Source organism: Mytilus galloprovincialis, chromosome 5 (genome assembly GCF_965363235.1).
Source record: "Mytilus galloprovincialis chromosome 5, xbMytGall1.hap1.1, whole genome shotgun sequence".
NCBI lineage: Eukaryota > Metazoa > Mollusca > Bivalvia > Mytilida > Mytilidae > Mytilus > Mytilus galloprovincialis.
The window spans coordinates 79,183,473-79,250,473 of record NC_134842.1 but is presented as its reverse complement, the minus strand read 5'-3'; the positions used below and the strand labels follow the sequence as shown (position 1 = coordinate 79,250,473).

The 67,001-nt window shown below is 31.5% G+C and overlaps 1 protein-coding gene across 2 annotated transcripts; it reads left to right on the top strand.

Moving 5' to 3' along the window:
• The first annotated feature begins 30,565 nt into the window (after positions 1-30,565).
• On the top strand, positions 30,566-49,716 carry LOC143076453 (uncharacterized). Of its 2 annotated transcripts, none has more exons than XM_076252232.1 (5): positions 30,566-30,703; positions 31,331-31,441; positions 47,882-47,960; positions 48,752-49,005; positions 49,494-49,716. In XM_076252232.1, the coding sequence occupies exons 1-5, from the start codon at positions 30,641-30,643 to the stop codon at positions 49,533-49,535; spliced, it is 549 nt and encodes a 182-aa protein (XP_076108347.1). In that variant the 5' UTR covers positions 30,566-30,640; the 3' UTR covers positions 49,536-49,716. The 2 variants fall into 2 exon arrangements, with proteins under 2 accessions (XP_076108347.1, XP_076108346.1); XM_076252231.1 differs by lacking the exons at positions 30,566-30,703; positions 31,331-31,441 and adding exons at positions 46,414-46,600; positions 47,498-47,608.
• Positions 49,717-67,001: the final 17,285 nt, after the last annotated feature.

Sequence of the window (67,001 nt, the reverse complement as noted above, 5' to 3'; positions counted from 1 at the left end):
CAATATGTCGCTTAGATATTTGGTATATGATATCGAACAGTTTATGCGCTTTTGAAATTTACCCTGCGTAACCGAATACTTTTCTTTGTAGGAGTTATCTCCCCAAACACTGTTTTCCTTGTGTCCACAACTCCTCCGCAACCGTAAAAGATTACGACAAATTTATTTTATAAAATTGCTCGTTATATCCTTCGCATTATTTGTCCAATTTCGACCGAAGCAATATGAACGCTCCATATGAGAGTTATTTCCCTTTTTGTATTTGAAATTTTGAAATGTATTTTAAACTGGAACACCATAAGTGATAGAGACCTAGGATCTTTTGATTTGAGGTCCTTGGTTCAAAAAAATGAAAATTAGGTCAAGGTCAAAGGTCAAGGTCATATTCTAATTTTTGAATTTGTCTTATTTTCACTCATTTTCATTGACCTTATAAGATATCGACAAATTATTTTGTATAAATTGTTAGTTGCGACATGTGGTAACTAAATAATTTTAGTTGAAAGGGTGCGTAAACAATGAATGGGAGTTTTAGCCCCTATCATATCTTAAATTATGTTTAAAGTGATATAACTTATTAACCGTACATATTAGAGACTAGGGTCTTTTGATTTGAAATCCTCAGTTTGTGACCTTGAAATTGAGGTCAAGGTCATAGGTTAATTTGACGTTCTAGATTTTGACCTTTGCTTTAAATTCATATCTATACATCATAAAGCCATATGAACTGACATTTTAGACTGATTTTTTATATTTTAATATCAAAATAGATATTAACTGGTGGAAAGACCTTCAATTGTTCTCTGAACAATTGGTTTTTAATTTTCTTAATTTCTTTTAAGGAACCCTTATAATTCGTTTCTTATAAGTAATATCGTTGATTCATTTGACAGGAATGAAGTGATTACAAGGGGTAACTCGAAACTAGAATCATACTTAAAACTCTCATGTTTTTATTGTTAGAATCGAAAAAGTTTCAATAAATAAAACGAATCAGAATTGTGCTTGAAACCAAGTGTGTGTACATTGAACTTATGAAATTAATGCATGCATATTCTTTTGAATTCAATATTTTACCATGTTGATATTGTTAGGTTAAACATTGCAATTATGCTCTTAACAAAATTTATTTTTACCGTTTGTTTGGCTACTCTTGAACTTGCCTAACGTTCAGATGACGATATCTTTTTTTTTTTCGTTACACAATCTTCACCAAATACAATATTGTAGTGTGAGATTGATCTAAATAAAAAATAATATATTTAAATGCTTCAGAAGACGTTTTAACTAGATATAACTTTGTTTTTTTTTTCGTTTGAAAATAAAAATGAAAAAAACTAATTTTGCGAAGAGTCGTCAAGTCTTAAAGTGTTATTTTGCAATGTGTATTTAGATGATTGTGTCGTTATTAAAATGTCTTCGTGATAGCTTTGGAAGTTATCAATTGTGTCCTTGTAGTAATACAATAAAGTTTGGAAATTAGTTTGTCAGACATTTGAATTAATTAAGTAAGAGAAGGTTATGCCATCAATCAGCAATTGAGGCTTCCTCCCCGTAAGCAAATATATCACAGGCAAATCTATCGATTGTTCATGTTCATGCTAAAATTGTGTTTCTACATAGCAAAATATGCCAAAATAACACGGGGAGGGGGGATACATAAACAAGTTCAAGTCCATTTTTACATAGTATTCATTATGTATTATCTAATAACAAAAAATATAACTGTACAAACGTCTAAATTGTGAAGCTTTGTTATATATTTTACAGGATAAAAACACTTCAAATGAATGTTCAATTTATTTTATACACACACACTATATACATGATATACTCTTTCCAAAAATGAAGTATAAAGTATGAACTGTTTTTTTTTTATGATTTTGTATTTATGTTTCGTAATACTCGCACCAAGAAAGAATCTTTTTAAATTAAAGATGATATAAAACAATCCCGGTCACATAGAATACAAACATATCGCATTTCAGTTCGATGATGTATCATTTTTATAAGATGATCCAGCTAAATCGGATACTTCACGTTAGCATATATCTAACAATACTAAAATAAAAGTAGGGTAGGGGATTTGTATGTAGCACAAAACACATTCACACCTTTGACAAAAGTAAATCAAAGTCACATTGGCGTTATTCATGTTATTTGATGCTCCTTGTTTTGTTAGTTAGGGTGAGACTCATTTAGAAAAAGACGTAGGGAATGTTTCCAACTCATCACAATTTGTAAATAATATAAAAAAAAAAAAAAAAAAATTCATTTCAAAAGGATAATCTCATTAGTTTAAACTAATCTTTGTGAGAGTCATCAAAGTTATAACAACATATTGATAAAGTGCATACAATAGTATAACGATATTTTATACACAATGTGCAATTTTATATAGATAGCAATGCAAACAACATAATTATTATTATTTATTTGCACAATTTATGAAAAATTTGATACATTTGTTTTACAAAATATAAGTGTATTACTCATCCTCATTTCATTTGGTAAATTGTTTCATATTTGAGAACTAGACTATGTAAATGTTTTCTTTAAATATTTGTTTTTGGCTATGAAAGCGGTATACTAGTGTTGCCTTTCTTTATCAAATAATAGCAGAATATAAGCATTAACATGAATAATACGTATATACATAGGTAATAAATTCTTGTTTTTTTGTAATACGTTGATTCTATTTGATATTGAAGATGACATTGTATTAGTTTTGACAACGGATAACAGGTTAACTCGTTAACTGGTCGAACGACCGAATACCGAATACCAAAATCGCTAACCGGTTAACCGGACTTTTTTTCAATATTGGTAGATTTGATATAAATTTGTTTTGAAATCATTAAACAGTTATGTTTTATTTACAAATGAATTTGTCGTCGTGGTAATTTATTAGACGGATCAATTGTCCAGTACATTGATTGCTATTGTTAATCATAAAACATAAAATTAATTAGAACTTGTCTCTCAGCTCGGGGCAACATTTTAAAGAAAAACATTATTAGTTTACATGTTTTTTTAACAGTAACTTTAAATCAGTTTAATTTTACGATTTACTTCATTAGTTCGTTTTTGATCTAATATTGGGTAGACCTACATATCAATGTGCAACCTCCGTCGTGCAAAGCTTAGTCTTACTTTAAACGAAATGCTAACTCAAAAATTGTGACATGCAAACCAATGTCAATGTACTCAATGTATACGTGATAGTACGAGTAACATACTTAAAGAAACAAGCAAACAAAGCAAAGCAAAATGTCGTACGGTGAGCTATAGATGTTAATGTCTGTGTCATTTTGGTCTCTTGTGGAGAATTGTCTCATTGGCAATCATACTTCATCTTCTTTTTTTATAATTAATCATTTCAAATTGAAACACTCCACATTATTTTCGAAGACAACAAGAGAAAAGGAAAGAATAATCGGTTTCAGACATATTCAAAACTACGATATCAAGAAGGTTTTTTTCAATTTTTCAATCTGAAGTTGGTACAGACGGTATAATAGTTGATACGGTGTATTTGATTATTTAAAGTCAAACTTCGCCAGGAATCCTCAAAGACAAGCCTTATAATTCCAAAGGACAATATTCAATTCTAAAAGGGTAAATTTATGACTTGGATGGAGGTAGTCAAATTGACACTCATACCACATCTTCTTATATCTATGTGTAGGTACTAATGATAAGGCTTTCAAACCCCAATTTAAAGTATACCGGTTTACCGGTTAATCGGTGGAACGATTATCCGAGTAACCGGTTAGGCAAAAGTGTACGATTTGACAACACTACATTTTATCTATTTGCTTATTCTGATTTAGGTTCTTGTCGGACGGACACTCAAACAATTTTGCACGTCATTTTAAGCTTTATCATATTAATGACAACCAAGCTACTTTAACGCTTTGAATGACGCAGAAAAATGATTATATCAATAAATTACAGACTAAAACAAGCAATAAAATCTAGTAGAATTGATAACTATGTATTTAAATATCATTATATAAGGAAATAGCATATACTGAAACGCAATTCTCATCCTTCTATGAAAATGTTACCATTAAAATATGGTTTCATTTTGATTAAACTCATTGGAAATATAATAAGAATTCTGTACTGTACAATTAATAAAAAAAAGCCATTGACTTTTAATGACGCATAGGACGAACTCATCAAAAGATATCGTGCAAATGTAATGATATTTTGACAAGCAGTGTGTCTTATATTACTAAGTATACATTTTAAGAAATAGAACAAAAGTTAATGACTTTATCAATTTCAGCATCTTAAGTTAATATAGTTCAAATAACTATATATACATTGTCTTGAAATATAAGATTTATTTGTACTAAGCTTAGAAACAGATAGAATGCGAGGCTGTACCGAATACAAATACAACAAAATGTTTGGTAGAATGAAGAGGATGGTAAAGGGTTATTTTCGTGCAACGTGTTTTGCCATTCTTATTGCACGTACAGCAGTGAAAAAGGCTCGTTATTCACCTCGTTTAGTGAAATCAGTAAAAAGATCAGCGTGCAATATTTTTTTTGTTCATCGTGATTGGCAATTTTATTTCGCGTTTTTCCGTGCAGATACCACCAATCTTTACGCCCCTCAATGAATACAAAAACTAATATTTCGTTGTGATGTTATGGGTATAATACTACGGAAACACATTGTAAACTTCACAAACAATACGTCATACGGAAAATGACTGTTTGTCACACATAAATATATTATATTGATTCATTGATGGTTGCATAACGTCCAGTGTCAACTTTTTCATGCATGTTCAGGACGATAACTAAATTATAAGCCTTATATCTATGATGATTTGATGATCAACCTGATTGATGATAAGTCCTGATGATATCAACAACTCAAAAGTTAGCACTTATGAGTTTGGTCAAAAATACAATGTAACCGTCTACAAAATTTGAATTTTTCGAAATTATAATGATTTGTTATCCAGAAATAGATAAGCTTAGCTGGAATTTTGCGAACCTTTGGAATTTTAGGTTCTTAAAAATCTTCAGTTTCGTTCTTTTTTTAATGTCATTTTTTCCAGACGTCAATGGCCAGTCTTTATTAGGCGAAACGTGCTTATCACGTACACCATTGCAAGTCTGGTGTCTATAAGTCTGGTGTCTATGATAAGTGTATGTACGGTCAATTCAAATTGACTGCGTAAAAAGCACGCTTGCATTATAAGATGGAATGACTATTTATTATTTCATGCGTACGCTGCGCATAATTAAAGGACCCATAATACGTGTAACCTCCATGATACCTTTATTTTTAAAGTGGTCTTTTTTATTTTGTCTTTTTGTCGTTTATCGTATTTTGTTATAACATTGTCAGTTTGTTTTCGACTTATTAGTTTGAATACAACTTTGCTATCTTTCACCTTTTTAGATTCCAGCCTGACTATTATTTCCCAGCTGTAAATATTTTTGGGCATTGACGATAAGCATTTCCTACATGTTCTTGTCTTGGTGTTGATTCACTTCAGTCGATATTTCAATGTAATGACACTTATTCCTTTATCATTAGATTGATTAGTTTGAATTCACTTAAAGAAACTGTGCGTTTTCTTTTCTGAAGTATTATGTTAAAAAAATCACTTTCCAAGACAAAAAGCGTATTGTAGTGTCCTCTTGTTCTGAAATGGACCGTTTAAAAATCAGACAAATTAACACACAAGTTCTATTATGATCAGGTGAATCCTTACACACAATATCCGATATGTTGTTTTATTATCAATACAGTTGCAACTTGAGTACCCAAATGTGATTCTTTTATATATAGAACTCTTCGTGAGCGTTGTAATAAAGAAATGTTTCGAATAATGAAATGAATTAAGAGGCTATTTGTCAAAACTCATTATCAAGAAGATTGCTCATAAATCATTATTAAAATTGTTCTTACGATTATTTTGTCTTATCTCATTTGTCTGAAATTATAACAAAATTGGCAAAATTAAAGGACATAAATAATTGGAGTTTTTAACTACGAATGATGAAATAGAAAAATGTAGGTTTTTTTTCAAAATACCTAAGATTTCTCGACATGAAAATAAGATTCAACGCAATGCTTTGGTTTAGAATTGTGTTTAATAAATAACAGAATGTTTTCCCCTTACTTGCTGAAGCTGAACATGACGTGTATTTTAACATTATCACAGTTATAGCTTCAAATAGACTATAACCAAAGCTGACGATCTTTGTACGAAGACTGCAAAAGGTAAAAACAATCATCCAAACAGCAACCAACCAATTTTGTCCAATTCAATTGAGCATAAGTTATTATTTTGATTTAGTAATAACAAAGTATCAGAAACAGCTTCTATAACATCGGAATTATGTATTGGACAAAATTCACAAAAATACCAACCCTGAGGAAAATTCAAAACGGAAAGGACCTTATCAAAGGCAAAATCAAAAGCTGAAACACACCAAACGAACGGACAATGAGTGTCGTATTCCTGAATTAGTACAAACATTTTCTAATATAGAAAATGTGGATTAAAACTAATTAAGACCAAAGTAAGTGTAAATTAACTCACCATGTCATTGTTGTTTTTTGTATTCAATATTGGGTGAATAATGTAATTTACCGAAACTACATGCAGTTACCTCATCATTTCATTTCAAAAGTAAAATAACAAAAATACCGCTCTTCAAGAAAATATCAAAACGAAAAGGTCATTTTGATGGCAGTATCAAAAGCTCAAAAAAGAACAAACAATGAAAAACAACCGAAACATTCCTGACTTGGTACAGACATTTCCCTTAAAAAGAACATATATAGCTAACTAAACCTTTTACTTGTATGACGGTCACAGATAACCCCATTATAATGACATTAATAATGTGTGAGAAAAGCAAACAGACTTGTCAAAACTACTATTTCAACGGTATATTCCCCATAATTGCTTTTGACAAATAAACGTATTGACGTTTTAGCAAATACCATTACCGCTTGACGTATCATTAACAAGCTGTATGTATAAGATATCATAAGTCATAATGCTTGTCAAATATACCAACACACGAACGACTTCGTTTCAATATCTTGTATTGTGAGTACTAATTAAATGTCAATAACATACATTGGCTTTCAAGACAAATCAAAGACTGTATAATGCTTGAGGAAGGTCAAAAGCAAAATAACTATATTAAAATCGGATATAGGTCAACATCATTTTCTAATAAAATAATATGAAAATAAACAAACTAAAACAGAACACCATGTAATGTTTGAGGATGGTCAAAGGCAAAATAACTATATTAAAATCGGGTATTGGTCAAATTCATATTACAATAAAATAGTATGAAAATAAAGCAACTGGAACAGAAAAGATTGCATTTTCAAATATTAAAATCTCTCATAGATATTGGAAGTTTCTATGGAGAATTTACTTATAATAGATAAATGAATAATATTGCTTTTAATTATGATTGTTGAAATATGAAATAAACTCTGCTGATTGTTTCGCTGACATAGTAGAGTTGATGTGAATTTTGAACCGAAAAAAAAAACAGAGGAATAAAAAAACATGAATCATTGTGTAATTATCTGTATGAATCATAGCAGAATAATCAATACAGAGCCAGTTTTCAATATCACAAGAGTAATGGTCAAAATAAAGTTTATTAAAATCTAAATTTTATATCCTAATGTATGTTATTACTTCTCTGGTCATTATAACAGAGATTCATATTTTTAATATATATATATTTGCCTTAGATTATTTAATGGATTACTATCTAATTGATTAAAGGTTGCATGTGTTTGTGTCGTATTTCTGTCACGCAATGTTTTAGCGATATTTGAAACATTGTCAGATAGCGATTAAACCAGTTTCATCCTACCATTTTTTTTATAAAAAATGTCATGTACTAAGTAAAGACTATGCAGGTGTTATCAAATAGTTCGTTTCTATGTGTGGTGGCGTTTCTTTGTGTTGAACTAGGTATTCCTGTTGATCAATTGTTATCCTCTTATAGTTGGAGGGTTTCCCTCTGTTTTGGTTTGTAAGTTGGATTTTGATTTCTCTCAATCGATTGATAACTTTTGACAACCGGTATTCAACTGTTGCCTTTATTTTCAATTAAATTCTGTTACTGCTATAATAAATTTTCCATAAAATGATTTGAAATAATGGACAACATTAACAGCATGCCATACATTTCAATAAATATTCTGATGATGATAACTTACTGTCCGGGAAGGAACTCTCAATATCCGGAACTACAACATAACATTCAATAAACAATCAAAGTGTCTGATACAAGAATTTCCGTAATACGAGGTGATAATGTGCTGACACATATCTAATATATTTAATATTTACATGCGAGATCTAGATACTATGAAAATATTTACATGCGTTATCTAGATACTATTAAAATATTCAAATGCGATATCTAGATACTATGAAAACATTTACATGCGATATCTAGATAATATGAAAACATTTACATGCGATATCTAGATGATATGAAAACATTTACATACGATATCCATATACTATGAAAATATTTAAATGCGATATCTAGATACTATGAAAATATTTACATGCGATATCTAGATACTATAAAAAACATTTACATACGATATCTAGATAATATGAACATATTTAAATGCGATATCCAGATACTATGAAAATATTTACATGCGATATCTAGATACTATGAAAACATTTACATACGATATCTAGATACTATGAAAACATTTACATGTGATATCTAGATACCATGAACATATTTACATCGACAAGAAATTGAAAAAAAAAGCTAAAGATTCCAAAAGGAAAACAAAATTAAGTCAAACAGATATTGACAAAATCCTAGATGAAGACAAAATAACGTGGATACGAATATCAAACAACAAAACACAACATTGAAAAAGTACAGACTGAGAAACACGAAACCCAAACCAAAAAAGAAAGTTATTTAATGTGCTCCAGATTTAGACAATCACTGCTCCACACGTTAAACACATGAATATTACAAGTCACCTTTTTGCCATTTCTTATCCATGTTATCTTGTCAGTTACTTTAATCAATATCGGTATGCCTCCTTTTCCAAACACCATTTCGAACAGAGGGATTTCAAATATTCTTTTTACTTCTATTGTATTCATAGATACAAAACAATACTGACAGTTTTAATCAGGTTATAAAATGATCAAAATCATGGACCTCGCTGTTTACCAAAACATTTGAGTAAAAAGAAAGAGAGAAATAACATATATTGATTGAAAAAAAAACCCATGGAAAATCCAAACGTAATAAAAATTTGTATAATTACAATTTAAAATGTATTAAGGTATCTTAACTTGTAATTTGCACATTTAAACTACAGCATCAACAACTATATCTATCTCATGGAATGTTTAGGGTTATTGAAGAATTAATTATTCTTCGATAATAATTGAATTTCTATTACAAACTTTCAATTTTAAGCTATTCTCATCTACCTTTTGGTATTTTTATTTATGTTAAAACATTTATGTTAACGAAATCATTAGCGCTTCATTATTGTGTGTGTGAAAAAAAAACGTGTTTCTGAATGGTCTTCCATCCCTAGCATCTCAGATCTATTCTTTATATTCGCAGTCTGTATGTTTGACAAACAGTGATTACAATGAACATTTATTTGCTCAATATGGTTTATGAAGAGGACACGACAATTAATTATGTTTTCCATTGTTGTATATATCCATTGTGGAAGACAATACGATTTAACTATTGTTTTAAATGTAAATATATCTGAAAATACGATTTTACTATTCTCTTAATGTAGATATATATGACAATAAGATTTTACTATTCTCTTAATGTAAATATATATGACATGTTTAAGTTAATCAGCAATGATGGGAACAGAACACATAATTGGACAAATAAATCTAATGTAATAATTGTAATAGTTATTACTCAAGAATGATATTTATTTTTCCTCAGGGCCATTACAGTATTGAAATATTATATAATTAGTTATCAAAAGTACCAGGATTATAATTTAGTACGCCAGACGCGCGTTTCGTCTACAGAAGACTCATCAGTATTATATAATTTAGATCTGCTGAAGTCGTTGCAGTAAAGTCTGATTATTTATCTGCTGTGATACCCATAATCGTCAATCTAATTGTATATTGAATTTCATAATATTTCTAGTAAATTTGTGGTTTACATTGACTTGTCAATTATTAATATAATACATAAGTAATAGAACAGTTCCAAGATTTTGCCACAAACCAGTTGCGACCAATTTCCTCTGTATTCATTTTACTCACAGATGTAATATACTTTCTCCATTCGTTTATAAATATATTTATATAAAAAGGTAAAACAAGAACTGCGTTTCGGACGCATCATGTTAAGTTTTTATAAGTGTTGTTTTCATTTATTTATTTATATGGCACTGGAGCAATGTCGCTGCAGGTGGACCATCTATACCCGAAGATATAAACATCTCAGTAATTATTTCGTCGTACTCCAATGATTTCTATTACACTTTTTCCTTTTTTTCGGTCATATGACTCTTTATTTTATTACGTTCTTACACACAAATAGACTTCTGACATCAGACTCGGACTTCTCTTGGACTGAATTTTAATGTGCGTATTGTTATGCGTTTACTTTTCTACATTGGCTAGAGGTATAGGGGGACGATTGAGATCTCACAAACATGTTTAACCCCGCCGCATTTTTGCGCCTGTCCCAAGTCAGGAGCCTTTGGCCTTTGTTAGTCTTGTATTATTTTAATTTTAGTTTCTTGTGTACAATTTGGAAATTAGTATGGCGTTCATTATCACTGAACTAGTATATATTTGTTTAGGGGCCAGCTGAAGGACGCCTCCGGTTGCGGGAATTTCTCGCTACATTGAAGACCTGTTGGTGACCTTCTGCTGTTGTTTTTGTCAATGGTAGGGTTGTTGTCTGTTTGGCACATTCCCCATTTCCATTCTCAATTTTATTTAACTATTCGACTGTTTTTCGTTCATGAGTAATGTAAATCCAGAATAACCCTCCTGACCAAAGACAGTGTCTTGCACGACAGCTTTACGGTCCTCAATTTCAAATAATTTCCTAAGATTTGTATTTGTATAATTGTCAACAAGAATTAAAAGAATATCTGTAAAGTCCTTCCAGTATCAAATTGCTAAACTATAAGATTAGCAATTACCTGGAGGATAAAAAGTCTACTAGGAGGCAAATTTAGAGTAAAATGCATGAAGACAGTAGTTTTTGTATGTAGGTAATATTGATATATGTGACAATAGAAATGGAAACATTAAACGTATCAAAATTGGAAATGAAAATAAAGTACTGTGAAAAGTAAAGTAACAAAAAAAAAAAGGAACTCCGAGGAAAATCTTTTAACTGATGAAACAAGTCAATCGTTTCAACATTATTTTATATACTTTATACCTGAATAGCTGCGACCTATATTAAGACTGTGATCATTATACTGCAGCTTTGACTTAACTTGAAACATACACATTACTCAGCATGGAAAATACATAAAACATTTCCATTCATTGGCTTTTGATATAATGTCATTAACTTCCGGGAGGGAATCCCCAATATCCGGATTAATTGGTATCTTGTCATAACTAAATTACATCAAATGTCTGTTAAACGAATTTCCATATTAAGTAGGTTATCGGTCAGACACAGGGTTACACTATGAAGTGCAAAATAATATATGAATATATACAAAGGAGTTCTTAATAACATTTGAATATAAATTGTGTATTTGGTTATTACTATATCAACATACTAGACTAAGAAGTGCACCATACATAACTAATATGAATGGATCAAATTTGAAGATAAATAGTGTAATTGGTTTCCACGTTACATCATGGTTTTGCTATTTGATTATTGACTTTCCGTTTTTAATTTTCCTCGGAGTTCAGTATTTTTGTGATTTTACTTTTTGCATACAAGATATAATGCATTCAATAAATTGACTGCATTCACTCATGGAATAGTATTATTTCCTGTTTGCAACTATAGATGTATACAATTATCTTCTTTTACATTTGTCAATTTCGGGCCATTTATAGCTGACTATACGGGATAGGGCGTTGTTGGTAACTTATATTTGTTTATTTTTGTGTCAGTTGGTCTCTTGTGAAAGTTATCTGATTGGCAATCATACCACATTTTCTTATTTTTCTAATTTTACTTAATTCATACACTTGCCTACTAGTACTAACGGAGACTTTCAATTTTCCCTTTGTTCTCAAGGATTCATACAATTCTTTTTTTGTACTCATGGATTCACACCATAACATACTAGTATGCGCAGATTTAATGGCCTACTACTGTTCAGAAGTTCCCGCTCTCGTCTATCGATTCAAGTAATTTCTTGGTTGTGTTCACAGATTCATTCAAGTTCATGAAGTTTAATGTTAATGTGACGGTATTAAAATGATGAACAATAACAAAATCATATTTTATAAGGTATTCCTTCAAGAAGAGTTCTCCAAAATGAAAAAAAAGTCAATATAGAATTATAAAATAGGGAGATTTGTTATGTTTGCCAAAGAGAGAATCCATTTCAATCCAAATGATGCTGATGTCTCCAAATACAGGTCACTGTACTGCATTCCTTAATGAGAAATACCATCCCGTTAAGTCAGCTATAAAAGACACAAACATAAAAACAAACCCGTATATCTATCTCAAAATTGATAATTATTTTATTTTTTGTTTCGTTTCCAATATTACTACCCTTATATTGTGTTTGCAATTGTTCATATTTGTCTAGTGACAAAAGCTAATTTCTAGCTTTATTTCCAATATGTCTAAGTATTGTATAACACTGTCAAACCTCAAGTCTCTAAATCATACATGATTGGTTCTGATGTAATTTATGAGACAAATAAAGCAACACAAATGGCATCAGTACTGACATTTCATTAAGTATTTTCCCTCTGATGTCTAACAATGCCTTGATGTGTTGTCAATATACAATTAGTTTGTAATCTACTTATAAAGTATTATATTGGTATGATTACTTCCGAACCACTAAAGTTTTTGTACCCTCAGGTATAGATTGCTCATATATCGTATTCGTCAGATCTGTTAAGAAATTCGGTATTTAAGGTAGTACCTAACACTACAGGGAGATACCTCTGTAAAATCAGCTTAATGTTTTAATTACGTTGTGTTGTGAAGGGAATATTAAGCTTCTCAATGATTAAAATTAAAATTAAACGAGCCAAATTAATTTTAGTGAAAGTGTTAGGTACCACATTAAAGTTTAACAACTTCGTCTTTGACATGTTTGATTGGCTTTCAACTTTTTGAATTGACGCATCTCCAGAGTTCAAAGAAGATTAAAGGTTTGTATATATTATCTCCCTAGAGAGTAAAGTTTGTATAATATATATGAACAGAAAACAATCCAAGAACCAGGTACGGAAATTTACTCGCAAACATAACAAATCTCCCTATTCTATAAACATATATTGACTTTTCTCATTTTGGGGAATTATTTTTTTTGGATATCTGTATCATATAATTTTGTTATTGTTCATCGTGTTGTTTCTAAATTATTATTTATAACTGTTGATGTAAATGTCCTTTGATTTTGTGAGTCTTTGTTCACTCCTTGGTTTTGATTGTTATTGGCTCTTGGTACGTTGAGGACATTTATGATTCTGGTATCATTGTTTAGATTTTAAACTACAGTCAACACGACGGGTATCAGCTGTAAAATAGTTTCTCCCTTACTAATGATATATGTGATAATAACATCGGTGTACTACAGTCACCTCAATTCTCGACGCACCTGAGTGTACCTTATTCTAGTTGCTCATTCGGGTCTTGCTTACTGTAAACCAACTTATTTTCGCGGATACTTTATATCGCGTTTGATCCTTACTAGTCAATTTCGCAGCTATTTAATTTCACAATTTGCTCATTTAAATACCGTAGTTTGATTTTGAAAGATCCTAGTTTAACACATTAGTAACGATTTATATTCACGTAATTTATTACTTGCGATAGTCGCGAAAATAAATCGCTCGCAAAAAAAAGTTGGTTGACAGTATACAAATCTGACACATTTGTATGAACACATTTAATCAGACCAACTGATTTCGCTATTGAAAATAAAGAATAATAATAGATACAGCAAAGTCTTCTATTTTAACTAGTATTGACACGAAGCACTTGATAGTGATTATAGCATGTAACCAAAAGTAAACATTGTTCATCGTAAACATCGCACATAACATATAACTAATATTAATGTAAACTATTTCAAAATATTCTTCACCTTCATATATCTATACTATTAGATTCAAATGTTTTAGCCGGTGCGTCTGAGGTACTACATAATAACAAGTAATTAGTGTATGAATTTCACTTTATAACTTCATATAGTAATTGCTTTAAGGGAGTTCGCTTCTCAGTTTCAAAGTAATTAACTTTTCAAAACACTAGTTTATATTGATAGGGAATTAATAAAAGAATCTAAAGAGCAAAAAAAAATATATAGGTCACCATGCTTGTTTTCGAGATATGAACCATTGAAATTTTGGCGGGAAAATATTCTCTCTTGACTTTTCATAGCTTTATCATTGACAAGTTGAAGTTCTCAAAAACTGTTAAAAAGTAATTAAAATTTTATAAGACTTTTACAGATGGCTTATCCTTATACAAGTAAAAGATTTTCAAAAAGAAAAATGGGGGTCACAGGGCAAATTTTGTCAAGGCATTCAAATGGATAAAATCAGAGGATTCCGAAAATCTGTCAAAAAATCCAAAACATGACAAGCCAGCTTCCTTTAAAGAGGGGCGAAAAAAAACTAGAGGGACAATCAAACACAAACTCACAACGCAATCACTAAAGAGAAAGAGACAAATAAAAGTACACAAAACAAAAGGTAGAAAACTAAAGATTAAGCAACACGAAAAACTGGGGGTGATCTCAGGTGCTCCAGAAGTGTAAGGATATCCTACTCCACATGTGGTACCCATCGTTTTACTCTTATTATTACAAACCCGGTAAATTGTCTAATTCGGTAGGTAAGCGTAGCTTATTTAATCAAATCCTAAATAAATTTCCGTACCTGGTTCTTGGGTTGTTTTCTGTTTATATATATCTTACAAACTGTACTTTCTAGGGAGATAATATAATGAGACAGTAATTAGACCTATTACCTTGAACATCTCTCTTAAAACAAACATGTTTGGCTTGAGTTCAATCTATCATATTTTGCGAAATGTTTTCTCAATTAGTTATTATCTTTGAACTAGATATGAACCCCAAAAGCCTTTCATGGTCATCTTATATTACCCTTATATATTTAATTAAACGCTAGCCTTTACTTGCCATGGGAATGAAATTAACTACTAAAATGTATCTTTGGTTGTCAATATAGGACAATGAAAAGACAATATTAATATTCTGGACAGTTTAGATATAAGATAAGTATAAGAAGTAATCTTATGTCGACGAACTTGATAATAATTGAACTTGTGTATTGATAATAATCTTTTGAATCACAATGGGAAAGAGAACTATAGGGACGTCAAGAATCACAGCAAATATGTACCGATTATCAGGTTGTCTGCATGTTGATATCGTAAAATATCAGCTGCGAGACATAATATGAAGCTTTTTGTCGAGTAAGCGCAGCGAAAGAGATCAAAAAGCCTTAATATTATGTCGAGCAGCTGATATTTTACAATATTAATATGCCGATAACCTGATAATCGATTTATCGGGCTGTATTTGCGTCTTTTGGAAGTATTGTCTAAGTTTCACCAGCAACCGGAGGTTGACTTAATAAGTTCGGGTCAAACTTATCAACGTCGGTTCAAACATTATGACGTCGCTGATATGTCCGGGTCAAAGTTATTAAGGCCAGGTCAACGTATTTGACGTCACAAAGCCGTGATATGGAGTTTTATTAAGAGCTGAGCAGATTGATATAGACAGTTGGACGACCGATAATGATCAGTACTCTGAACACAGATATGTGACAAACATGATATATGAGTAGGTCATGAAATATTTGACAAGTCTTTGATTATAGAAAAATGATTTTAAAAATCTACATCCCGTTAGAAAATGCTGAGCAGTTAAAATGCGTTTTAAATTATCTCTATGAGTGCATATAAACGGTATATGTCATTGCATGTAGTTGCACGTTTCACAGTTCATTTATGTGCTAATGCCAAATTAAGGGGCAATAGTATACCGTGTTTTAATTCTCGTGAATAGATAGAGAAGAGAAGACTCACTATCAACACAAACTGAAGGGAAATGCATATACCCCAACATGTGCTTCTCATCGTTAAGTATTTTATATTATCAGTAACTGATAGTCGTACGTTCCAGCTTGCTTTAAAGAAGCTGAACAATCCTAGTGTCTCAATAGAAAATACAAAAACTTTTCAATCTTACCAGTACAACTTGTGATCCTAGTATCAATTAAAAGCAACAGCAGTATACTGTGTTTAAAAGTGATAAATTAATTGAGGATAAACAAATCCAGGTTACAAACTAAGACCGAGAGAACCACATCAAATATTAGATGGAAACAAACGAAGACATAGATCCTTGCTAGGGTTTTTAACACATCTAACATGTGTTGTTATGAGCAAATATAGGAAGACCAGCACATATATACATGTATATATATAAAGTAAAATCATCGCAAATTTCAAAACGGAAAGTCCCTTATCAAATGGCAAAATCAAAAGCTCAGGTGATCCGATTGATAGTGTAAAGAACTGTAAATAAACTTGCCAAAAAAGAATCTTTGCATTGTATAAAGAAATGTCAAGCATTTGTCAGGATAAATATAAGTAAAAAGATGATAAATGTCATTTCATGACACAACAAAATTATTAATATATAATTTCTGCTGACCTACATCAAGATAAGGAAAGTAGTTTTGGCTAATTCAATTATTTCTCAGAAATCATGATATTCATTTGAAAATCAGTCCATTCAATCCGGTTTACTCCTCTTATGTTTAAAGCATTTAAGTGTCCATGTCTTGGAGTATAACATTTAAGTTAATAATTAAAGTGATATCTTAGTGCAATTTGATTTGTTAATGTCAAGTTATTTACGAGGTCTGTTTAATTAGTTATCAAAGGTACCTGGATTATAATTTAGTACGCCAGACGCGCGTTTCGTCTACATAATACTTACCAGTGACGCTCATATCAAAATATTTATAAAGCCAAATAAGTTCAAAGTTGAAGAGCATTGAGGATCCAAAATTTCAAAAAGTTGTGCCAAATACGGCAATGTAATCTATGTCTGGGATAAGAAAATCCTTAGTTTTTCGAAAAAATTAAAATTTTGTAAACACGAAATTTAAAAAACATTGCCACAGTATAGATATTCATGTCAAAACTTAAACGCTGAAGTTTTGACTACTGGGCAGGTGATACCCTCGGGGACGAAACGTCCACCAGCAGTTAATACTTAGTACTGTTACATATTAGAGTTGAGCATACCATTAATAGAGGTTCTACCTAATTTTGCTTAAAAATTTTTGAAGAGGAAGCTTAAATCGATACATTAAGACGTTTTACAGATCTCTTAAAGTACACACGTAAGAGATGAACCTTACGTGTCGGCTTTTAGCGTCTCGTGACCCAAACCAAATATGTTTTGTCTGTTCCTTTTAGGAAAAAATGGCAAATGAATTATTTTATAACATGTTTTTCGGCTTTTAACAAATTGCCTATAACTGCGATTGCTCTCAGATTTGTTTTCTGTTGTGAGAGATATATAAGTACCCAGTCACGTCCACGCCCGTTCTGTTTCGTATCGATCTAATGAGTGACGCCCTTGCCAACCAATTTTTATAGTTTGTTAATATGTTTTTATGTTTATCTTTTGGTCAAGATTAAGGAAGAGTTGTCGCGTTCAAAAATATTTAACACTGCCACATTCTTTAATGGATTTTTCAAAGTCAGGAGCATGTAGTTTATTACAGTCAGGATTCTACTTCATGAAAATTATCTCCCCATTACGCCAATTCATTTTTACAATCGTTGAAATGGAAGCCATTGAAGGGATGACGGGCTGCTTATTTATCTTTTGAAAACCGCTTAAGTTATCCACATAGCACCATTACGACCCGTACCTGCCAGTTATAATTTAAAAGACAAATGTATCTACTAGCTAATGAGCATCAGTTAATGTTTTTGTCTGCATTGAGTCAACTTAAAACTATTGTCTAATCAGTCGTCAGGTGGAATTTTTGAAAAATCATAAATATTTAAAAAAAAATCTTATTAAATATTTCGTGGAAAGGCAGACTAAACATTTTCAGTTGTTGAAGACTATAAACCCTTATTACCACACAAAAAAAAACAAAAAAATTATATTTATTCGAAGGTATGCATTTTCACCATCCAACTTTAAAGACTGTCGTCAAGTACTTTTAGTAAAAATGAGCTATTCGAACACACCTACTCTGACTTTGTGATTCATTAGAATTTAGTATTTCACTTGACCCATATACTTCTAGTACTGTGAATTTCTTATGTTATAAAGTCAACCTGTAGCCTTGATATATAAAAATAATAGAATTTGAAGCGAGATGATGCTTTATACGTTTTTAAGACGAAATATTCAACTCAAACACGCCCTAACATAAAAAAAGTACATTCGATTTTCTCTTTTCGATACAATTGTTACCAATTTATTTGGATTTTTTTCTTGAGTCACATAATGAAAGGGCAGACATAAAAAATACTGAACTCATAGATTGATGTGTTCTCCGTCCGTTGTATTTTTTTATATCGGAGGTTATACATTTTCTACAATTAACTTGATTGATACCCATGTCGTCGCCTTGATATCTAATTTTTCTGCTTAACTTTGTTATAGATAAATTGAAAACTTATACAAATGGTGTTTTTAAAATAAAATACTTCGTAATTGAGCAGAAATTTTTCATTTTATTTGTTTCTATTAACTTAAAAAAAAAATTGTTACAAGAGTTTCGATTCTTTTGTAATATTTCAACCGGGTTTCCGCCTGATTAGATGTTACTGGTTCAAGTCTGATATATAAAGGCAACAGTAGTATACAGAAAAACACAAATCCGGGTTACAAACTAAAACTGAGGGAAACGTATCAAATATAAGAAAACTACGACACAACAGAGACACAACACCGAAATGTAACACACACAGAAACAATCTATATTAATGTAACAATGGCCATTTTCTTGACTTGGTACAGGGCATTTTATGAAAAAATGGTGGGTTGAACCTGGTTTTGTGGCATGCCAAACCTCCCGCTTTAATGGCAGTGTTAATTATAACATTAAAATGACAATATTACACGACAGGGTTACAATGAATAAACAGATAAATTGGAGAAAATATGGGACAGAGAAACAAACGAATAATAGCCATCAAAACATGCAAAAGGTAACAGGTTAAAAAATATTTTATACGCCAGACGCGTTAAATGTTTTTCGTAAAATGCTTCGTTACAAATTAGGCTCAATCCTGGTAGTTTTTTCAAGTGACGTCTTTTTATGTTGACGCCTTGTGTCTTAAATTTCTAACATTATTTCATTTGAATTTTGACGGATAATTTCTCATTGGCAATCAGACAACGTCTCCTCATTTTCATATCAAACGCAGTGGAAGATAATACGGTTACCTATAGGTATAGAACTTTACTTCTACGTCATTTGGTCTCTAATGGAAGATTTTTGTCTTATTGGCAATTATACCTTATCTTCTTACGATTATATTAAATCTTAAAATAAAATCAGGGTCAACAAAATTTAATAGATAAATAAGGTACTTTATGTTCTACATTATCATTTTGAAGATAATGACTTGTTACAGTAATTGTAGAACCGAGTGCATGATATGCAATATCAAAAAACACTTAGCACTATTATTAGACTAAGAGGTTACAACAAACGAAAAATCACAATCTTTTTAAACATGATCATTTAGATTAATGGTTTGTATATAAATACATTTGTTTGGAGTTTGATGTTTATTTGATATTTCCCTTTACAGGATCAGGTGTTTCTTTAGATGTTCAGACAGAATGACTTTGATAACTACATTAAATGATTGACGTCACATATCGGTGTGCTCAATATAGATTCATTGTTCCCGCGTTTTGAATTTAACAAAAATCACATTTCGCGTAATAGATTTTCGTGATGCAAAATTGGGGAAACGAAATTAATGAGAAAACACAACAAACTTTATATATATAAACGGGTATTTGTACAAAACTGTTAGAAAGTAAATAACAGAAATACCGAACTCCGAAGGAAAGTCAGTCGGAAAATCCGTAATGAAATGGCCAAATCAAAAGCTCAAACACACCAAACGAATAAGTAACTGTCATATTTTGAAATTGGTTCAAGTATTTTCTTATGCAGAAAATTGTGGATTAAAACTAGTTTCAAAGCGAGCTTAACCTCTCTATTGTATGACAGTCGCATCAAATTCAGTTATATGGGCAAAAATGTGTGAACAAAGCAAACACGCATAAAAGATAAAAGCGTCTTCGATACAGCAAGAAAATCCCGCACCCGGATGCATACTTCAGGTAGCCCCTGAACTAAATTATATACGAGTTCAGTAATATTTGACGTCTTACTAAACTCCGAAATATATCAAAGAAACTAAAATTAGAATTCATTAAGACTAAGAAAGGCAAGAGGCTCCTGATTTGGGGCAGGCGTAATATGCGGCGGGTTCAAACATCTGAGGTCTCTAACCTCCCCTTTACCTCTAGCCAATGCAGATAAACATACACACAGCAATACGCACAGTAAAACTAAGTTTAAAAGAAGTCCGAGTCCTATGTCAGAATAGGTAACAAAAGTATCTAAAAAAAATGACAATGACATATAAATTAACAAAGGACAACTAGCACTTACTGACATTCAAAAACAAATAAATATAAGACACACAAAAAGGCATATAAACAAAGCATATTAGCGAAAATGAAATACAAGAATTTGATAATACTACCATAGCACAATAACATGAATAAACGAATGACAGGATGTAAAAGTACAGAGCCACGTCAAATGGATACAACAAAATAAACCAGACTAAGTAGTAAAAGTAGTATTCATTAACTTAGAAAAATAAAAGAATACAATAACACGTTATTAAGATGATACAAACGTCATTACCCAGATCTGTTTCAAGACCATCTTGTATTATCTTTGAAGTTGATACGGAAAGTAAGAAAGCGATATGTAATAAATAGAAGATGTGTTATGATTGCAATGAGACAACTCTCCACAAGAGACCAAATGACACAGAAATAAACAACTATAAGTCACCGTACGGGCTTCAATTAATTGCAACGCCCATACCGCATAGTCAGCTATAAAAGGCCCCGAAATGACAATGTGAAACAATTGAAACGAGAAAACTAACGGCATAATTTATGTACAAAAAAGGAACGAGAAACAAATATATAACGCATAAACAAACGACAACTACTGAATTAAAGGCTTCTGGTTTGGGACAGGCACCTACATACAGAATGAGTCGGGGTTGAACATATTGTTTCTCATTTTGTAAAACTACATTGCTGCCTAAAATTTCAAGTCGTTTAGTAGAGAATCGATATTGCTTAGATGAGGACTTCGAAGAGGACGACAGAATGAACTGCAATGTAACAGTAATTTGAATGAAACCGTTCACTCGTAACAGACGCAGGATTCAAGGAAACATATACACACAGTATACGCATGTCCGTTCATATCTGTCCATCTGACTTCTATAGTAAAAGACAAAATGATAACCAGTTTGATTCATGGGAAACTAAAGAAACATCAACACGACTAAGATAATCTTGAATGAAGTTTCAACAGAACCCAGGTGTTTGAAAGATTAAATTCAATTCTATATTTGCTTGACAAACACCAGAAGATTATATTATATCCACGATGATTATAATTTATATGACAAAGCTTTGTTTGATTAAGTTCTCAGTTGTAAATGTATGCGAGCGTTCCCTGGGGAAGTTCATATGTATGACATCATATTTTGTTTTGAAATATAACCAAACAAAGCGAAATTATTTAAAGGTTGACGTCACATATCATGTTTATTAACGAGGTAAATTTGCGTGAGGAATCCTTTTAGTGTTAATTATTATTTAGACTCTCAAGTATAGTTTCTCTGTAAAAGAAAGGCGACAGAAACCAGAGGGACATTCAAACTCATAAATCGCAAATAAAATGACAACGCCATGGCTAAAAAAGAAGAAGATAACATTGACACTCATATCACACCTTCTTATATCTATAAATAATAGTGCACAAAACACAACATTGAACACTAAAGACTAAGCAATAAAAATCCTACCAAAAACTGGGGGTGATTTCAAGTACTGTGGACGAGTTAGCATATCTTGCTTCATGTACCTGTAAATCTTCCACCATGCTTATATCTAATATTAAAAAGATCAATATGTTTATTCCTCCTAAAAGTATACTCCGTTAACATTAAAACGTGTATTTCAAAATATGTACAGCGTTGCAGGACAATTGGATGATGTTTGTATGATGTAACTTAAACTAGACAAAACCAGTATTGATATCCAATATTGAAAGAATTAAAGAAAATAAATGTACATTTTATTTTAATGCAAAATATGAAAAACACGTCGGTTGTAAAACTTGTCATTTTCCACGTGGAATCTTAGTGCCGCATCTACCAACGTAGACAAAACTTTCCAATAAAAGGCACATAATTAGAAATGTTCAAGTTATGGTGTTTTTTTGTACTTTGAACAATGTTGAATTTACTGAAAATAATGTAATTCAAAATTTAAAATACATCTATTAAATTGTAGGGCATTTCTAACCATTATGCATAATTCTTACATGCAAAAATAAAAATAGGTGCAAGCATTATACAAATTTGCTTTTGATACGTCTACTCTCTTTATTAGAAACTCATTCTCGGAAAATAATGAAAATGTGTTGCCTTTATTTAAGCAGATTAGCATTATCGCGTATATTACCGGCAGTACACAAACTTTACAAGCGGCAGAGTTTGCCAATTACTCTACTTACATGTATCAATCATTTCAGTATAAGAAAAATACTCAATTGCTGAAAATACTTGGCTATTCGTTAAATGTTCGTTTCTTACCAGTAAAAAATGGCGATAAAAAAAGAAAAGAAAAAAAAAACCCCGGACCAAACAACAGACCCAAAAGTATCGACGGTATTTCTTTACTGTCAACAAATCTTCTAACATGTAGCAATCATTTCAGCTTTAAATCTTTACAAAACAACATTTAACATATAACCACAGCAAAATTTAAAGTGAACTATAGTGAGATAACTTTGCACAAACATAAATACACATATAAAAAAGTATTGCAACACCGTGATTTTTTCTAAACTTGAAAAATCAGCCTCTTATTATGGATGAACTATGATAATATAATTGTAAAATAATATTGAAACATAGCAATGATAACATTGGTATTAAAACCAACAAAATATGGAAGAAAAAAAAAATGTTTTTATTTAACCACAATTTTGATAACAAAATGAAGTGTTTTTTGTACAAATTTTTTTTTTTTTACTGTAGTCGAACTTTACAATGTCGAGTATTTAAAAATTAATCTTAAGATGATTGTGCACATCATGGTTGATCTTATTACGCCAAAGAATTAGTTCTCTGTGCGTAGCCTCCATTCAAACGGATAATCGTCTCGTAGCGTCTTCTGATTCCTGCCAGAAGTCGGCTTATTTGTTTCTTAGGTAGCCGCAACCATTTCTGATGAAGGGCATTGTTTATTTCATGACGGGTTTACCCTGGAGTGTCTTTTCGCCCACTTTACGCCCAATAATGTCCCATATATGCTCTCTGAATGATTCAAATCCTGGCTCCCATCTAGCCAAGGAAGATAAACAGAATTCTATTTAAACAATGGATCGTCCTCCACGATGCTGATTTTCAACATTTGCGTGCTCTGCACTACATTGGATACGGACAACTGTGTGTCTGTTCGTAAGCAAAGGTTCCCTAAGTTTTCTTATCGCACGATAATCAGTAGCGATGAGTCGATCTCGAACAGTTCTTGTTTTAAGTCTCCTGTATGGCAACCACTCTATGTTTAGGATTGTATTGTTTGCAATGGGTTTCCTTCTGATCAAACTTCATTTTGCTTGATTTTCCCTAGCAGATAGTATAGGTGGGCTTCTTGATCTCGGAAGGTCTTTAACATTGTTTGTTGCCTGATTTTTGTTTCAAAACGACTTATAGTGAAATGGTGATGGCCAACAATAAGTGCAATTGTCACAGCGACATCCTTTTTTTTCTCGTGCTGATAATCTGCCATCTTGCTGTAGTTAAGAGTTGTGGATGACCATTTAAAAGCAGTGAATCAACAAACTTTACAAACTTGGTTATTTAAAGTGTTGAAAACAATGAGGATAAAACATCTGTTCTATTGTTTACGGGTACAGTCGCTGTATATGCAGATAAGAAATAACCGAGTCGATATTTGTTGATTAAACTCAGGTGAGGTTGAAATAATGATTAACTAGTTATATTTCAACAAATTATATCACAAAACAAAAAATAAAGGGTGTTTTTTAATTTGCATTTTAATTTTGTGTAGCGATACTTTTTTCGATTTGTATATAAAAAATAACGCACTAAAACTCAATTCAGGAAAGTTTGTTTTTTCTTGATCTCTATATGGATAAAATATTTTCCAATGTTAAGTCAGAGGTAAACTATCTTTGATAGAAATAACAGGTACATTTATATGTCAGAATTCAAAGTTACATGCCATACTGAAATATTTGTTGTATTTAATAATATAATCAAAGTCAAAGTTCACAGTCCAATTAACTGAATTCATAATGGAAAAAAGAAGTTCCAAGAGTTAATATTTGTCCAAAGTAATAAACAATTACATCTCCGACTTTGTTTAATTAAGGTGTAATACTCATACATGCATATTAAATCCCAATAAATCAAAATTGTCTTATTCATAGGCTTACAAATATGACAATAAAGACGAAATGATATAAAAATTACCATTTAAAACAAAATTGCCATGACGTATATAAACAAGGGTGACCTTCGGAATATAAACAAAATAGGTATCAAAAGTACAAGAATTATAATTTAGTACACCAGACGCGCGTTTCGTCTACATAAGACTCATCAGTGACGCTCTTACAGGAAACTTCTAAAAATGACCACATAATTGATATTCATGTCAACACCGAAGTGCTGACTACTTGGGACGAAACATCCACCAGCAGTGGCATCGACCCAGTGGTGTAAATAGTTATCAAAAGTACCAGGAATATAATTTAGTACACCAGACGCGCGTTTCGTCTACATAAGACTCATCAGTGACGCTCATGTCAAAATAGTTATAAAGCCAAACAAGTACAAAGTTGAAGAGCATTGAGGATCCAAAATTCCAAAAAGTTGTGCCAAATACGGCTAAGGTAATCTATTCCTTGGACAAGAAACTCTTTAGTTTTTAGTTTTGTAAACATGAAATTTATAAAAATTTATAAAAATGACCACATAGCTACCCTCGGGTGACGCAATGTCTGTAAATACTTCAATTAGTACAACGAGTTACATTTAACGTCAAAATCGTGAAATTGTATAGACTAATGAAACTTGAAAGACTGCGTTTAAAGACCTGAAGTGTATATGGCAAATGAAAAAGTTAAGCTTATGATAATATTCTATTGGAGCACATACTGCTAGACTTTACTGTTTTTTCCCTGCTTTCGATCAGGGTAGAGGGTAAAAACAGAAAAGTCTAGTTGAACATGTGAAGCAGAAATCTAAAAAAAAATACTTTGCTTTATTCGCCATTCATCTTTTTAGAACTAGACTACTACATGTAGTACTCAGTTGCTAAAACTTAATGTTCCCTCCGCATAATCAAATGTTGATTTCGTACCTGTTAAAAAGCAAAATAATGGAAAAACGACAAACAACAGTCCTGAAATTAATTTGTAAAAATATAGGTTGATCTACAAAAACGGCAGTGAGTGCATGTGTTCTGGAAGAATATTTAGCATTTTATCATGTACATGCGTACCTTTGTCAGTGTATTTTAGAAAAGAAAACACATTCATGATATATGAACATCAACATTTTTTTGTTGAAAAGAGAGCTGTAGAATCAAAGGAAACAAAAAAAGTTAAAAGACCACACCATACACAACAGAAAAAAGACACAATATCAAACAATTGTCTGGTGAACACTGCAAAAAGAAAATATATAATCGAGAAACACCAACACAAACAAAAAAAAAAAAAACAACAAAAAACAAACAAACTCGCAGTTAGTGAATGTGTACCGGGAGTTTACGTAGATTAACATTTATTTGAATTGCAGCATTCTCACTAGTATTTCCAAATATGAAGATCAGTAACTGTATGAATTTCTATAACATGTATAAATAAATGTTGTATTTGAAATTTCGCAATATCACAAGTGTGGAATGTGATCAAAATTCCAAAACTGATAAGACACACATATACACTATAAAGGTCGGCTTAAAGTACTTCTGGTCATCAATATTCTAACTCTTGTCAAGATGATTGTAAAACTTGTCATTTTCCACGTGGAATCTTAGTGCCGCATCTACCAACGTAGACAAAACTTTCCAATAAAAGGCACATAATTAGAAATGTTCAAGTTATGGTGTTTTTTTGTACTTTGAACAATGTTGAATTTACTGAAAATAATGTAATTCAAAATTTAAAATACATCTATTAAATTGTAGGGCATTTCTAACCATTATGCATAATTCTTACATGCAAAAATAAAAATAGGTGCAAGCATTATACAAATTTGCTTTTGATACGTCTACTCTCTTTATTAGAAACTCATTCTCGGAAAATAATGAAAATGTGTTGCCTTTATTTAAGCAGATTAGCATTATCGCGTATATTACCGGCAGTACACAAACTTTACAAGCGGCAGAGTTTGCCAATTACTCTACTTACATGTATCAATCATTTCAGTATAAGAAAAATACTCAATTGCTGAAAATACTTGGCTATTCGTTAAATGTTCGTTTCTTACCAGTAAAAAATGGCGATAAAAAAAGAAAAGAAAAAAAAAAACCCCGGACCAAACAACAGACCCAAAAGTATCGACGGTATTTCTTTACTGTCAACAAATCTTCTAACATGTAGCAATCATTTCAGCTTTAAATCTTTACAAAACAACATTTAACATATAACCACAGCAAAATTTAAAGTGAACTATAGTGAGATAACTTTGCACAAACATAAATACACATATAAAAAAGTATTGCAACACCGTGATTTTTTCTAAACTTGAAAAATCAGCCTCTTATTATGGATGAACTATGATAATATAATTGTAAAATAATATTAAAACATAGCAATGATAACATTGGTATTAAAACCAACAAAATATGGAAGAAAAAAAAAATGTTTTTATTTAACCACAATTTTGATAACAAAATGAAGTGTTTTTTGTACAAATTTTTTTTTTTTTACTGTAGTCGAACTTTACAATGTCGAGTATTTAAAAATTAATCTTAAGATGATTGTGCACATCATGGTTGATCTTATTACGCCAAAGAATTAGTTCTCTGTGCGTAGCCTCCATTCAAACGGATAATCGTCTCGTAGCGTCTTCTGATTCCTGCCAGAAGTCGGCTTATTTGTTTCTTAGGTAGCCGCAACCATTTCTGATGAAGGGCATTGTTTATTTCATGACGGGTTTACCCTGGAGTGTCTTTTCGCCCACTTTACGCCCAATAATGTCCCATATATGCTCTCTGAATGATTCAAATCCTGGCTCCCATCTAGCCAATGAAGATAAACAGAATTCTATTTAAACAATGGATCGTCCTCCACGATGCTGATTTCCAACATTTGCGTGCTCTGCACTACATTGGATACGGACAACTGTGTGTCTGTTCGTAAGCAAAGGTTCCCTAAGTTTTCTTATCGCACGATAATCAGTAGCGATGAGTCGATCTCGAACAGTTCTTGTTTTAAGTCTCCTGTATGGCAATCACTCTATGTTTAGGATTGTATTGTTTGCAATGGGTTTCCTTCTGATCAAACTTCATTTTGCTTGATTTTCCCTAGCAGATAGTATAGGTGGGCTTCTTGATCTCGGAAGGTCTTTAACATTGTTTGTTGCCTGATTTTTGTTTCAAAACGACTTATAGTGGAATGGTGATGGCCAACAATAAGTGCAATTGTCACAGCGACATCCTTTTTTCTCTCGTGCTGATAATCTGCCATCTTGCTGTAGTTAAGAGTTGTGGATGACCAATTAAAGGCTGTAAATCACCAAACTTTACAAACTCGGTTATTTAAAGTGTTGAAAATAATGAGGATAAAACATCTGTTCTATTGTTTACGGGTACAGTCGCTGTATATGCAGATAAGAAATAACCGAGTCGATATTTATTGATTAAACTCAGGTGAGGTTTAAATAATGATTAACTAGTTATATTTCAACAAATTGTATCACAAAACAAAAAATAAAGGATGTTTTTTAATTTGCATTTTAATTTTGTGTAGCGATACTTTTTTCGATTTGTATATAAAAAATAACACACTAAAACTCAATTCAGGAAAGTCTGTTTTTTCTTGATCTCTAAATGGATAAAATATTTTCCAATGTTGACGTCAGAGGTAAACTATCTTTGATAGAAATAACAGGTACATTTATATGTCAAAATTCAAAGATATTTGTTGTATTTTATAATATAATCAAAGTCAAAGTTCACAGTCCAATTAACTGAATTCATAAAGGAAAAAAGAAGTTCCCAGAGTTAACATTTGTCCAAAGTAATAAATAATTACATCTCCGACTTTGTTTAATTAAGGTGTAATACTCATACATGCATATCAAATCACAATAAATCAAAATTGGATTATTCATAGGCTTACACATATGACAATAAAGACGAAATGATATAAAAATTACAATTTAAAACAAAATTGCCATGACGTATATAAACAAGGGTGACCATCGGAATATAAACAAAATAGTTATCAAAAGTACAAGAATTATAATTTAGTACACCAGACGCGTGTTTCGTCTACATAAGACTCATCAGTGACGCTCGTACAGGAAACTTATAAAAATGACCACATAATTGATATTCATGTCAACACCGAAGTGCTGACTACTGGGGACGAAACATCCACCAGCAGTGTCATCGACCCAGAGTTGTAAATAGTTATCAAAAGTACCAGGATTATAATTTAGTACGCCAGACGCGCGTTTCGTCTACATAAGACTCATCAGTGACGCTCATGTCAAAATAGTTATAAAACCAAACAAGTACAAAGTTGAAGAGCATTGAGGATCCAAAATTCCAAAAAGTTGTGCCAAATACGGCTAAGGTAATCTATTCCTTGGACAAGAAACTCCTTAGTTTTTCGAAAAATTCAAAGTTTTGTAAACATGAAATTTATAAAAATGACCACATAATTGATATTCATGTCAACACCGAAGTGCTGACTACTGGGCTTGTGTTACCCTCGGGTGACGCAATGTCTGCAAATACTTCAATTAGTACAACGAGTTACATTTAACGTCAAAATAATGAAATTGTATAGACTAATGAAACTTGAAAGACTGCGTATAAAGACCTGAAGTGTATATGGCAAATGAAAAAGTTAAGCTTATGATAATATTCTATTGGAGCACATACTGCTAGACTTTACTGTTTTTTTCCTGCTTTCGATCAGGGTAGAGGGTAAAAACAGAAAAGTCTAGTTGAACATGTGAAGCAGAAATCTAAAAAAAAAATACTTTGCTTTATTCGCCATTCATCTTTTTAGAACTAGACTACTACATGTAGTACTCAGTTGCTAAAACTTAATGTTCCCTCCGCATAATCAAATGTTGATTTCGTACCTGTTAAAAAGCAAAATAATGGAAAAACGACATACAACAGTCCTGAAATCAATTTGTAAAAATATAGGTTGAGCTACAAAAACGGCAGTAAGTGCATGTGTTCTTGAAGAATACTTAGCATTTAATCATGCACATGCGTACCTTTGTCAGTGTATTTTAGAAAAGAAAACACATTCATGATATATGAACATCAACAATTTTTTGTTGAAAAGAGAGCTGTAGAATCAAAGGAAACAAAAAAAAGGTAAAAGACCACACCATACACAACAGAAAAAAGACACAATATCAAACAACTGTCTAGTGAACACTGCAAAAAGAAAATATATAATTGAGAAACACCAACACAAAAAAAAAAACAAAAAAAAACAAAGTCGCAGTTAGTGAATGTGTTCCGGGAGTTTACGTAGTTTAACATTTATTTGAATTGCAGCATTCTCACTAGTATTTCCAAATATGAAGATCAGTAACTGTATGAATTTCTATAACATGTATAAATAAATGTTGTATTTGAAATTTCGCAATATCACAAGTGTGGAATGTGATCAAAGTTCCAAAACTGATAAGACACTACACATGTACACTATAAAGGTCGGCTTAAAGTACTTCTTCAATATTCTAACTCTTGTCAAGATGATTTCATGCGATATTTCTTTATTTGTTTTGGTGCCATTGGTATTAAGTTGTTGTATCCCTAGTCAATGGGAAGGACTACAGGGTTTAGCAATGGGACAAATAAAGATGGAAAACCAAGCAGCATTGAGGTTGGTCATTTATTGTCTTTATGTTCTACATTATACACCTTGTCTGATTTAACTGTTTTATATTCATCAATTACAACATATATAAAAAACAAAATATCTGGGTGCTATGTATAAAGAAAAATAGAACGATGAGAAGCTAATGTAAAAAGAATAAGAAATACAATAGGGTTCTAATATATAACGAAAAGGAAATAAAAGGGTTCTTCTATATATAAAAAATAAAATGATGAGGTACTAATTAATAATTGAGAGAGATGAAGACCCTCTGCATGTATGTGATTAAACGGATGATGCAGTGAGCCAGTGTCATATACTGATTGATACGGGTAAAAAATTACAGGATAGAAATAACGTTTCAACTTGAAAGTCTGTATTTATTACTTAGATAGTTCTTTAAAATTAATACATGTAATGATTCTTCCGATAGTATGTTCGGAAATGCCTAGAATTCTCTTCGGAGGTCTAGACCTAATCTATCAGAAGTTGTTGTTTTTGTAGGAGTTGATGTTTAGTTTAGGTATTTCTTTTTTCCATTATTATCGCTTTGTACATCCATCATAAACTAATTATTTTACTGTCTGTACCAAAATCATCTAATATGTTAATGTTTTATCTTATATTTTTCAGGCCTTACTAAATATATCGTTTGAAGCTACTGCAAAGAAAATATTTGTCGCCGGTAGTATAACTGTTGATGACAAAAGCTACGACGAACAAGTTCTTCAGGATTTCAGCACAGTACGAACTTTTTATTTGTAATTATTAGGAAAAGAATGGAAGCGACTCATTTGTTTTTTAAGGGAAGAGAGGTAGACATGGGTTATATTTCTCTGTTTAAAAACTAATCTAAATATAATGTTTTGTATAGTTTGTATGTTTTGAAACTAAGTGTTCACTTTTCTTTCTTAGAGAAAATACCCCCTTCCCCCTAAGAAAAGATGAGATAAGATGTTAAAACCATATTAGTCATCAATCTTTATTGAACTCGACGGCCATTTTCACAACTATTTTTCATCTTCTCTTAAATTCATAGTATCACAATCAACAATGCGTATATTTTAAAGACTAACTATGTATAGAGATCTGTTTGTCAACCTGTTCTGTTATTTCTTTTTAGGGAAAATAGTACGTTGTTGTCTCCGGCATGTGTATTGCTACTGCAATAACAGAACCATTTCCACAGACATGCACAAGTCGTAAGTCAACTTCGATTGAATTATAGTCATTCTTAAAAAGAGATTATGTTAGTATTAGATATAAAATACATATAAATACCCCTCATCTTTAGTGATGACCACATCGTTCAATCGTTCAACAGGAACAAAAGTAAAACATTCTTCAAAAAGTCTTATCCTATAAAAGAGGGACGAAAGACACCAGATGGACAGTCAAACTCATAAATTGAAAATAAACTGACAACGCCATGACTCAAAATGAAAAAAAAGACAAACCGACAAACAATAGAACACATGACACAACACAGAAAACTAAAGAATAAGCAACAGGAACCCCACAAAAAAAAACTAGGGGTTTACTATAAATGTTACAGTATAAAACCAATCTTCGAACATCTGATATTATTAAGCAATTTACTTCTACCAAAAGCTACAACATCGGCCAGAAATAAACTTTCAAAAATCAAATCAGATTTCACCATTACAGAAAAGGTACAGAACACAGATCTCCATGCCTTTTTTATTATTAAAACGGTCATAATGTCGTCAAAAAAATTCAAATTCGAGGACTTCTTATTGTATATCGACTATGGAATAAAAGGAGTAATCTAAAAAAAAAACAAAACAAGGAGAATGTGTCTCTCCAATATACGTCTGATAAAACCTGTGCTTTGACAGGAACAAAATCATTATGGTCAATTAAACCCCTAATAATACGACGTCATTGTAAATTTGATAATAATGTAAATTATGTAGAATTTTCAAGAAAGAAAAAGGGGGATGGGGTAATTCTAAACACGATGCTATCAAAAGACTTCAGATGATTCAACTTGTCATGGTAAATAAACAATAGACCTGATTATAATTTTAATTTGATTGCTGCAAAGTTTTACTGTCTATAATGATCGAGCCTATAATCAAAGCATCGTATTAAATTTTAAGTTGTTGACAATATCTCCTGGGTTTCTTATCCGTATTTTACAGCTAGTACTAAGGAGTTGGCGACAACATTTGTTGGTGCTGGACAGAATAAACTCATCGTAGAACTGTATAATGACGATATGGATGGGAAGAAAACTGATATTACGGTATTGCAGGGATCATGTATTCCTGTCTCGGCCTACCAGAAATCAGAACAGACCGTAACATTTATAAATTATCTAGGAATAACTGCAGGAATCAGCAATGCCACTATTTTTGCCATCCCGAAACCATGTAAAAACGCCACTATCATGCCGGTATGTACGTTCAGTAGTATTACGCGTTTTCGTATTCACGGTTTGCAATGTTTTGTTGTTTTTTGAAAATGAGTTCACCGGTTTGATCATGAATTTTATTAAGAAAATTGAAGTGATCAGAAAAGTATATAAAATATAATTGATAGATGTTTTTTTAGATACAAATTATCGTAAATGTTATTCAAACAATTGCTTTTTAAAGGGTTGAAATTTGAAAACAAATATTTTTCAAACATACATGCACATGAATATTAAACTTATATCCAAAGGGACTGGTCGAATAAATGAGATTTGCAAATGCTATAATACTACCCACACATAGCATTCTCCAATCATATGCGTTTCTCCTTAAACTGAACTACTCACAAACTTCAAGACTGTGTTGACGCCGAAGCCGTCGGAAAATATCGCGATTAGCTTCGTCTACGCCTCCACAGTTACGTTTTAACCACAACTCAGTTTAGTGATTTCAAAATTTCTAAGACAAAATTCTAAACTTATACGATTTGTTTTATTATTTCAGGAAAATATCAGACAATTCAAATCTGCTGTTTTGTTCCGTTAAGGGGGAACCTTTCCATTGAAGAAATTGAAAAGTCAGCAAATATGTTTAATCGCTGTCAAATTTTGATAATAATCTATTTTTTTACTGTCTTGATTGTCTTAATGTAATAAAATAAATACTACATAACGGTTAGATTGTTTTCAATAATTACATTTTATTCAACTAAGTGTAATGATAACTTTACATAGTACTTAATATCTCTGTATTAATTTCCATGTTCAAAGAGGAGAGAGTTCATGAGATAAGTGAACGTCGAAAGTTCATTAACCGTATCACAAAGGAAAATAATTGAATGAATCAAATAAATTATCATTCTTCTTCAAAGATGAGATTAAAACATTACATACATATCATGCATATGTTAGACTCAGATCGACGTCCGGTCTCTAATCGACGTCAAATCTGACCTCACGATACAATAAGATTCCAAATTGATGGCCAATTGTATTACCCTTTAATGGATGTCCAATTTTTAACTTCTCTAATCGACGTCCGTTTTAATAGACCTATGTAAAAATCCAAACGCCGGGACATTTTGGGTCAATATGCCGTATTATACAAAACAAATAAATAAACAAAATAAGCAACACTGCCAAAATGGGCACAAAACAAAATATAATAGAACTAAATCTTGGATTGTCAGAAAGAGAAGTAAATCCAGTTTGAGGTAAATATTTTTGCAACCTAATCTTAGTATATGTTTCAAATAAAATATATGACAAAAATTTTTTTTAAATGTTTTACCGATGTTTACAGATTGTGATATCAATTTTTAAGTAATTTAAGAGCTTATTAAAAACAATGTGATGTGATGTGATTTCTAATCGGAAAACTATATACCAGAGTTCAAATGAAGTAGAGTTAAGAAAGTTAGTCCATCAGCTGGTAGGGTAATATTTCAGTTCTGTGTTACACCCCAGGGTAAGGCAATATTTTTTTGTATAAAAATTAAGAGTAATGTCTGAAGAATATTCTAGTACTATTTTTTTATTACATGGACCGTATCATATCTTTTTAAAAAGCAGGCCATTTCATTTGTAAATCGTAGAGGACCGAGAAAAAAAGGGGAGGGTAATTTCCAAAGTTCATGATTTTGAATGAAAAAAAGCATACGTAGTAGTTTTCTTGATAAAATGGTATATGTTTTACATTGAAACATAGAGCATCAAGTAACTAAAAACATTTAAAGGAAAGAAAAACAAAAACATCAACGACAAACACAAACATGAGCAACAAGAAATGCACGATTCTGTCTCGTATTCATACATCACATTCATGAAATAACTCACATATTAAAACACACAAAACTGTCAGGGTTTCTAGATCTATGATGTTTTTTTAAACAACAAAATCCCCACATTTTAAGGTCACGAAAAATGTCAATCCATAGAATCATCAACAGTTTGCAATTGGTCATCTGCATCTACTGCATTATCATCACCGTCCTCTCAATCATCTTCGTCGTCATCGTTAGCAATATCAACGATTTGATAATCCTTATAGCTACAAGCTTTCGAGCAATTACACAATCTGTTGAGGATAAATCTTGTCAAACATATGCACATCTTTTGTTGGCACAACCAGCTTTACATGAACAGTTTATCAGGATCAAATAAAGCATCTTACGCTGGTGGTTGGTCTAGTAAATTAATACTGATAAAATCGATCTATACAATCCATCCATAGTTGTTTGGCGACGGACCAGTGTTGTGTTCAAGTACAGGTTTCCAAATCTTCACCTGAAAGTTGGCTTGTTTCATGTGCTTTAACATTGCATCTTTTGTTAGGGACAGAAGATGACAATGAATGTTTTTTTGCATTTCAAATAGTTCTGAATCTTATTTCATCGATGTTATTAATTTCGTAGCCTTATATAGAACACATAAACCTCTCGAATGTTTTGACATCTCTTCGCCTACCTCTTCAAAGGTTACACCAAGACGGGATAGACCTTCTGAAAACTCCACAGAACGTATCAAAAAGCCGCATGCTTTGCTTTTTCCTTTTCCAGAAAAAAAAAAAAAAACACTTACTGAATTACAACCAGTATTGGCGTGAAATACTGGCAGTGTTCCACAAACCTTCTCTCAAAATTTGCACTCTAGATAATCTGTATTTGGAAGATGTACCTGTCAGACTAACAATATTATGCAATTGCAACTGTGAAAATAGCAGGCCAATACTTCAGTGTCAGACAATTTTATAACAATGGAATCGTAACCTTTTTACAGCTGCTGTTTTTGCATGAAGAAACATCTTTTTGTCGGCTTTTTCGTGTTTGCCTTTAAGCTCCGAGCATTCTACACTATTTAATTTTCAACATATATTTTGTGGCACATACTTCCATGTGATACAAATTAATCAATAGCTTCAAGTGTAATCAATAGGATTGTTTACTCTATTACGACACAAAGAATTCAACTAGAGCAACTTTGTTTCTCCCAACTGACAAACATTTCTTCCATTGCCAAGGACACGATTGTGATGGCCTAGAACTTATCGGAATGATTGCCCTCCCAAGGATCTGCCGTTCTATTTTTTATGGTTATAAGGGGATATTGATCAGTGACAAAATCAATGCGGGGAGCTTTTTTTGAAACTAAAAGTATGTTTTTTAAAACAACAATTGCCAACTCAGAAAAAGTTGTTGGTACACTAGTAAGGAATTGAATGACTGTCATGCCATCAAACATCCACATGCTTTTCTCAGGAATGGCCCTATTCTAAAAGTCCACCCAGGACAGATTTATTTTTATTTACATGTGTACCATCAAATTTTGCAAGAGACCATGAAAGAGGACCTAATTCAAACCAAAGAACCTCTCGCATAACCAACTGTCTTGCCTTGGCTATGACAACCAGCCGCCACAATTTATTTTTATCTGCTTTCAATGTGTTGTTGTTCTTATCAGCCATTAACTGCTTGCCTTCTATTTCCTAATAATGTAAGCAATGATTTTCATTTGATTGGTTTGAAGAAATCGGTTGACTTTTGATTAAGCCGTTCAGTAATAAAAATGTCTGACGCAATTTTTTCCTTTTCATACGAGTTTAGATGGTAGCATATTAATTCCGAAGGAGCAACAGAACCCGAGGACAAGCCATATAACTGCTCAGATGTTCAAAATGGATTTGTCCAGCTTTACAGTGTCTGAAATAATATCAAAACATCAGTTTTATCTCGCTTCATTCGAGTTTTTCATAGTTCTTTTTGTGCAGATGTTTCAGGGGTTAAAATTCCTATTAAATCTCGACATTTTAAGGATATTGAAACTCTGCCATGTGCATTTAACAACCAATGTGTAACGTAATCTTTATTTAAACTTAAACAAACATTGCCATTTTTTTTATCTCTAAGAAACCTTAGAAAGTAAAAAGTCTGACCAAATCCCACAACTGACGATTTGACTTTCGTTCAAAGTGATGTTTGTCGATTGAATGACTTAACAATCTTAACTCAATCACCACATAGCTTAAACACAAAATGTTATCAAGCATACCTTTATTGTTTACCTTTTCCGAAATGTGCACCTTTTCCGAAATATTTGACCTTAGTTTGTATTTTTTTCATAAATATGTCGTCACACATTCACATTATAAAATAATTTTTCTCACAAAAAACAACATAAATCGACAATTTAATGTTTTTTTCAGTTGCAAATTGATAATGCTTATGTGTGAGTACATTGCACATGTTGTATACTGAATCAAAGACCGCAATGTGATGATTTCCGGTTATTCACCAGTATTTACACATACATATGTTTTATTAAATAATTCGTATTTAAGACGATATAAAATAATAGTTTAAACATTGCATAATGGGTAATTGAATAACGATTTTTTTTTTATAAAATGCGAAAATATGCCTTAATTTTAACCAGAAATATCGGACTCTTTGTAATGTAAATAAACATGTTTTTTTTTAAAACAAAAGCATCTAGTGTTACATTAAATATGATTTTATATCTGTTTTGGATGTTTATATCCTTAACTAAGAGCTCTTTTGAAAACTAGCTAAAGAACTAAGTATAGAGCCCTTTGTCTTTATAGCGTGCTATTCGGTGTTTAAGACTGTTTTTTATTTTTTTTTACCTATAATGGTTTTTTTCTATTAACTGTGACTTGCATTGGATGGAGATTTGTCTCATTAGCACTCATACCACTTCTTCCTATATCTATATGCAAACGTTTATTTTTCAACAATGATAAAAACGGTTAAAAAATTGGTTTTGATGTAATGTATGAGACAAATAAAGCAACACAAATGGCATCAGTATTGATGTGTTATCAATATACAATAAGTTTGTAATCTACTTATATAGTGTTATACTGATATGATTACTTTAGAAAAGCTAAGGTTGTTGTACCCTCTGGGGTTGAAGTCATAAAACTTTGCTCAGTTCTCGGAGCACAAAAATCATGCTCGAAACATGAAATCCAGTATTTTGATTGGTTGATTTTCGAGTACAAGTACAAAAAACTAACTTGAAAGTTTTATGACCGCAAGGCCAGGTATAGATTGCTTAACTCATATATCATATTCGTATTTCTTAATGTCAAATGTATATACGGGCTCTGTTTAAATGCTTAATACTCTTACATATTAGAGTTAAGCATACCATAAATTGCGGTTCTACCTTTTTTGATTAAATAAATAAACAAATTGAAAGAAAAGATAAATTCGATAAGATGTTTTAAAAGAGCACTAAAAGAACAAAAATAAATAAAATAAAATAGTTCAAATACTCTCAGATGTGTGCTCTGTGTCTGCTTTGTTGTGAGGGATGTATAAATACCCAGCCACATCGACGTCCGTCCTAATTCGTATCGATCTCTTGTGTGAAGCCTTTTTCAACCCCTTTGTAGTTTGTGTATATGTTGTTATGTCCCTCTATTGCTAGAGGCAAGGGGAGGGTTGTCCCCTACAAAAATGTTTAACACTGCCATATTCTTTAAGGAATCAGGAGCATGTAAGTTATTTCGCTTTCAATAAGGCTGTTAGTTTTCTCATCTTCTTATTTTTTATATGTTGATGCCTTTTATAGTTATGGTTTTTTGGTCTTTATTTGCTTACATATAACATAAAAAGATGTGGTATGATTGCCAACTCTCCACAAGAGACTACAATGACACAGAAATTAACATCTTTAGGTCACCGTACGGCTTTCAACAATGAGCAAAGCCTATACCGCATAATCAGCTATAAAAGGTCCCGATATGACAATGTAAAACAATTCAAACGAGAAATCTAACGGTCTTATTTATGTACAAAAAATGAACGAAAAGCAAATATATAACAAAATAACAAACGATAACCATTGAATTACAGGCGCCTGACTTGGGACAGGCATATTCATGTGCATATCATTTGTATTTTCATAGAAAGTTTCTCATCTCAGCATCTCATTATTTTCATATGAACACGGATGAAGGCCGTACGGTTACATATACATGTAGTTAAATAAAAGTTGTTTTCTTTTTCGCCATTTGGTCTCTAATGGAAGGTTGTTGTCTTATTGGCAATTCTACCTTATCTTTGTGCGTTTATAGTAAATCGTAAAATAAAATCACGGTCAACAGAATTTAATACATGAATAAGGTACTAAATGTTCTATATTATCATTTTTAAGATAATGACTTGTTACAGTTATTGAACAGACGCGTGCATGGTATACAATATCAAACTACACTTAGCACTATAATTAGAATAAGAGGTCACGACAAACGAAAGATCACAATCATTTTAAATATGAGAATTCAGATTAACGGTTTGTATATAAATACATTAGTTTGGAGTTTGTTGTTTATTTCTCTTGAGAGGATCAGGTGTTTCTTTAGATGTTCAGACAGAATGACATTGATAATAACATTAAAAGATTGACGTCATATATCGGTGTGCTCAATATGGATTCATTGTTCCCGCGTTTTGGTTTTCTCAAATTCACATTTCCCTTAAATGATTTTCGTAAGAGGCTAAAAAATTGCGTGATCAAAATAAATAAGAAAAAACACGAACCATGCACGGTAAGAAAAGCAAATGTTGATCCGTAAAGAGTGCGCAGTAAATATATATATATGAAGATATGTATGATTGACTTTATTTTGAAATAAGTTTATTTGTCATCTAAACTACTATACAATTATCTTTAAATAAGGAAAAAAACAAATATAAATTCTGATTTAAACATAATTTATCGTTACCCTTTTGCATAATGTATATACTCCTAATATTGTCTATATCATATCTTTTCCGATCAACAGTTGACCTCGTAACATTATATTGTGTTATGGCACAGTGCTTGTTAGAATTTAACATGTTTAATAGAGTTACTTGTTTTAGCAGATTATTGCTACCTGTTATTTACTTCATAATGTATTACATGTAAATGTGAATTTTGCGGAAAAATATATAACTTCCGTGTACGAGCTTACCTTGGTTAGTTACAAAACAAAAAGAAAAAGTATATTGTTTTTCATTCTTTGAAATTAAATAGAAGCTTTACATTTTCGGTATTTTAATAAAGAATTGACATTGGTAAGGCGGAGAATGGGAAGAGGATGCCAGTATGAACTGCAACGTACATTTGAATGAAACCGTCGCTCGAAACAGACTCAGGGAAATTACACATAGCATACGCATATCGCGTAATATCTCTTCATCTTTTTTTATAACGGAAATGACAAAACGATAACCAGTTTGATTTATGGGCAACAAAAGAAACATCATCACGTCTTACATAATCCTTAATAAAGTTAAAACCGAACCCATGTGTTTGAAAGATTAGGCTCAATTCTTGATTTGCATGACCAAAGATTATAGTATATACATACGATGATTATAATTTATATGACAAAGCTTTGTTTGATTAAGTTCTCAGTCATACATATGTGCGAGCATTCCCAGGGGAAGATCAGATGTATAACATCACATTTTGTTTTGAGATGAATCCAAACAAAGCGAAATTGATTAAATGTTGACGTCATTTATAACCGGGGTAAATTCGCGTACGGAATTGCTTAAGTATTATTCATTTAGACTCTCAAGTAAAGTTTTCTTGAAAATTTGCCACTATGCTTATATCTAATATAAAGATGATAAATATGTTGAATCCCTCTCTCGGTAAACTCCTGCATAAGAAAATGTCTATACCAAGTCGGGAATATGACAGTTGTTATCAAATCGTTTGATATGTTTCAGATTTTGATTTTGCCGTCGGATTATGGACGTAATGTTTTGAATTTTCCTCCGTATTCTGTAGTTTTGCTATTTTACTTTTTTTCTTATAACATACCAGTCGTGTATTTGAAAATATGTGCAGTGTTGGAGGTAAATTGAAATTTTTATGATTTTCCTTAAAATCTATTAAAACCTGATATTTAAATCAAATATTGAAAGATTTAAAATAAAAATGTCCTTTTGTTTATCCTGATGCAAAATTTGAAACAACTTAAAGTTTGCAAATTTCCACTTTAAATGTCTTATCCGAATCTGCAGGACATCGTAGACAAACTTGACAGTGAAAGGCACATAATAAGGGATGCTCTGTACTCGGTTTGTTTTTTGTACTTTGATTTTACTCATAATAATGTTGTTTAAAATCTAAAGTAGTTTCGACTGAATTTTGGGGTAATTTCTCCCACTTAGCATCGTTCATACATGCAAAAATGAAATATAGGAACAATTATTATACTATATTGCTTTTGATACGTCTCCTTATTCCATTATAAAATGTTTGAGATCCATAGCTATTTTATTTTTTATTTTTTATTTGATTTTGGGTTTTTAACTCAATTTGGAAGCACCACATTTCGGCTATTTCGTGGCGGCCAGTTTTTATTGGTGGAGGAAGTCGGAGTGCCCGGAGAAAACCACCGATCTTCGATAGGAAAACTGACAATACTATTCAAATAAGATTGGAGTCCAGTGTACCCATACGAGCGGGGTTCGAACTCATAACCCGAGTGTTGACTGGCTAGTGATTACAGTAGTAACTACTTAGACCACTTGGCCACCGTAGCTATTATAGATAATTCTCCAAATCATGAATAAGAAAAAAAGGACTGCAACAGTAAATCACTTCACAGAGAAAATAAGTAAATTAGAAAACAAAAAGAAGTTGAATTTCGGCAAAGAACACGAGTTGAAGTAGAACATGTAGAATGCATGATAATAATGAAAGTTGATCAAAGCAAAATGTCATTGAATAATTTCAACTCGTTCATCATTCTATATTTCAATATTTTTTTACAGCACACAGAAAGATTTCTTTGCTCAGTACACTACTCAAAATAGCCTAAAACGAAATTCACGAGCCGACCATGCTATCGTTCAAATGAATTTTGCAGAAAACACTTCCTGTGTCAACAACGGAGGAAATCCAATCAGCGTATTGGAAAACAACATAGATAACGAATAGATCCACAATAGATACATTATTGTTTCTGATTTAAACTACCAAATTGTACTGCTGTATTGATAATTATACCTAAACAGATTACAATTTTAATAGAAACTTTTTAGAAATTGCACATATATTCACTACTGGACTGATAGTCCTTTATCTTAAAACTGTGAACGATATTGTTTTTCTTCACTTTAATGACCAATCACTACTCCTTTTACGGCATACATGCAAGTTGGAATTATTTAAAGTTGGACACGGGAAATGTTCTTGCGATGAAATCCATTGACACCCCCCCCCAAAAAAAAAACTGCTTGAGAGGCAGTAAAAGAAGGCACGATATCGATATAGGTTGCAAGAGACTTTTTCCAAAGGGACATTTAGAATGAGAAAGTAATTTCGTATAGTTTCTGTTCTGGTGAACATTATTATTACGCCGCCATATACTTTGCTCGTAAGGTCTCAAAAGCAGTTCCAGGTACTATGAAGCTGCTTGCTATACGAACTGAGTATATGAGTAAATTAAGTGTGCGCGATACATCTTGCTACTGTGAAGTAAGTTGACGAGGTAGCGTATTTGCTGGATGGACAGAGTACTAAACGAACTTCGGAAGCAGTAGTTAATAGTGATGTCAATTGTCGAATTCATAATGAACATGAAAATGAGTTCGATTAAAATGATTATGTAGCAGCATAGTTCTAAATTTGGTTACACAAATATATTTGTGATGTAGAAAATTTATCCTTCACTTTCTTTTTAGCCTGCTTAAATTTTTACTACAAATTTGGATTTTATATAATAGAAAAAACATATTTAAAGAATGTTTTGTGTCTGAACTTTTCTTGAATTATCTTTCGGGCACGCTACCCTACATGTAAAAGCAATCTATGTTTGAAGATTCGTGAAACTCAATGTTTACGCTTATTTTGTGCAATCATTAATGAAACAACACTATAAAAAAGAAAATTCAATTATATTAATAAGTAAACAATAGTCATCCGTTGTTAAATAGGATCGTCCAGGTAACTTAAAATATAATTATTCTTTGAATAACAAAGAAATTGCCATGAACAGGTTTGTAAGTGTTAAAAATAATATTTGCATGGTATCGAAACATATGACTTTATATAGAGATACGTCTTTAAAAAAAATTGAAATCGGGAAGAAATTTTAGAGATCAAGATAAATCTGCAGTTGACATCAAATTCTCCTCATATAAAAAATAAAAAACAAAACATACGATATAATGTATTAAATTTTCTTACAAATTTTCAGACTTGGTGTAGACCATATAACATGCATGTATGATAAGGACGAACCAACAAATACACATTATTATACGATTTCAATAAGCGGTTTGTATTATCTTTCATGTTTGCTAAATTAAATGTGTTTTGTACGTGTCGCTTTTGTGTTTCTTTGGTACATATGACGCGTCTCTGTCCTTTAAAAGATCCCGCCATTATGTTATTGTTCTATTATAACGCCATTATGTTATTGTTCTATTATAATGCCATCATGTTAATGTTCTATTATAATGCCATTATGTTAATGTTCTATTATATTTCATTATGTTATTGTTCTAATATATGTCATTATGTTATTGTTCTATTATATGTCATTATGTTATTGTTCTATTATAATGCCATTGTGTTATTGTTCTATATTGTTTTATAATTTTGAAAATAATTTGAACAACAAGATTATTTTAGCGTGGTGGAATTAATCATATGTGGATTCTTAATATTTTTTAAGAACTTCTGGCTAATTCTAAATCTCGGTCTTTTTCTGAAATAAGTTCTAACAAAACTTTTGATTTTTCAACCCTTTAAACCACAATTCCCATGTAAAATTATGTTTTTGAAAATACTTTGAAGGACACAATTATTTTATATCTCTTCCAGTGTGACGTTTACATTCTGATGTCAAACACGCGACTTTACACTTAATTTGTTGTGAATACAATCACAGGACTTCAAATATTTTAATCCTTCATAGGCTGATTTAAAATACATAATATCAGTAAGCAATGAATGTAGTTGTTAACTATGATGGATGCTGTTTGTGGTTCTTTCTTCAATATTTTTTTTTTATCTAATTGAGATTGTGACACAGTGATGACTCCTGTACCATTGTTTTGACAATTTTACCCATTATGTCAGTTTTGTTCACGCATCGTTGTAAATATAATGGAATTTGATTCGACTGTCATACAAGTGAGGTGTTTAGCGCTATAAAACCAGGTACAATCCACCATTTTCTACATGAGAAAATGCCTGTTCCAAGTCAGGAATATGAAAGTTGTTGTCCAATCGTTTGATGTGCTTTATCATTTGATAAGGGACTTTCGTATTGAATTTTCCTTTGAGTTCAGTATTTTTCTGTGATTTTCCTTTTTTCAGTTCAAAAAAGCAGATACAAATTACCGTAAAAGTACCGAATCTGTAATATCAACGTCATATATTCTAATATCGACTGCTGTACTTTACAGTCAATAAATCTTCTTACATGTAGCAATCATTTCAGCTATAAGAAAAGTACCTAATTGCTGAAAATGCTTTGCCATTCTTTAGATTCAAATGTTCGTTCCTTATCTGTAAAAAATGGCGAAAAAAAAAATAAAAAAACCACGACCAAACAACAGTTCCGAAAGTATCGACTGCTGTACTTTACTGGCAATAAATCTTCTTACATGTAGCAATCAATTTCAGCTTTATGACTTGAAATTTTTTTTTATATATAACCACAGTAATAATTTCAGTGAACTCTAGGTGGATAATTACGCACACACATATATAAAAAAAAACCACACTAAACATGTTTCCGGAAAGTCAGTATTCCTTGATCTCTAAATGGTGACAATATCCCAGTGTTCACGTCAGAGGTAAACTATCTTTGAAAGAAAGAACAGGTATATTTCTGTCAATATTCAAGGTTACTTACTATATTGAAATATTGGTTGTATTCTAGAATATAATCACAATCAGAAGATGACAGTTTAAGGTTTTATGTATGTTAAAACCCCTGAATTCATAAAGAAAAAAAAAAAAAAAAAAAAGAAATTCCCAGAGTTAATATTTATCCAAGATAATAAGCAATAACATCTCCGACTTTGTTTAATTAAAAAGTTATCATAATACATGAATATTAAATCACAATAAATCAAAATTGGATTATTCATAGGATAACAAATATGACAATAAATACGAAATGGTATAAAAATTATAATTTAAAACATAATTGCCATAAAGTATATAAACAAGGGTGATCTTAGGTAAATAAACAAACCAGTCACGTGATGTCTGTTCATATTTCAATTAGTACAACGAGTTACAATTACCGTCAAAATCGTGAAATTGTATAGACTAATGAAATGACCAAACTGACACAGAAACAGACACTATAGGTCACCATAAGGACTTAAAAAATGAACAAACCCATACCACACGGTCCGCTATAAAATGCCCCGAAATGACAATGTAAAACAATTCAAGCGAGAAAACTAACGGCCTTAGTTATGAAGTATATTTCTTCGAAAGGCAATGCTATCAATTGATGTATGTCGAAAAGGGTAAGCTTACTACACTATTATCATGTACCAGACACTGCAATACCTTCCATATAAACTTGTTTAAAGGTTCAAATCAGAAAAGTCTAGTTAAACATGTTAAGCTGAAACATATAAATATAACTCCTTTTGCTTTATTGGCCCTTCATTTTTTTTTAAATCATACAACCAGTACTCAATTGCAAAACTGCTTGTCCCCTCATCAGAATCAAGTGTTGGTTCTTTACCTGTTACAAAAAAAAAAAAAAAAAACCGACGAAAAACAATCCTGAAAACACTACGTAAAATTAAAGGGTGATCAACAAAAAAAAAAAAAAACCAAACTGCAATGAGTGTATAAAGCATACATTTTGTAGATTCGTACTGTCAGTTCATGTTTTGAAAGTACATTTATTACCTAGAAACATCAGAAAATCTTTTGTCAAATAGATAACTTCAAACAGTAAGATGTAGAATCAAAGGATCGATGTAAATGACCACATCATATACAACAGACGCAACAGTCTGGACGAAAACACTGCCCAAGGAAAAATATAATCGAGAAACACCAACACCAAAAACAAACTCACAGTTAGTGCATGTTTACGTAGTTTAACATTTATAGGAATTGCAACATTCACTCTAATATTTCACTGATATTTCAAAATATGAAGTTCAGTAACTGTATGAGGTTCTATAAATAAATGTTGTATTTGAAATGTCGCAATATCATAAGTGTGAAGTGTGATCAAATTTCCTAAACTGATAACATGTACACTATAAAGGTCAGCTAAAAGTGCGTCTTGTCATAAACATATTCTAACTATTGCCAAGATGATTTCATATATTATTTCTTTGTTTGTTTTGGTACCATTGGTATTTGGTTGCTGTATCCCTAGTCAGTGGGAGGGATTACAAGGCTTAGCAATGGGACAAATTAAAGATGGAAAACCAAGCAGCATTGAGGTTTGTAATTTATTGTCTTAATTGTTATGCATTATACACCTTGTCTGATTAAACTGTAATAACTTCATAAACAAACCAGAGTCATAATGGTATTTACAGTTGTATAGGTAAAAAGACGAAAAGAACGCAATGGGGTGCTAAAATGTAAGGAAAACAGAATATTAGAGTACTATGTACGAAGAAAATAGAATGATTAGATGCTAACATATATGAAGAAAAGGAAATATAATAGGGTTCTTATCTATTAAGAATAGGATATATTATAGGGTTCTAATATATAAGTAAAATGAAATATGATTGAATTATTTAATCCACCATTTTCTACATGAGATAATGCCTGTACCAAGTTTGTATGATGTGTTTGTGCTTTTGATTTCACAATTGGAGTAGGTACTTCCTGTTTTGAATTTTTCTCGGAGTTTAGTATTTTGGTCATTTTACTAGAGAAAAGGAAATAATTGGATACTTTGATATATATAGAAAAGCAATGGGGTTAAATACTTAAAATTTACAAGAAGAAGAATGTTAACACCATGTGATTATGCATATGATGCAGTGTCATATTGATTGATACGGGTTAAAAGATTGCGGAGGAGAAATAATTTGTTAATGCTGTAAACGGTAGTGATGATTGAGATAGTACTTAGTACCTGTTATGATTTATCTACCGATATTATGTTATAGTTTGTTAAAATCAATACCAAAATCAACAAAAGAAAAGGAAATGCCTTGAATTCCCTCTCTACGAAGTCTAGACTTAATCTATCAGAAGTTTTAGTGTGTGTAGAAATGTTAAGAGCTTTTAATAGTGCTATTGTGTATCCATCATTTACTTATTATTTCTTATAACTATATTAAAATCATCTAATTGTTAATGCTCTATCTTATATGTTTTAGGCATTACTAAATATATCGTTTGACGCTAATGCAAAGAAAATATTTGTCGCCGGTAGTATAACTGTTGATGACAAAAGTTACAACGAACAAGTTCTTCAAGATTTCAGCACAGTATGTATATTTTATCTACATTTGAAAATGCCTCTACCAAGTCAGAAGTATGACAGTTCGTGTCCATTCGTTTTTTTATATGTTTTTTCATTTGATTTTGCCATGTGATTAGTGACTTAATTTTCCTCTGAGTTCAGTATTGCCTTTTGTTGGAGGGTAGGTGGACATGTTTTTTTTCTCTTGACAAACAATTACGCCAATAAAAAATAAAATTGAATAGGAACAAAAATTAGTTTGAAATTCATTGTTGAATGTATATCTTCTTCTTTTTAGGGAAAACAGTACGTTGTTGTCTCCGGACAGTGTATTGCTACTGCAATAACAGAGCCATTTCCACAGACATGCACCAGTCGTAAGTCAACTTCTATTGAATTATAGTCATTCTTATAAATAGATTGTAAGTATTAGATATAAAATACATAAAAGGCACCAAGTCGTAACTAATGACCACATCGTTCAATCGTTCAACCGGAACAAAATTGAAACATTCTTCAAAAAGTCTTATCCTATAACTTTTACAGAATAAAACCAATGCTCGAACATATGATATTATTAAGCAATTCAACCCTTCCGAGAGCCACAAATATGACCAGACTCATAAAATTCAAAGTCGATTTAAATATTAAACAAATATAAAATCAAATGATTTCACCATTTCAGAAACAGTACAGAAAACAGATCTCCATGCTTTGTTTTCTCATTCAAAGTATCATAACTTCGCCAAAAATGGCTCAACCCTAACACAATTCGAACTAGAGGTCTTGTCATAGTATGACCATGGGGGGAAAGTAGTATTATTAAAAAAGAGAGAGAGGAAAAGTCTCTCCAATACGGCTTCAGACAAAAACTGTTATTTGACATATGCAGAACAGTAATAATTTTGGTCAATTAAAAACCTAATAATATGAAAATGGTATAGATTCCTATCAAATATAAATCATGTGAACTTTTACAGGAAGAATCGAATATGGGTATGGCGGAATTTCTAAACACAGCTTAAACTTAAGACTGCATTTCAGCTTATCACGAAACATACACAATAGACCTGATTATAGTTTTAATTTGATTGCTGTAAAATTTTACTGGCTATAATGATCGAGTGATCATTACAATATCTTTTAAACATCACTGTTTTATTAACAGCTAGTGCTAAGAAGTTAGTGACAACATTCGTTGGTGCTGGGCAGAATAAACTTATTGTGGAACTGTACAATGACGATATGGATGGGAAGAAAACTGACATAACGGTATTGCAGGGATCATGTATTCCTGTCTCAGCCTATCAAAAATTCGGACAGACCGTAACATTTATAAATTATCTAGGAATAACTGCAGGGATCAGCAATGCCACTATTTTTGACATCCCGAAACCATGTAAAAATGTCACTATCATGCCGGTATGTACGTTAAGTAGTATTACACGTTTTCGTATTGACGGTTTGCAATGTATTGCTCTTTAAAATGAATTATTTGATTTTTCAAGAAAAGCTTTAGAATTATAGTTGAACAATGACTTATTTCAAAATACAATTCGTCATTAATGTTATTAAAACTTTTGCTTTTTTTGATGAAATTGAGAAAAAAAATCACATACACACATAAATATCATAATGATATTAAAAGGGACTCGTCAGATAATCTCTATGAAAATGAGATGTCTAAGTGCTGTAATATTGATATCACATAGCTTTCACCTTTCATGTGCGGGTCTGCTCATACTAAACTAATCGCAATGTAAAAACACTGTTGACGCTTAAGTCGTCGAAAGCGCGTAAGCTTTGTCTCAACCGCCTCAGTTACGTTTTAAACATAACTCAGTTTAGTGACTCCACAATTTCTAAGGCAGCAATTTAAACTTATATAATTTGTTTTATTTTTTTTTTAGGAAAATACAAGACATTTCAAATCTACTGTATTGTTCCGTTAGGAGGAGACCTTTCCATTGAAGAACTTTAAAAGTCAAAAAATTGTTTTAATCGCTGTCAATTTTTGATAATAATCTATTTTTTTACTGTCTTGATTGTCTTAATATTGAAATAAAGACCACATAACGATTGTATTGTTTTCCATAATTACATATTTTAAAATAAATAGCTTTACATACTGAATTCCTCTATTATAATTTACCATGTTCAAACCGTAAAGATGGATAGCTTATGAGATAAGTGATCGTCGAAAATGCATCACCCGTATACAAAATGAAAATAATTGGAAGTATCAAATTGAATATATTTCTTCCTTCAACGAAAAAAAATTCCATACATATATGAGTGGTGTAATTCTATAACCTGCATAAGGTACGCCCGTAACCAAATGAATTTGAAGCATACACAAAAAAAGTTGGTAAATTTCATGTTAAACAAATTGATTAATTGTTTGTTGTTTAAAGTTCAATGGAAAATATGTCGTGCACAATTATGACGAAAAATAAATCAAATAGATGGGATCAGAAATTACAGGTACAAGGGATCATGCCAAAAAATTTCGTTTGCCAATAATTAATATGAATAAAGGCAATTCAACTATCCACCATCTTCAAACGACGAATATAACTGCAATTAGTAAATTAGTTGAGGAGCAAACATCTTCTTTAAAGAGGACAGCTACCCACAGGAGTTCGTAATAAGGTTTTATCGTACAAAGAACGATTTAATCATCCTACACGATTATTCTAATATATTCCAACCAGCGAAGCGGATGTGTTTAACGCTTTCAGCGTATGATCAGGGCCGAATAAGAAAAATATAGTTGACCATATTCTTAAATACATGTTTACATGTTAGTTGTTATTGGCTTTGAACTAGCTCTCAGTAGCTGTGAGCTGCTCCAGTTTTGTATCTTTTTTGTTATTGGGGATATATAAATACACTGCTACGTCCGGTATGTGGTTTCTGTCGTAAACTATGCTTATATTGGAGAAGAATGATTATCAGTATCGGTAAAGTAAAAGAAGTAGACACGCTTTAACGTACAGTAACTAATCGGAACCTCTTCTAGATTATCAATAATATTAATTACTTTTGGCGTAAAATATAATGCATAACATTGAATATTAGCTATGAATAAATTAGTCATTATTAAAGCTTGAGTAGTCCAAATTATAAGTTTTGACCTTATCGTTGCTGGGAACCTACACCTAAACGATTGAATTGTCTGGAATAATTTGAGCTCAGTTTTGTCTATTTTGAGATTTGGTTTCTATCTCACTAGTTGCTGTCTATTATGACATTTGTGTTTCTTGTTGTTGAAGGTCATAGGATTTTCTATAATTGCTAACATCTACTTCATTTTAACTTTGGTTGATACATTTGTGATATATGTCTCATAGGCAGTCATACCACATTTACGTTTTTTATAAGTGGTTGAAATTGTAGTCCCTAAAATGTTTTCTGCAGTATAATCTGTGGCGTTTCAGAATATACCACTACCATTTTTGGCCTTAATCTGCATACCTTGACATCCGACGACATGGTTAGCAGTTGATATTGCATTCGTAAATCTCAGATTTTGGACATTGTTTTAAATTAAATTTAAAATGACGTTTTAAAGAGTTTGCACATTTTATTCTACTTTTTAGATATATATGAATGAAATATTTGCTATTAGGACGTTTGCAAATAAATACACATTTAATCGATTCATCAGTCTATCAAATACTCAAATAAAAAAAAAAAAAAAAAAAACGAAACCAGCAAATTAAATAAAACTTTATGTAAGAAAAGGCCTGAAAATATTTCAAAATCAACAAACTTTTATCTATCAGGAAATATGAAGGTATGGAATCAGCCATAACGACTACGATAGGAACTCCTGTATGAGGCTTATGAAAACGTAAAAGGGGGGCGATAGGTACCAGAGGGACAGCCAAACTCAGATCTTATCGAAAAAATAAAACTGACAACGCTATGGTAAAATCGAAAAAGATAAACAAACAAATAATAGTACACAAGACACAACATAGAAAACTAAAGACTACCCAACACGAACACAACCAGACACTGAGGGTGATCTAAGTTGCTACGGAAGGGGTAGGAGACATTTAACAGTTGAAATCATGAACGGAAAGCAAATCAATAAGAACTATTTTGACACATTGTGGGCAAACATTTAACCCGTGTGAAAATTCATCGAAGACTGATGAAATTAAGCTATAGAATAATACTGAAAGAAGATTGTAAAACAAAGTCCTCCAGCACAGCGGTCAAAATAACTAAATTTGTCTATTTTGATTTATTCATGTAACAATTATATATATATATATATATATATATATATATGTTGCCGTCAACTATGCTTATATTGGAGTAGAATAAATAGCAGAACCGTTGAAGTAGACACAATTTAACGTAACTAATCAGAAAAAAATCCAAGATTATCAATAATATTATTTCCCTCTGGCGTATATATTAATGCATAACATTGAACATTGACCAGGGATGAGTCCATCAAGCTTAAGTACTTCTATGTTTCCTTTATTTTTAAGACTTTTAAATAGACAAATACTGGTACCTCATATTGTTACCCGAATTTTATTAACTTACATTAAACATTTTCTTTTATATAGTAATACTATACACTAGGTTTGTGCCTTCATGCATAATTATCAAACTGAGTAAACAGCATTTGTTAATGTAAAATTTGTTTTTTTAAAGTTTTGCTTTGATAGGACTTTTACATTAAACAGGCTCGGGTACTGATTTAGGTTGATGTCGTACATTGCAGCAAACAATAGCATGTAATAATGCAATAAAAGTTATAATCTGAGTACTTATTTAAACATTCAGTCCAGACTGTCTCCCAAAGTTGGTTATCTATGAAGATATACATTTGCCAGAGAACTAATAGAAATCATGGTAAAACACGATAAGGCACACAATATACAAACCCACTATCGGTATCTAAACAGAAGACAGACTTTCCAATTGTAAATACTAAAACCAACATCCGTCTAGCAAGGATTATCTTAAATTAATGATAGCTGCCTTATTTTTTGTTTCAAAACGTAGCTGCGAGGAATTATTTCCTTGATAATAACTATTACCTTTTTGATGAATATTTGATACCTGGAATATACTAAAACAGCAACCCCGTGATAAACTTTGAGTAAATCATCTTAACTAGGTATTATATAAATTAGTTTTCAACAATAAGGAGGTGGTATTACTATTTGTCGATTTCTAAATCGTTATGAAAATTAAATAAAACCGAGACATTTAAAAGGTCGACCTGAAATTTGTAACGCATGTCCTTCAAAAGTGTGATGTAATTGCCGGTTCGGGTAGACATTGGCAAACACTCTGGATACAATTCTACCAGGAGACACATGTAATTATACACAAAACACATGATACAATTTTATTGCACAGCAAAACATATCTTTTTGGTTTCAGTTTTTAGATATAGCCGATTCTCATAACATACTGCTTTGATATTTATATTCATACACATTATGCGTTGATTACCTACATTGTACCTACATTTTTGAATTAATTACGGACTTTCTATTTTGCATTTTCCCCGGAGTTCTGTAGTTTTTGTCATTTAACTTTCTTCTACTTCCTAGATATGCTCATCATATTTCATCTCATGCATATAAAAATTGGAAATTTGATCAGTGCAGTTCAAAAGCAGTCTTATTGAATGTTAAGGAAGACACAAAAAAGGAAGGGGAAGTGAAAAATAGTTAGTACACTTTACAAGTTCACTATCAATTTACAACTCTTAGAATTTCAAAGCATGTTAGTGAAATATGCCACACATCCGTATGTGATAAGTAATTAGAAACAAAGTAGTGCATGTGAAATTCAATTCCAGGTTATAATGTTTTACGAAACCTTCAAGTAAAATTAAGTGGCATAGTTTCAGCCATAAATAATTTTTATAGGAAATTGAATTATCAATATTCACAGGAGTATAAAGCAGTTGCACTTTGTTTATGGGACTACGCTGGCCTTTTCCGAGAACAAAACATCAAATTTGTTGCATAATAGACACCAAACGAAAGGGAAGAAACAAAAATAAAAAAAAGTTCATATGGTCTATACCAGACCATTAAGATAGCTTAAAAAGCTGAATTCAGACACCCCATCCCATTGTTTGAGAAAAAGAAGGATATATACATCAGCAAACACATGTGATTGACTTGATATCTTTAATTCCTGAGGGTACCACCATCATTCACGAAGAGACATTCATTATCAAAATGCCCATCTTGTGCAGAAACTTGCTACTGTAAATGTTATCAAAATATTTACTTCTACAGACTAATAAATAATACATATGCCAGGCCTTTCAAAATCAAATGTATATATATGAATATAATCGACAGAAATCGTCGTATTTATAAATCACAAAAACATTTATTTAAAAAAATTATATCAGAAAATACTGGAAATATAGATGATAAGAAAATTCGTAATAGTAAGGCTATTACAAAACACTTAAGGCTTTAATAAAAGGATGATACATTAAATAGTAATCGTTACCGTGTATACAACACTATAATTTGTGTAACCCAACATTTCTTTAAACAAGATAAGGTGAACTCAGTTACTCGAGAAGGTAATCACATTTAAGCTTCACTACTAAAATTCGCCAAGTATTGCGAGGTAACAAGTTGTTTCACATAAAAAGTTGTAAACAAAAACGTGTACATGGTTATTGCTACATCAGCTAACATCAAGATTTATTAATTTTAAGGACAAAAGCAGTTAAAGACTTATGAAGCCAGTCTATTGTAATTTTAATATCATCCAATATTAGTCCAATGTATTCACACATAATCAACTAAGTCCAGCATGCAGGTTTTTTTTATATTGAAATACAAATGTATAATATATGATCGACACATGATATTTCATTCAGTGATTGTTGAACGCATGCCTTCTAAGTTTGTATTTTGTTGTAGCAGTTAATTGGGTCATTAAAGCAATGTCAATTGTTATATGTTTTCGATCCGTTCCATTTGTTGAATTACATTTTCTTTAACAGTTGTTATAGATTGTTTGTACTAGTATAACATTTGTTCTCAATGAATCAGTTAACACTATCTATATCTTCCAATGAACGATTAAGTGCACGGGAGGACAATCATTCAATAGCAGTAAATTTATGAAGATTTTGACGAAATAAAAGATTTCCTTTATTACGAAAGTTCACGTAAAATTTTGTTTAGTTAAAAATTTTCCCATGAAAAAAAAAAAAACATATTTATTTTTTTTTTTATTTGAAGTATCATACGAAAAGTAAAATGACAAGAAAACCGACCTCCGATAAAAATTAAAAACTGAACGTCCGAAATGACAAAACTAGCAGCTCAAACACATCAAACAAATGGATAACAACTGTAATATTCATGGCTTGGTACAGGCATTTTACTAGAGAGTTTAAAAGCGTAAATAGTATTTACACTTTGTGTTGTAATTATTCATTCAGCATTAACAGCTGTCAGGATATTATGCTGGTATAAACTTATTGATCTAGAGCGTACATGTATCGATTTTTCCAAAAGTAGCTGTCGTGGGCATAGTGTCTTACGTGCATATATAAAATTAAAGTATAATGGTGTCCATGATGACTACAATTTCCAAATTCGTCATATTAGGAAGTCGAACACTCCTTTAACATGTTAGTCAATTAAGAGTTAAGGAAACACACATTTAGCATGTGCAATTAAGTGTTTTCTGGATTGGTTATTTCATTAATCTTTCCTTTGAAAGTGCATATGGTGATTTGTACTTTAAATATAGACAGACAGATTGCAATTATTTCTAATGTTGTTTAACTGAAATTGCTGTATTTAGATTTTATTATAATGTTATGAATGAAATGAGGAATATGTCAAAGAGACAACAACCTGAAAAAAGATCAGATTTCAGCCGAATGCCATCAATGGGTCTTCAACGCAGCAAACAAATCCTGCATCCGGAGGAAGTCATCAAATGGCCTTAAAATAAAATAAATTGTGTAATTGTTCAGTGAAAATGGAATGTACACGTAACTCCAAAACAAATAAATGAACTGATATAAAAAATTATACAAGACTTATAAAGGTTAGTGGCTCCTGAATTTGGACAGGCGCAAAAATGCTGCGGGGTAAAACATGTTTGTTCCCCTATACATCTAGCCAATGTAGAATAATGAAATGGATAACAATAAGCACATATACTCTCGGTTTAAAAGAAGTCCGATGTCAGAAAAGTTAACAAAAGAAACGCAAAATGACAGTGATACAAAAATGAACAAAGAACTACTATCAGTTACTGACATGCCAGCTCCAGACCTCAATTGAACTGATTAAAATATTATGTCTTCATCATGAAAATCAAGTACAATCCCTCCCGTTCGGGGTTTTGTATCATACCATCATAAAATATATTGGAAGAATATAATCCGTATCATGCCAACAACTTTTTATAGAATAAATGTGTTTATTTCCGATGCCAAGACCCTATGAGTGAATAAATATTCATACAATAATTTGCAATCCTTAATAATTTGAAAACTATATTGTAATCATATCCTTTCCAAATCAGTAGGTTTAAAGGTTTGATTAATTTTTTAGGTGAATGCCGACATTTTTGTGTTTTGCAAAAAAAAATATTATCATAAACTATTGGATGTAAAATACCTGAACGTATAACATGTCTGCATGCCAATTTTTATTCACGAACGATGTCCTTGTAACGATGATAAAATTAAGTAAATATTTTGACTAGTTTCTGATATTGCAAACCCTGGTGTAATAAAGGTTCAGTACAAATAGAGATTTATTTAGTTGAAATCGATAACGTTGTTACATACACCAGAGAATCGAACAAGTTGAGATAAATAAACACCATACCAACCACACACACACACACTGTTTAAGTTATGGTGCCTGTTTCTACTTATTACACATTAATAACTATACACACGGCATATTAGTCAATAGTGTTCACTGTTGAATTAAATACAAAACAAAACATATATGCCACTGTTTTGACCATTAGTGTGTATACTTTCAAACTGTAACCATAAAATAAAAAATTACACACAAGAATCATTGTTTATATACGGAAGCTATTAAACCAACAGTTCTAAATGAGGAAGTTTAAATCATACCTTTGCGAGTTGGTTGACTGTATATGAAATAACCGTTTCACAGATAATACTGGACATGTTCCTTATTTCGTAACTACAATCCCGTTTCTTTCACTATGGTGAGCTACCAAATTACACTATTTACCGGGTTTGAAATAAGATGAGCAACACGACGGGTGTTACATGTGGGGCAGCATCTGCTTACCCTTCCGGAGGACCTGATATTATCCCCAAGGTTTGGTGGGGTTTGTGTTGCTTAGTCTTTAGTTATTGTGTATTGTGTACCTTCGTCTGTTTGGTTTTAGCCATGTGGTTTTCTGTTTATTTTGTATCTATGAGTTATCATCCGCCCCTCGTTTGTAAAGTTAAATTAATTTAGTGAAGTCTTGTTGGTATTATATATGACAATTGCCATTTTCCCAATTTCCTTATGAACATTAAAGTTAGATATTTCAACACAAGGGCACTGCTGCATATCTTGGTTAGTTTATTTACAGATACACATCACTGCCAAACTAATCTTTATAACAAAGAATATATTGAAATTTTAATAATTATGAAAAAACATTCATTAATTTATTATAGACGGTACAATAAAATTGCAGACACGAATGTTAAAAATTTATTTATTTTTATTTCGACGAGTTCTTTGTTCCAAAAGAATTGTCTGTATATTTCAAAAGCTTAACTTGAATAATATAAGACTAAAAAAGATTTCTATTGAGTAGTCACTAAACCATACTAATGCAGAGTATATAGAACGTTGACTTTCACAGACAAGTAAATTATCACATGAACGTATCTCATTAAATCTGTTCTCTAGAAAATTTGCTCACATGGAAAATTTACATCCCTTAAGAAAACTTAATTGGATTTCTATTTTTCCCTGTCTGTCATTAATACTTCGTGCTACTCTCGAATAAATCTCCAGCTATATGCTGACATCATGATGAATAAGTTTGTTTAGGATGATATTAACTATGGAAAATTTTACTTAGTTACAAATATGTGTCTGATCCTTATGACTTTAAGAATTTATTTCAACTATAAAGGAAAGTTGTTTACCGATTCAAAGGACATTCATCATGATATATACATACTGTTGTCTGATTAAAACAATATATCACACTTCACTTTACATGTAATTATTTGTTGTTAGAACATAAAAGGGAAAAACCGAAAGGATTGTTTTTACTGAAATCGATGTCTAGTCAGATAGCATTCTATTCTCAAATCAGAGTTCAAGCTAACACAAACAGAAATAACGGTTTGTTTTTCTCACACATTGTTGTTAATACAATGGAATGATATGTGACTGTCATACAAGTGAGAAATTTAGCTATCTATAAAACCAGTTCAAATCTTCCATTTTTCTACATATGGGTCTACTGTCTGTACCACATAAGGAATATCGCAGCATTTTCCAATTCATTGATGTATTTGAGTTTTTAATTTTGCTATTTGTAACGGTTCTTCCCGCTTTGGATTGTTCTTGTAGTTAAGTACTTTTGTTATTTCACTTTTCAATTTTACATTCCTTTACATTTCAATAAAAAATGAACACATTAAATGAGTATATCAACTATTGAAATCTGCCTGACCAAATATAGTGTGTAGGTTTAATTATTAAATCTACTTCATAATTGCTTATTCATTCATTCATTGCTTCGATTGATGTTTGAAGACTTTGAGAATGAGCTTTAGGTATTGACAATTGTACAAGTCGACTGTAACTGATATATGTGTCTTATTCTATTAAGTTCTTTGATATGCCCACTGAAACATTGATATTGCAGACATATATCTATAGTCTTTTCTACTAAAACCATAAAGTTTCTTTCTTATCAGGATAAAATGCTTTGATGATACCGTCAATTTTGTGTTACTAAACTTTGTATAAAATACGCATTATTATCAAATACCTGTAATGTAATCCCCTGTGTAACATATTCAAAGAGATAAAAAATGGATTTGCACTTAATGTTTTTTCTATCTTCTATGCAATATATGGAATTATCTGAGTGATTTCATTTCTATATCTAAGTTAGTCTACCTTAAACATATAATCCATTATCAATATAAAAAAAAGATGTTGTATGATTGACAATGACACAACTCTCCACAAGTGACTATATGGCACAGAAATTAACAGCTATAGGTCACCGTACGGCTTCCACCAATGGAAAAAGCTCATAGCCCATCGTAACCTATATTAAGCCCCGAAATAAGAAATGTAAAACAATTCAAACGGGAAAAAAATGGCTTAGTTATTGTGACAAAATGGACGAAAAACAAATATGTAATACAGCAACAAACGACAACCACTGATTTACAGGCTCTTGACTTGGTACAGGCACATACATAGATAATGTAGCGATCTTAAACGTGTTAGCGGGATTCCAACCCTCCACTAACCTGGGACAGTGGTGTAATGATACAACATAAGAACGAACTATAAAAATCACATGAAATAGTGTTAACTCATTGGATTGATACAAATGAAAATACATATAACAAAAACTCTTGGATATGACGGGGTATTGGTACCCCCCCCCCCCCCCCAAAAAAAAAAAAAAACCCTTAGTACAGATATGAGAGTACTCGCAGTTGCTAACAGCTAGATCATAGCCAATAACAACTAGTTTACGAAATTGTTTTTATACCACATTATCAATCAGTAAACATCGAACATTAAATTGATTTAGTTTAAAGAAGTCTTAAACAGTCAGAGAAAACAATGACATTGTGCAATACGAAGATAAAGGAGTCGACATATTGTAGATCCATGAAGTTCAGATTGAGTTTGTTTTGAACCATTTTGAAGACATTTTCAATGAACATAACAGTAGTATTCCGCTGGTCAAACGTCATAAATCGATAGAGAGAAAAAAATCTGGGTTAAAATCTAAAACCGAGGAAATAACATAAACTATAAGTTGAAAACATTGAAACAGTAGAACACTAAATTGCAACAAAAACAAACGACAATGCAACATACATAGAAACGAACTATTAGAGAACTACTGCCATATTCTTGACTTGATGCAGGACATTTTAGGAAAAAATTAAGGGGTTAAACATGGTTCTGTAGTTATATAAACCTACAGGTGTGTAATACGTAGAATGTTATTAAAAACGAAAAAAAAAAAACAACGTATTCAAGCCAAACAGCCAGTTTTTCATTTGTCTAAAAATATCCTGTACAATGTACCAAGTCAGGAATATAACAGTTGTTATGAAATATGTTCATGACGTTTATTTATGTAGTAGTTCAGTATGTATGTTGTTCCGTTGTTTTCCTCTTATATTTGATGTTGTTTTTTTTTGGGGTGTGACAAGGATTTGGTGTTAATAAATCGAGGCATGACTCTTGAACATAGGTTTACGTCTGTAGCCATTTTTTCTAATGTGTGAAATACGACACAAACTACAGAACCTTGGGAAGTAGAAGTAGCCAAATGTTCTCAAATATTTACCAGAACATTAAAAACCATTTAACACTCTGTACACCGTTAGCAAAATAAATTAAACCATTTGGTCGTGAAATGTTTTCAATTGCAGGTGAACTCATTATTGATGAAACATAATTGCTGCAAAATGTGACTTAATTGCATTTCTTTATGATCATAGAAGCATAATAACATTAATAATCATTACTCATGAATATGAAAGAGAAACTTACATCCGCAACGATATTTTAATTACCAAATGAGACATTTTGCTATAGTAAAACTCTTATTTCAAATGTATAATTTCTTTAAAAAATTTCATGGTATTTTAAGGCATCAAAAATAGAATATATGAATATGATTTTAATTTGACTTTTGGCAGTACATTGTATGCACTAGGATTGTATATATGGATTTTGATCACCATCGGTAAACATGTAGGTGCAAAGATCGTAATGTCAACTTGCTGTATTCATGTAGTGTCCGTGTCACTCAGTCCTTTGCTTTTTCTGTAGTGTTTTTTGTAGACTGCTGTTTGTCTTTTCGTCATCAATCGTTTTTGGCAAGTTGATCGTGTTAGTCTTATACGTCTCAATATTTGTTTATTGTCCCTTTCTAATCTTTTTATACGTTTGATGTTTTTTCACCATTCTACAATACATTATAGTTTTTCGTGTAGTGTAGTTTTCAACCTTCGTTGGTTAATCAAGAAAATATATTTCCATAAACTCATCATAGATACCATGATAAAATTTTGTTTCGTCTACTAAAGTTTTATCACTGACGCTCGAATCCAAAAAAGGGGGTTAAAAAGGCCAACTAAAGTACAAAGTTGAAGAGAATGCAATTGATAGATTGATAAATTAAGCAAGATCAAAACTTCTTTATTTATATATACAATTATTCTAATTAGCGTTTTAGTATTTGCAGTCTTTGCAAATTTAGTTTTTTAATCAACCTATATACATTTTGTACTCTTCAAGATTTTTTTTTCAACTTAAAGCTTTTTTTTAATGAAGAAAAGGATTGACTTGGTAATAAAAGTATGGATAAAACTGGACGATTCTCTGTATATGCCTGCTAAAAAAATGTCCTTTGTTTGATGATCGCGATGTGTAAATACGTAACCGATCGTAACAGGAACGTGAAATCCGCTACTTCGTGTAAGGCGTGTACCACGTTTATCCACAGTCAAATACATTTGCAATAAAAGAGGGGCGAAACATACCAGAGTGACAGTCAAACTTATAAATAGAAAATAAACTGACAACGCTATGGCTAAAAAATAAAAATAAAAAACAGACAGATAAGAGTACACAAGACACAACATAAAAAACTAAAGACTAAGCAACACAAACCCCACCAAGAACTGGGGGTGATCTCAGGTGCAGCAGAAGGGTAAGCAGATCATGCTCGACGTTTGGCAATTGTATTGTTGCGCATGTTATTACAATCCCGGTAAAAAGTCTAATTCGGATAGTCACATTTGTAATGAAAAGGGATTCTAATTACAACATAAGGAACATATCCGCTATCATCTATTAAACAGAACTTCCATTATGGTCAACCAACTCGTAATGGCATCCGTAACATTTACGAAGGGATGATTTCAACTTCACCAATATGAACTCTTGGTTTAATAATTCCGTGTGACCAGCAATCCTCCATCAAGCAAATCATGATAGGAAATACAAGCCCGAGAATATCGTATCAACTGTGAGGTACATACTCCGTATGCAGACGCTGCTGGGATGTCACTTCATAGAAATGGAAAGTTCACAGTTGGGGACCCTCATTGTTAATTTCTAGATTTAAGTCAAGACAAGGGGCAGACTTAACTGTATCTGTTATATCCTTTATCTCTAGTTCGATGGGATACATGCGTTCAACATAGTTACCAAATTTGAATTATTTAATGAGAACATCATCTATATAGCGGAAGGTAAAATTGAAAGGTTATTGCTAACTTCTTATCTATCTTCTTAAGACGTTCCTGTACGAAGACATCCTAATAATAATTAAGAAACAAGTCGAAGAAAACGGAGCACAATTGGTTCCTATTGGAATGTCGACAGTCTGTTGAAAAATACGTCCTCCAAACGTTACAAATATATTGTCAATCAAGAAATCAGGCATCTTGATAATGTAAGCTGTAGAGACTTTTTAGTTTCTTGAATAATTTTTCTGAAGAGTACATGTACTTAAGTCATCCGCTACAAGACCAAAATCTGCTCTTTCCAATATTTTGTCAATTTCTAGCAACATATCACAACATTTACTATCATCCTATCCGACTTTCCAGTCTAAAACCACATATTTAAAGATATTTAATCGTAGTAGCATTATCAAATGCTTCTTGTACGTGTATAGCTGTTTCAGCTGCAAGAGATTTTAAAACTGCCGAACTTTTAAAACGTACTGTTTTATATTCAATCGTGCATTCATGTATACCTTGATAATTCTGTAGACAAGAACCTCGCCAGGTTGTGGCGTTAGTTTGACTGTTAGAGTTGTGTAAATACGTAGCGGGTCGTAATAAGGCCGTTACTCTATGCTTTGTGTAGGGCGAGCATCACGACCTGTGTAAAAAAACGCTTACAAAAACCCTTTTGAGAGTTATTATGTCATTTTTTTTACAAATGTCTGCTGTTTCAAACATATTCTCAAGTTAGAGGGATAATTTCATTATTTTGGACTTGCTTATATGTTGTAGTACTAAATATTTATAAATGATTTGCAATTGTACGTTAACAAAGCAAAATATAATTCTTTTACATGAACTCATAAGATTGAGAATGGAAATGGGGAATGTGTCAAAGAGACAACAACCCGACCATAGAGCAGACAACAGCAGAAGGTCACTAACAGGTCTTCAATGCAACGAGAAATTCTCCCATCCGGGGGCGTCCTTCAGCTGGCCCCTAAACAAATATATACAAGTTCAGTGATAATGAACACCATACTAAACATGATTGGCATAATTGAAAGTTTGTTTTTGTCAATACATGAATGTATGGTCTTTTCCATTTTTGAATGTTCAATAGTTTTGTTAAAGCATTTTTACTACACATTTTATTGAAGCTGTATTTCTGTTCGTTTGTTACATAACAATAGAAGTTGATGTCAAATATTGTCACCATAGTGCGTTTGAAAAGATTCAACTTTCATCATCATAAAAATAATACCATAGTGCCATGAATAAAATGAATTCGATAGCAGTATCATATCAAAGGAAAAATATATACCATTATTAATTTGAAAATTCCGATTACTTCAATATAATGAAATGATGTAAGTTGAAAATTCACTTTGCAAGATATTGGACGTTGCAATGCAAATTGCAAATTGACTTGACTAGAACTGTAATGTGTATAATAGTTATAGGATTAACGTTTTCGTCGACAATTAGGAAATGTCTAGTGTATTGAGGATGTCAAATGATTTGTTGAATAAAATTTCATTAGCCTTTAGTAAATAATCTAGTTATACAATAAAAAGAAGTGCAAATAGTGCACAAAATATTTTATGCTTACATGAATTTGTAGATCGACATTAACACTGGGATAACGTTTAACTGTCATTTACATGAATCAATGCAAACATTGATGGAGTGAAACGAAAGTAGAAAGGTCAAGTACTCGGGCTCAATAACAATTAATTGGGAGATGATTGATACATTGTTGTTTGTTTTATTTGACCTTTTTTAATGCGTATTTAGGACAAACAAATAAACTCATCATAGATACCAGGATTGAAATTTCATATTTACGCGTTTCGTCTACAAAATAGTCGTCAGTGACGATCGAATAAAAAAAAATGTTGGATGGCTAAATAAAGTCTGAAGTTGAAGAGCATTTAGGACCAAACATTTCTTAAAGTTTTGCAAAATACAGCTAAGGTTATCTGTTAAATATTTACAATTTATACAGCCAATAAGTAGGATACACACAGTATACATATACGGACGGAGGATTTGGTATTTTATCTGCCAGCGGAGTCAGATTCTAACAGAAATGTTGCATTAAAAAACTCGAACTACAAAAGCTGTCAAAAGGGTTGCATGTGGTATTTACCCACAGAAAATGCTGTACTCTCCATATTCGCACAAAGCAAAGAATCCGAGAGATAAAATATCTGACCGCCATTTCCGTTCGGAAAACATTTGTTATCATTTGAAGGGATGTCACTTGATGTAACTCCTTTTAAATCCATGTTATTACACGGGGCCCGTTATTTGGACACATTTACTCGGGAGAAATTGTAACGATTCAGAGCAAGAAATTTTATCAACAGCATTAAATATGGAGGTTTCGGGTGATATTGTTTTAAAACAGTGAAATCAGCCAACCTTATAGAAACGTACCGCATTTCTATATTCGTATGACACTAGAATTATATCATACGGATGAAGAATATCCGCAATCAGAAATATTTATTCCTATGTGTATTATCTGTTTCCTTTTTTAAATACTGGTGTTGTTCTGTTCACCTTTAAGGTGTTTTGTATGACTTATTAATTATGTACAAAATCATTTGTCGTAACAATTTTCAAAAGATCATTGATTAATATATAGACGTATTATCGCAGGTTTTGTAATTTTGGTTCTACAACCTCATCATTAACATAGTGGAGCCCCTGGTTCGGTCGTATGGTATGCCATAACTATATCTGTTTACTACTATTGATCATCATGATCAAATGAGATAAGATGGTGTTGTAGAAGCGGTGATAATTTAATTTCCTCGTGAAGAGAAAGCGCTGGAGGATATTTAACAATGATAACTAGGTCAGAAAAGAAGTAAAAAACACGTTTAAATTATAAAAAAGGCATTAGTAAGATATAAGTATCCTTGGTTGTGAAAAAAAAAATATTTAAAGAAGGAGAGAAATTAGAATGCAGATGCAACGTTTTTTTAATAACCCGTGATTGCAAAAGATCTTTTCGCGGAAATGAAGTTATAAACAGCTTATTAAGATATTAATTTTTATACTGTCAACGGAAATAGAATAATATGTTTTCTTCAATATTGGTCATAATGCTTATCGTGCTGGTCGTTTACATTTTTAGTTACACATATTTGGGTTGGAGCGTTCGTTATGAAACAATAAAATAGTCAAATATGTCAATTTTAACTATATGCATTATGGATGCGAAGCTTTAGTTGGAATCCAATGCGATGATTATTACATGGAAGACATTAAAGATTATAAAAAACAACAAATTAAAGAAAATTAAACAACACCATGGTCAAAAAGGAAACGACAAACGATAAAAACAAAAAGAAAAACAAACAAAAGCTTGATATTTTAGAATATCCGTTTTGTATCTTTCATTCTTTTTTCGAAGTCTTTATATTTATGTCATGTATGTATGCAAGGAATATCAAATCTGAAATAAAGAATAAAGATATCTTGCAGAATGTATGCACATTTAGATTGTTGCAATCAACTAAACTGGAAAGGTCGTAAAAACACATCCACACACGTCATTTGTTTTAAAACAAAATAGACCCATTAAATGTTTTGATCAATTTAACTATAAAATGACAAGGCGTTTCGTCCATTTATTGAAAATGAATTACACTCAGCACGCAAATCACATATTGTTACATAATTTCTAGTCATTATAAATGATGTTAACAAGGCACGTTAATGATCTTCAATTAAATTTCTGACGATTTTTTTTTGGATAATTGACGATTCTAACTCTATAACGCTTTTAATTTCAATTTTGACATACTTTTCAATATGTGAGGCAAACTATTGTCGCTTCGGGCCATTATTGACATGTTCTATGTCAGAGGACGGCAATGTAGAAAATAATTTAACAATAATTCAAAATAATTGTCCTTAAAGTGTTTTCTTCAGTTAACTTTTTGCTTGAATTCAAAGGAAATTCACCTGCTGAATAATAGTCGTTCTTATTTGGCCCTTATTTCTATTTTCTTTGTTTTTTTATTTTTTAATTTTAATTTTTTGAATTTAACCTTTTGAAGGAAGAGAAAAAAAATAGCAAGCGATAAGCAGACCTGTCCTTCTGCTCCTGTTTAAGATTTTTTTTTCGAAAGGCAGTTCATGTTGATTGTCTCGTTAACTTCTTCTTTCCAAATGTTTGACTACCATTAAATATTGTTACATATTTGGCTGATCAAAAATTTCAGAAATATAAATTCAACATCATAAAAATATTTTTATTTCAAAAAACTTAAACAAAGTTAACTAATACCCTCACCAAATCTCGTGTATTTGGAGCCCTTCGAGAGTTCAGAAAATAATGTAAAGATGAAAACTGACAAATCAACAGATTATTATTTGAAATCAATATATTTTGAATACATTTTTTTAAAAACTTTTTTCATTGTTTAATTTTAGAATACCAGTCATAATAAGTACCGTCATTGAGTTTTTCAACAATGAAAGACTTTTTTGCCGACTTTATGGTGGACAACACATAATGTCGAGGCTATTACAGAGCATGATTTACGTTACAAAATGCTAACAATCGTTGTTGATTAAAAACGGAATATCTTTCATCACCAGCAAATGTTGTCTATTGAGACATCTGATGGTCGGTTATTTGACATGCATGTTACTATGTCTACGTGAAGATCTTAATCAAGCATTTTTTTATCAATATTTCCAAAACTGGTGAAAAAGTCTTGAAGTGTTTTTGGAGTAAACTATATGTTAAATAATATCTACTTGGAGAGAGAGAGTGACAACTCATGACGTGAGATCATGCAGAACAGAAGCAGCCTATGACTATATTTCAAATCGGAACACATAATCTATATCATGTTTATAGTACAAACAAAACAGCTAATCATACGATTTTTGAATCATTATTATATGTGGAATTTTC

Coding starts and splice junctions, on each gene's coding strand:
- LOC143076453 (XM_076252231.1), top strand. CDS start 46,469: ATGATTTCATATATTATTTCTTTGTTTGTTTTGGTACCATTGGTATTT. Junction 46,601..47,497: donor GAAAACCAAGCAGCATTGAG/GTTTGTAATTTA, acceptor TATATGTTTTAG/GCATTACTAAATATATCGTT. Junction 49,006..49,493: donor AAAATGTCACTATCATGCCG/GTATGTACGTTA, acceptor TTTTTTTTTTAG/GAAAATACAAGACATTTCAA.